This window comes from Oratosquilla oratoria, chromosome 4, assembly GCF_046742065.1.
Source record: "Oratosquilla oratoria isolate Oo_2021 chromosome 4, ASM4674206v1, whole genome shotgun sequence".
NCBI lineage: Eukaryota > Metazoa > Arthropoda > Malacostraca > Stomatopoda > Squillidae > Oratosquilla > Oratosquilla oratoria.
In genome coordinates, this window is record NC_134780.1 from 24,398,828 (window position 1) to 24,470,916 (window position 72,089).

General features: G+C 41.1%; 3 protein-coding genes across 3 annotated transcripts in view; 2 read left to right on the top strand and 1 right to left on the bottom strand.

Moving 5' to 3' along the window:
- Positions 1 to 5,966: 5,966 nt before the first annotated feature.
- nbs (nibrin) lies at positions 5,967 to 39,488 on the bottom strand. The gene is made up of 14 exons (XM_076183666.1): positions 39,426 to 39,488; positions 34,635 to 34,768; positions 31,938 to 32,104; positions 28,334 to 28,493; positions 27,982 to 28,104; positions 25,151 to 25,283; positions 24,877 to 25,002; positions 19,864 to 20,018; positions 17,096 to 17,352; positions 13,964 to 14,057; positions 12,443 to 12,979; positions 10,407 to 10,667; positions 9,059 to 9,298; positions 5,967 to 8,828 (listed from the first exon to the last, which is right to left on the bottom strand). Exons 1-14 carry the CDS (start codon positions 39,457 to 39,459, stop codon positions 8,592 to 8,594), a joined length of 2,658 nt encoding a protein of 885 aa, XP_076039781.1. The 5' UTR covers positions 39,460 to 39,488; the 3' UTR covers positions 5,967 to 8,591.
- Positions 39,489 to 69,360: 29,872 nt separating this feature from the next.
- LOC143024434 (serine/threonine-protein kinase Chk1-like) lies at positions 69,361 to 69,924 on the top strand. Its single transcript, XM_076183236.1, has one exon. The coding sequence runs from the start codon at positions 69,361 to 69,363 to the stop codon at positions 69,922 to 69,924; it is 564 nt and encodes a 187-aa protein (XP_076039351.1).
- Positions 69,925 to 72,065: 2,141 nt separating this feature from the next.
- Positions 72,066 to 72,089, top strand: part of LOC143024678 (organic cation transporter protein-like) — a 30,743-nt gene continuing 30,719 nt past the window's right edge. The window contains exon 1 of the mRNA XM_076183671.1: positions 72,066 to 72,089. This exon is cut by the window's right edge and continues 189 nt beyond it. The gene's annotated coding sequence lies outside the window, so the exon portion shown is untranslated.

The window sequence follows — 72,089 nt, forward strand, 5'->3', positions numbered from 1 at the left end:
TCATCTTCCGTTCCCTCTACACCTGGGAGTCTATGACCGGCCAATCGGGGTGGGTGTCTTCCGAAGAAGCCGAAATAGGGAGTATGTCCGGTGGAGGTGTGTGGCTCCATTCATCTTCCTCTGACAGGCTTGTAGTAGATCCGGCCATTTGTTTGGGTGTCCCTGGCATAGTGTTGCCAGGATGCTCTTCAACGTTCGATGCATCCGTTCTATTACACCGTTTGCTTGTGGGTGGTATGGGGTGGTGTAGAGTAGGGTGATTTGCTGTTCTCCACACAACTTCTTGAAAGCCATGTTGGTGAATTCTGCTCCATTGTCTGCTACGATGCTCTCTGGGGTGCCGTAATCTGCGAAGAACTGGGTTAGGGAGTGTAGTATGTGTTGGTGGTGTTTTGTTCTCAATGGGAAAAACCTAACGAACCTACTGTAGTGATCGATTATGGTCAAAATATACCTATATCCCTGCGACCCGGATACCATATCCGTTAGGTCTATGCCTATTCTCTCCATTGCCTTTGTAGCAGGGGGAACCTCTTTGTATTGCTGTGACAACCCTTGTGTACCCTTGAACCTCTGACAAGTAATGCATTTCTTTACAAAATTACATACATCTACCTTTAAATTTGGCCAATAGAACAGCTCCTCCTGGGTTAGATTCCCATTCATGTCTATCTTCCATCCTCGCTCTCGTCTCTCCTTCTTTTCCCGAATTGGATTCCCATTCCGTTTTATTGTTCATTTTTACCTGACTGCCTTTAATTATGTGTAGTTCCATCAAAGATATACACCTTAACACGTCACTTCCCCACACAATCTCATCCGCTATTTCTATACTCTTAGTGACTGCCGAGGATCTATTCTGTCTCTGATGACTGTACTGCCAATCCACAGGGTACACATGCTTTGTCTAAGTCGACACACAGATAAGTGAGCTTCAGGTTGGTTAATAGCGTAAATCCCACCGCTGCCACCAATAATGTGGTGCCGTCGATTGATTAGTGTTTAACCAAGAGCACCTCCAATGGGAGTGATCAGAGATACCCACATAAGAACGATTTGGGAAATAAAAAATCAAGGTATACGCTGATCACTCCCATTGGAGGTGCTCTTGGTTAAACACTAATCAATCGACGGCACCACAATTATACCACCAGAGGAACGCAAGTGTGACGCCCTCAAGGCAGCCTTGAGAAACCACTACGCCAGATCTGGCGAGAAACTTTACTACAAGGAAATACAGCAAATCCAACTCGGAGACGACCGGCCATCAGCGCTTTTCAGGAGAATGGCTACACTCAACGCTCGTACAAAGGTGCACTTTCCCAAGGAACTTCTTCGGTAAGTACACCTCTCCAAAATGCTGGGTGACCTGCAGTTAAATCTGGACGCCCTAACTGCCGACAAGAACAACGACGCCTACTGCTCCACCGCTGACAGGGTGTACCAGCTCCATAGGGCTCTGCAAGCGCCAATAAATACCACGCTCTCAGAAAGAAGCGACACTGCAGTGAACAGCGTGTGCAACCTAGGGATAGTGGTACCTGCTGGTACCACGTCCGCTTCAGTGAGAAAGCACTGCAGCTAGTCAGGAAAACGCCAGTAGCGGGGGTCGGTAGGCACCACCACCCCGCCAACCATGCCTTAACCCTCCTCTCTGTACGTGATGATCATTCTGGACTCTCCTTCCTGGTGGACACGAGCTCAGCCCTTAGCATCATACCTCCTGCAACAGCCCCGAGACAAGGTAAAGACCTTCCATCATACGATCTGATCGCAGCCAACAGTACATCTATCGCCATATGTGGCAGCCACTACGTTGTCCTTGATCTCCTGAATGTCAAGTTCCCCTGGACCTCTGTTATGGCAGACGTCCATTAACCCATCCTAGGCTATGACTTTCTACAGCATTACAAAATGTCAGTCAACATCAGGGCTAACTGCCTGTACCATGCAACAATTCGTATACCAGGAACTATCACCAACGACACTTCTAAAGTGACCTCCCTTCAGTCAGCTGGCGAATACACACAAATCCTGCAAGACTTTCCTCACCTGACGTCTCCATACATGGCCATCACTACCCGCCCCCACAACATAGTGCACCATATTCAAACAACTGGGCCACCGGTCTACAGTAAACCTCGATGTCTTTCCTCTGAGAAGTTGCCAGTCGCCAAACGAGAATTCCAAGACCTCGACCAAGATACCATCCGCCCCTCTGAGAGCGATTGGGCATCGCCACTCCATATGGTTTCCAAGACATTTCCACCGACCAACAAATGGGAGGCCTGTGGTAATTATCGCCAACTCAACCGCATCACCAAGGCTGACAGCTACCCCATTCCACATTCCCAATATTTCCACTTTAAACTCCACGGGAAGCAGGTGTTCTCTAAGATCGACCTCGTCAGGGCATTCCACCAGATTCCTGTAGCATCAGAGAATGTTCAGAAAACAGCCATTATTATTCCCTTCAGCCTTTTTGAGTGGAGAATGTCGTTTGGCCTCCGCAATGCCGCCTAAACGTTCCAGCGGTTTATGGATCACGCCCTCAGAGACTTCAACTTTATCACCGTCGACATCGATGACATATTAGTGGCTTCTGTTGATCACGACCAGCACCGCCACCATCTCCGTCTCCTCTTCCTCCGACTGCAGGATTATGGCCTCAGGATACACCTATCAAAGTGCCTTCTAGGAGTGCCTTCACTCGACACCGTATATCAACAGATGGCTTCTCTTCTCTCCCTCAAAAAGATTGTCACCAGCATCGACTTCCCGCAGCCATCATCAGTCAAAATGCTGCGCTAATTCCTAGGGATCGTCAATTATCATCGATTTATCCCCGATGCGGCCGCCAAACTCGGACCTCTGAACGACCTCAACAGGAACTGTTCCAAATGGTCGGTCGTATCCATTAGATAGTCTCCCGAGTCAACCCAAGCAATTAGGTAGATGAAGGCTGAAGTAGCAAACTTCACCCATCTGTCCTACCCGGTGGCTTATGCTCCTACCATCCTCACCACTGACGGCTCCTCTACAGCCATAGGCACAGTACTCCAACAGAGGATCAACGGACAACTCCAGCCGATCGCATTTTCTCTCTAAACGGTTGGACACTTCCCAAATACACTACAGTGCCTTTGATAGAGAGCTTCTGGCCATTGTTTCGGCTGTTAAACACTTCCTCTATCTTCTTGAAGGACGTCCATTCACCATCCTTAATGACAACAAACCTCTCACCAACACACTGGACAGGCTATCTGACCACCACTCACAGTGAGTCTCTCGGCAGCTGTCATTCTTGTCCCAGTTTGACACTCACATCAAGGGAGATAACCATGCCTTGTCCAGGATTATCTGTCGCGTCATCCCTGAGCACCGACACACCGACTATGCACTCATTGCAGCCTCTCAGACTAACGACGGAGAACTCCATCACCTCCGCCTGGACAGGAGATCCTCCCAGCAGCTCCCCCAAATACTCCCGCACTAGTGTGGTGTGACACATCTACAGGCAAACCCCGACCATACATCCTGACCTATCATCGCAAGGATGTGTTCTCGGTGTCCCCCGACCAGTCATCCTGAAATTCGGTCAATACAACGTCTCCTCACGGATCGCGTCTTCTGGCCTAGAAACAACAAAGACGCCAGAGAATGGACCCGTACCCGCCTTACCTGCCAGTCATCAAAGGTGACGCACCATGTCCATGCTCCACTCCATCGCTTCCTCGCACCCACAAAACGCTTCCAGTCAGTCCATGTGGACATCGTGGAACCCCTACCTCCCTCTCGTGTTATGCGTTACCTGCTCACTTCCATCGACAGGTACACCAGGTGGCCAGGAGCGATTCCTCTACCCGATATCTCTGCTGAGACAACCGCCCGTGCCTTCTTCCCACGTTGGGTATCCAGATTCAGCGCCCCTCACGCCATCATCACCAACAGGGGCACCCAATTTGAATCTGATCTCTGGTCCAGACTCCTCAAGTTCCTTGGTACCAACCGCAACCAGACCACTGCGTACCACCCACAAGCCAATGGACTCGTGGAAAGGTTCCACCACCAGCTGAAAGAGCCATCATCCAGCCCATTCTCTCCAGAGATCTCGGGACAATCACAGGCTGCGGGCGTCAGGTCAGAAGACCTGCACGCTACTTCCACTCCACTCGTGCGACTCCTTACTCTCCGCGCTGCTCGCTTCCAAAGAGAGGGGTGGGGAGTGGTGTGGTGACGATATCTCAACCGCCGACGCCGGCCGCGCCTGAGACGTCTGCTTCCCTGGGCGACCCATCCCTGACTCGAGTGGAGGCGTATGAACTCGCCAGCTCCCGCAGTCCACAGCCAAAGAGAATGCGGCCAATTAGAAGACTTGGCAATCCAACAGAATCCTTCTGCGATCCCTCCGCGGGGTTTAAAAGGACGGCCTCTTGCCAAAGTGCAAAACGGCCTCACCAACTGTTACAACAACAATTCACCTTTGGCTCAAAGACCTCTCTCCTAGTATCAATGGAGGACCTTCAGCTCCAGATTTCATGCTCGCCATATAGTCACCTGATTCGGTGATTAAAAGAGATCAAGATTACTGTATAGTCAGGAGTTTGATTTCTTCCTTGGTTGTCCATACCACAACACCACACATGTAAACACAATGGCCCACAGATTGTCTAGATTCTAGACAATCTGTGGGATGCTCCTTTCCATACCTTTCAGCTGTAATGAGTGCTCTATGAAGGTTAAACAACTTTGTTTTTGGGTGTGGTTTTTTAACCCCTCTCAATTACCTCCTATGTTGGTTTGTGATCTTGAGTGCATGGGTTAAGGCAATAAATCAATACATGACTACACCCAGCATCACCTCCTGCATGTCTGACCATGTGGCAATATCAATTAAACAGTTATGGTTTTGATAATGGCCATCTGTGATAGAGCTGGTTTCCTGGTTGCCAAACACATACAGCACACACAATAACACTGCTTTTGCCCTTTAGAAAACAACAGGAGACAAAAGGGGAGAGCAACCAGAGGTCATGTAGAATTCTCCTCTAGCTATTGGCTAATGGTTCGAAAACAAAAACATACCACTAATGGTGTTTCTAGTATTCAGAAAGTTGGGGGGGGGCACACTGGGGCGAAAGTAAATGCTGAGGAGAGGGAGAACAAGACCAAAGATGTAAGCAGAGACCATTTTTTTAGCATTATATAATGAATAAAATGTATATAAATATGGTTTGCAGTCATAAACATCTTGATGTACAAATTGCGGAAGACCTAACCTCTTTTTTCTTTAGGTTATCTGATCTTGTGTTATGTGGATGTGGGCATAAGAAAAGTCTTCTGTAGTGATTTGTTGACACGTTGGTTCAGGTCCAAGGGCTGGTGTTAGGCTCAGGTCAGCATGCTCCAAGCCCTTCATGGTGTCGAAGATCCCCACATGGGAAGTGGCGATCTGCAGTTAGCTTTCCAGTGGAAATAGTGCAACAATCTCCCAAATTTTTCATCCAAGTTAGATTTGATTCCTTTGTTATTGAAGGGGTCACACAAGAATGAGTAAAACATGTGGATTCATACCATCAGGTATGCAAGAGGTTCGTCATGATGGGTTTAACCACTTCACTACAGATAGTCACACATGACAAAACAGAATAGCCATGTGATTCACCATGGTCTTGAATCATGTGTTGGACTAGTGACTGACAGCTATTGCCCTCCCAGAAGAGCTCAGAGCTCATATATGACCAATCTATGGGTAATACTGTGACCTTACACACACACACACCCCAAACTCGCTGCCCACGAGAGTTGGAGTAACAACTCGCAGTGCAGTGATACTGAAATGATTTCACCCCTGGGTGGGATTTGAACCCAGACTGCTGTAATGGCAGCCAGAAACTCTAACCACTGTACCACGAGGTGTAAAGGGATAAGTGCTGACCAGTACTGGTGGAATTAAAATCCAAACATGTGCATGTATAAAAGTATATTTTGAAATTATTTAAACAGATGACAAAATGAGCATGAAACATTTCACTATCTTATATACAAACCATGTTGCCATCTAGAACCAAATGCCTTCTTCTTGTGAGACATACAGTGATGACAACAAACAAATAAAACTAGTACTTCAGAATACATGAATCGTATCAAATTACTTGATGCACTTAACTACAGCCAGAAACTTGCTGAATGGTATTCTAGGAACAGTGAAAGTTTGGAGCATACTTATGGATCCACAAGCATCCTAAAATATTTGTATATTTTATGTGCATATTGACAATATTTTCTTTTCCCTATCAAATTTCGTCCCAAAATATATTTCTTATGCTTCTTCAGCCATTTATACCTATTACCCTCCCAGATAAGAGCTCAGTGTGTATTTTCCTGATTGTATTATGTAAAAGAGGTGCAACACTCATGGGGTCCTGTCTCTTTAATTTCCAATTATCATACCTGTGTGTATGTTTACCTAACTGCAGTGTACAAGGAGCAAGACTCATAGGGACCTCTTACTCTCCAATTATCACATCTTCATAGTTCTGGTGATATTAATATGTTCCCCCCAGACCGCCTTTTCCAAAGAATTTCTTCAACCCTGAGAAATCAGCCTTTCCAAAATTGAGTCTACTTTGACTATATGTTTCATTCCTTGGCTCTATTTCACCATCTCCTAACTGAAATTTACTTTTTCCTATAGAGCCAAACTATAATTCAATCAGTCTGTTGCTCGTTGCTCATGGTCTCTCATGATTGAACCCCATGGTTCCCAAAAGTTATTTCAGATTCAATGATGTATAAAGTCCAACCTTGTAGGGGTGTCATCCCCTCTTAACCAAGTCACTTCCACATTAGTTATTGCATTCTCCATTGGATAGAATGAAAAATGAGGTGAGTGGGGGTAGAAAAGGAGATGGCAGATATGGCTGATGAAAGAATGTAGGGATGGTTTAAACACATGGAAAGAATGAGTGAAATTAGTAAAAGAAGTGTGGAAGGCAGAGGTGGAAGAAGTCAACTTGAGGTGATGACTGAGGATGAGATGGATGGATGGGGTGAAAGCGACTTTGATTAAAAGGGGAATGTCTGTTGAGCAAGGAAAGGACGAGGTAGGAGATAGGGGTGAGTGGAGAATGGGTGCGTATAGATGATACTTTGATGCAAGGGAGGGGATATGTGTGTGTGCGTGTGTGTGTGAGGATATTTTGATGCAGACCAAAGGGGTTTTTCCTTTTCTCTATTTTCCATAGCAAGGAGCTAAGATGAGAGGGACGGAAGGGTGGTGGATGGGAGTGGAAAGGGTGGGAGTCAATGTGTACCTTTTGACTTGGCTACTTCCCTTATCTAGGGGAAAAAGCCCTTGGTATATAGACTGCTATATTCATCAGGGAGTCTGATTTACCAGTTGTTTCCCATCTTTCCCAATATATATACATATATATATATATATATATATATATATATATATATATATACACACACACACATATATTGTAATTAACCACTTCAGTATGAGTTAAATTCTTGGGCGCATCACCAGCTGCCATATGTACGATGCATCACACTACTTGCATTATAAAGTCACTACTGTATTACTCGTTCTCTTTTACTCTGAGTAATAATAAAAACAGAAAATATGATCAAACCAGTTCACAGAATCCAGGGACTCATGTACAACTACAAAAAAAGTAAATAATCAAGATGTCGACTCCGGCATCTTCGTGTACCCACTTGCTTCTCCTAACACCTACGTAGGCATCATCATACTGAAGTGGTTAAGTTCTTCTACAAGGACTATATTGTTATTATTAGTACCACTATTATTTTCTTTTTTAGACAAGTTATCAGACATCCCTGGATATTGAGCTTCATTCCAAATTCTTGTTTTGGGGGGTACATATACCATGAGGGTTCTTCTATTTGGGCTGTTGGTTCAAATTTTCAGATAGGTTGCTTCAGCCTTGCCCTTAATCAGATTTGCCTCTTCCACCGTTATGTCTTTCCTTACAACAACCATCACCCGTTTTATCTTCTCCGTCTCATCTCCAGATGGTGTATGTATTATTCCCATGATGTAGATCAACATTTATTGTGAACTTTGGTATCTACTTAGCAACAAATTTCACTTATATACCATCAAGTAATCATTTATCACCAACATGGCTGATAGCAAACCATCTACATTATCATGAGTTATTTTTTTAGCTTTATTTTACACTGTTTCCCTGTACTATATCACCATCCTGTCTCTTTCAAAACCGTTTCTTCATGGTCTGTGAACTCTTCTGAAAAATGGCTGTTTTTCTTTTGAACCTATGTTGATCAGACAAATGCATAACTTCAATCAAGTTATTCCTAATTAGTCCAAGTTACTGAGTCCTGACTGCACTTACTAAGTAGCTCCCTTGTAACTCAGTAACATAATCAGTAAATAACAATGTTCTTGATAAATTCTTATCAAATCAGAGGAACCATGCATACACATCCTAGAGTGACAAACTAACAACATCAAATTTAATTTAACTCAAATCTCCTATCAGGCTATTCTTTCTCTTTAGGTAAAAATAAATAACAAAAATAGCCTGATCATTTTCCTACATGACCCTGTTTCTTCCCCTACGTCTGGACCCAATGTTGAAGAGTGCCTCATCAGAAAAGCCACTGGTGCTGGTCTGATTCTCTACTTCCCTGTCTTCAAGAAACTGGGAAACTGCTGCATTTCTCTCAAAAAAGTCATCCCTCTTTGAGTTGAAGGAATCGTGAGCCAACAGATCACCACTCCCAATTATGCGTGGCAGTGTAACTTCAGATGCACGACTCCCATGCTGTTTCTATGAATAAAAAAAAGAGTTAACATTAAAAACCTATCTGCTCTCAAAGGTATGACTGAAGACTGTTATGGTCACATCACATATTCAAGTCTTTGCTTCATGGACATTACTGTTCTTTGTGTTGACGTTAACTCATCATGAACTTCCTCTTTCTGAGAGGGCAAGTTTTCTTGAACAATTAGCAAAATAAGTACACCCAAACACTAAAAGTTCCAGGTAATTAGCCATACCTTTTTAAATTTTTTGAAATTTGTCATTCCTTCATAAGCATTCTTATAACTAGCACTTGTGGAACAGCTATCACTGTTCGTATTGTTTGTATCCCTTCGGTAAAGGGATATTACTTCAATAACCACTAAGGATTTATTCATTTGGTGACTAAGGTTTTCCACCTCATTCTCAGCCATGTTTGACATTGAAGTCTCCTCAAGAGCACTAGAAGCTGATGTTTTTGGAAGATCAGGATTTTCCTGTGGAAAATACAAAAATCATAGTCAGTAGACCATTAGAAATCTTACAGGACTGCATGGTAATGGGTTTTGTATTTGTAGGACATGTATCTATACCTTAGTTGGTTTCTGTCACCAGACAGGTATGGGAAGACAGATGCCAGTGGTGATCTTGTGATTCCTTCCAAAATGTTCCTCACACTTATTTAAATCACTCCAAAGCCCTTCTTTCTCCTACCTTTATCACAAATGCCCACATTTCCCATCCTAATCTCACCTTTGCCCACATCATCCTTAAGCACTTCAGTACAAATAAAATTCTCACATGCAGCATTGGCTGCCATATGTATGATTCATCACACTGAAAATCCATGTGAACAAGTTGTATAGACACGGTAAAGGAAACATGGACTGGAGGTGAAGCTTTATTCCTGACGTTTCGTCTAACGACTTTCCTTTGAGAAAGTCGTTAGACGAAACGTCAGGAATAAAGCTTCACCTCCAGTCCATGTTTCCTTTACCGTGTCTATACAATTCATCACACTATATATAGTCACTGCTGTATTACTCATTTTCTTTTACTCTGAAAAATAATATACACAGAAAATATGATCAAACCAGCTCACAGAATCTGGGAGTAACTCATGTACAACAACAAAATATATATATATAATCAAGATACTGACGCTAGCATCCTTGTGTACCCACTCACGCTTCATGATGCCTACATAGGCTCATCGTACTGAAGTGGTTAATACTTTTCTACACATCCTGTACTTACCAGCAACGGCACTCCTTCCCTCCCTTGCCTTCTCACCACTCCTGACACCCTACTTACCAAACTCCAACTCATCTTCTTCCATTTTTATTTCACTCAACCCTAAAACATCCATCTCTTTTCTCATGAACACACTACTAATCTCTTCCCATTTGTTATCATCTAGGGTTTTGGTTTGAGTCCTTCTCTCAGAACCATTTATGTTTGGATTCTTCACATGAGGAAACTACAAAGAGTGAGATCTCTACTCCCCTTATTCCAGACCCAATTAGTTACTTTCTCTAACACATATGGGAATACAGTGGTGGCATTCTTTACTCCTCTCCACCAGAGGGTAAAATGTATACTTACTGTTGAAATAAATCCAGTACTTTGTATAGATACAGACACTGGTTTTCTTGATGGTATTGGTGTAACTTCTGTTACATCTGTCTGCGGTTCCCTGGTGTTACCTGGTGGCTGGGCTGTGTTAACTGTCTTTGCTATTTCAACTGAAGCAGAGGAACTGATGCGATTTCTTCGCCGCACAGAATGACTTGAATCAAGATTGAAGAGTTCTTCATTTGAAATGACACCATTTGTGCTCCTTTTTCTGCCTGCTGAATTATCCACCTGTATGGGTGATTCTCATGAAATGATAGGGAACAATATTACATACATACATGCATAGACCAAAAGGTCCTTTCCCTTTTATAAAAGGGGTGACCCAGTGAAGACACACCCACCCTTTATCCATCCCACAACCATCCAATTATTGTCCCTTCCATCTTTCTCCATGTGGATAAAGGACCATGTCTATCTTCTGCCCACTGCTTGGGTTAAAAGCAATACAGCACCTCTTCATCAGGAACAGTCGAAGCTGGCTACCTCCACAGGTTCATTGCATGGTGACCCTTCCCTTTGTCCATTCACAAGGGATACAGAAAAGACAGGGAGAAATACCTTTAGGCTAGGTCAACTTATCATCCATTTGCAATCATCTCTTTCCCTCTCTCTTCCCTGCTCAATAGATATCCCCCCTTTCACCTATGGTCTCCTTAATCCCATCCATCCAATTCTTAGTCTTCTTCTTAATTTCACTTCACCTACCTCTACCTTCCACATTCTTTTTGTTGGTGTTTCTTCATTCATTCTTTCCATATGCTCAATCCTGGTATTTTTTTCATCAACCCTTTCTACCCCAACTCTATGCCTCATATTCTTATATGTCACTCTATCCATCCTCATAACCTCCCACCACACTTCTTATATACTTCATCTCAAATACATCTAAACTCCTCCTTTCTGTCTCTGCTCCCTACAGTCTTATAGGCACAATCACTCTTTTAGTTTTCTCTTGCATTCATCACTAAATGCCTATTTCTCATAATATTTTTCATTCATTCATGGAATTAGGGAACAAAAACTGCAATTAAAAAATAATAAACCAAATAAATAAAATACATACATACATATACCAAGGCTTTTTCCCCCTTTCAAGGGAGGTAGCCAAAAAGGGAAAGGCATAAAAACACTCCCACCCATTTCATCCCTAAATACACTCCACACCCCTCCCACCCTTCCTCTCATCTGAGCACCTCCTGGATGACGGGTCATCCCTGCACCTTGCCCACCGCCCTGGGTCAGAAGCAGTGTCGCAAGACACAGCACATCCACAGCAAGGCCGCTTCATTTAATCGGCGACCCCCCTTGCATATAAGGAGAGGACGGGGAGAAATCCCTTCGGGCTGCGTCAAAATTTACTCACACATCTACCACACCCCCCCCGCCCATTCCTCCTCATGCAATCACACATCACACAATCATGCAATCACACATCATCCATAAATAAAATAAAAATAAAAATTAATAACTAAATAAATAAAGAAATTAATTTTTTTGTCAATATTTTAACTCCTTTTTAACTCAATATTTTAATACCCTCCTTAAGCATACATTAATCCTCCTAACTAGTCAATCCACTATAACTGTTCCTCCCTTTGTTGGACACTCCATGTGATACCCATCTAACCCAGGTGCCTTACCAGCTTTCATAATTTTCAATACTCTTTGTATCTCATTGTTTCCTATGGCATCATTATTTTCTTTTCCCATTACAATAATTTTCCTGGCATCCCCCACTATCACAATAAGTCCTTCCCTATCTTCCTCCACTAGGTAACAATTTGACATATCCACTACTCTTTCCCCTAAACTTATTTATGTCCAGAACTCTTCCAATTCTCTTTTTGGGTACTATGACATGATCTACTAATGTTATCTTGACTATCCCAACTAATTACCCTGACCCTCGTATATCTATGCTTGTCCTTCTTAAACATATACTGTTATCATATACATATAACATAATAAATATACTTCATAGTACTACAATTAGAAAAAATTACCTTGTTTACATTAGAAGTTCTTCTGCGCGAGCCAACATCTTGTAAGGCAAATAAATCTGCATCATCACATTCTTGTTTGATCACTTTATTCTGCCCTATACTAGTGTCACTGCCATCATTTTCCCTTGCTCGCTTCCTTCCTAAAACATCAATCCCCTCATCATTTGATTTCTGGTTCCTACTGGTTTCTTTTTCTCTTTTCATACTAAATGGTCCTTCACCATGTTTCCTTCTTTGTTCCTCACTCTGACTTAAAGGTTCTTGTTTGATCAAGTCTTCTGTTGCTAAAGTGCCACTTTCTTTCACATTTTCATCAGGAAATTCACAATGTAAGCTTGGCAATGTAAAAGGTTCAAATGGAATGGAACGGTTGATATTTTCTAGTTCAGAAGTGGTATCCTTTCTATCAGTCTGTTTATCTGTGTTGGCATTTTCTATCTTGTCTGCACCTTGAATGTTCTTCTGGGTACTGGCAACAGCTGGTCTGAATGATGATATATCCCCATCTGTTGCATCAACAGCACTGTCATCATCTTCCTGTTAAAATGTACATATAATTACTAAGATCTAATCCACCATTGGAAATAATCAACATGAAATACACCAATAGAACTTTTCCCTCACAAAGGAAGGATAGTAAAGGCAAAAAGTGATTATCATTCTTTTCTGTGTGGAGATAAGTCTCCAATCACAAAGGAATGCTGCAAGACTTTGGACCAGAAGATGTCACTGGAGTCCATGAAATGATTAATTAATTTTTAACATTGTGAACTCCCCCCCTGTGAGGAGGCTAGGATAGTGCCCCATACAGAGAATTTTGTAGCATGGAATTTAATGAACCATGCCCTTGGTCTAACTCGCTGGCAGCAAGGTTAGAATGACCGTCACCTTAACATCCACTGTAAGAAATGACACTCTAACCCATCATTTCTCAACCAGGGTTCCCCGGAACCCTAAGGTTCCGCAAAAGGTCCCTAAGGGTTCTGCGAGAATAGGTGAGATAAGCTAATGCACTTTTGATTTTTTATTTAATTTCATTTACGTAATATAATTAAACACGAACGACATATTCTTGGTTATTGTAATATAGACATAATCCTATCTAACCTATTATTATGATGAAAACAAAATGAGAAAGATATGGTATGTTTTTTTTTTTTTTGGTGCAGGGGTTCCATGAAACATGCAATTTATTTTAAAGGTTACGGAAGGGTAAAAAGGTTGAGAAACGCTGCTTTAACCCATTCGGCCATTGACCATCCTCATGAAGTACCGATAGCATAAAACTTGTGTAATCCATACCCCATGTGGGATATAAACTCTATACTAATCATGCCATCAAGTACATATGACCTAACCATCGAAAAAATTTCTTGATGTATATTTGAAATCATAGGCCTATATATAACTATAATAAACTGTCACTCCTTGCTTTTTACCCCACACACTAGAAAGATGGTCTACAATGGACTTCCTTAATAATTTCTTGCACATCTTATCACTTTATATACAAAGAGTTACCTGAGACTCCATGGTCTGTGTTTCTTCAATATTTGAGGAAATTGTTTTCCTTTTGGCCTTGGGAGAATCGTTTCCACTACCACTCCCTCGTTCTCTACAGGAAGAAATATAAATTACTCAAGTTTGCAAATGCCTCGTCAGCTCAAAGCTCCACAATGTAACATCAGTTCTCAAGTGAACTTAAAAAAATAATTCATATACACTAAAGGAAACAATAAAAAATATGAGAACAAACATCAGAACAAATGGTAGCATAATGGTCAAATTAACCCATAGTCAAGCTTTACACTTTTTTTTGCTAATGCCTAACAATCTAATTCACACGAAACCAATTCTAAGCTACAGCCCATATATCCACCAACTCATCCCTTATATAAGCATTGCCGACATAATGCAACATGAAAACAGCATTCTGAAACATCTACAATAACCTACCTTCAGCACTACACAACACATCCATGCAAACTGGGAGAAAGCAAAGCTATGGTAAAAAATATAAAAATTGAAACAGGGAGTAGTAAAGAGATTTCATGGCAGCATATGTAGCCTCTGGGGCAAGCAAAAGTGATACTGGCATGCCTGCATTCATGTCATTACACAGCACTTTAGCAATATTAACACAAAACTGGCCTTGCAACTGACACCAAATGCCATCGATGCAACTACTGCATTAAAGATGCAGAGTACATTGTATTATGTTGTCCTATACCCATTCACTCTTGTGAAGTCCACAAAACCTCTTCACTGAGAGACCTATGGGTTGAACTGGTGGCTGTGGCCAGTTTCCAGGAAGCCATGGGTCTCTTGTAAGAGTGAACTGGGTGCCAATGGACTGATTTACTTCTATTAGCAATCCATTCCATTTTAGAATTACCAATTAAATTAATGAATCAATCTGTTGCCTTTGGTCTCTCTTGTTGGAGAACCACAACTGCCAGGTAACCAGCAACACTGGACAGGACATTGGTCACTAAGGAAAGAAATATTGTCTGGTTGTCTAGGGATAGTCATCCATATGGAGCTAAGCCGAGAGGGAGGAAAGGGTGGTGGATGGGAATGGAATGTGTTGGAGTGGGTACGTGCCTTTTGACTTGGCTAGCTCCCTAGTAAGGAGAAAAGGCCTTTCGTCTATAGATATGTAGATGCTCTAGGGAGAGATAGTGTGGGCAGTGTAAGATGAGTTCCTGTGTCCTGTGTGTGATAGTTATAGTCAATCTGTTGTCTCTGGTCTCTCCTGCAGGAGACACATGGCTCCCAAGTAATTGGCAACAGCACCCAGGTGGACCAATAAGTCACTCAGGGAAGAAATATTGTGTTGTTATTTACAGGTTGTTACTGTGGGGCACTGTAGAATGAGGTGATTTGTGTCTTCTGTATGGCAATTGCAGCAGGGCATTCTAGATCTGTGGCTAGGCCTACCCTGTGCCAGCACTGTTTTAATGCTGAATGGTGTCCTAAACACAAGCATGCCAGTGTGGTTCTTACTTTACTTGAGAGGGATTATTCTGTGTTGATATATAGGGGGTGTTGGTGCAGCATTGAGCTTAATGGTCTGTGTGTTTTGGAGAGTTTGTGTAGTGATCTAAGTGTGAATGTGCTTTTGTGTAAATGTATTGTGTAATACAGGTTGTTGCATATGTTTGAGTAGTATACTGCTGGTATGCTTTTTGTTATGTTCTGCTGGTGGTGTTTGTGTGATGTAGTGAGATGGATGGATGGTGTTTAGGGTTCTAGCATAGAACCTATACCTATCTTTTTCATGTGATGTTCTATGGGGATTTTAGTTTCAGTGTGCAGGTTTCTAATTGGGGTGGTTTTGGCACATCCTGTTACCCTCACTTCTTTATTCTATACTGTTTTCAAATTTTCCGAGTTTGTCTTGCTGATAGCTGGGAATGATCTTGTGGAAGCATAGTTTAAGATGGTTGTATCTAAGGCAGTTTGATACTGTAGTTAGGCCTATTCTATGCTGGTACTGTCTTACAGCCAAATGATGTCCTAAACACAAATGTGCTAGTGTGGTTCTTCTTTCTCTTGATAGGGATTTTTCTGAGAGGCTGATGCCTGGGGTGTGGGATGGGTGAAGAGTGGATGTATGTATGTTGGTATGTATTTACCTAACTGTAGTATACAGGAAACGAGTAATGCTAATTAGATCCCATTTCCTAATCTCTTAATTGTTATCATACTTAGCCTCAAATTCATGTACAGTTCGAACTTAATCTATATCCTTGATTTCCAATTAGCATATTCAGATTTGAACTCATGTATTGTTTGAGCTTGGGTTATATCAGTTCCTAACCTATTCCAAGTATTTGTGCATCTATAAGGAAAACTGTATTTCTTATTATCCCTTAGACATGTGATCTTTCTTAATTTCCTCCCATGACTTCTTAAAGCCCTCCCATCTTTAATCATATATGTATACTTTTCAGAAGAAGTTTCTTTGCTGAAAAAATTACAAGTCAGTCAAAGAATAATAACAATTTTATCTCCTTGAGCAGAGAACAGGAAATCAATCAATCAGTCCATTGCCCCTGGTCTTTTGTAGAAAACCCACAGCCTCCAGGAAACTGGCAACAGCCTCTAGTTGGGACTACGTCACTTAGAGAGGAGATATTGTGTTGCTGTCTGGGGATTGTTAGTGTTGGGATTGTTAGTATGAGGTGTTCTGTGTCTTCTGTGTGGTGGTTGCATCTGAGGCAGTTTGAATCTGTGGCCCTGTCTATTCCATGTTGATGCTGCCTTAATGATGGATGGTGTCTGTCCTGTGTGCAGGTGTACTGGTGTGGTTCTAGTCTGGTATGGGAAGGTTTTCTCTGTGGAACTTATATCTGGAGGTTGTTGTTGGATTATTGAGTTTGGTGGTCTTTCTTTATGGACTTGTTTTGTTATCTGGGTGTGAAATGTTTCTTTGTGCTGCTGGGTCCAGCCCACTGGATCTCTTTAAAAATGGAAGGCAGAAGATGTCCATATCACAGAGGGACCTGGTGTGCAGAAAACGAGGTTTCTACAAGCAGACACAAACTTCCCCACCCTTCCCAAGGGATGCAGCAATGAGGGTGCAGGACCTGGCCTCTGTACTGGGCCAGAAAGCAGGAAATACCACTACACATTGGAATGACTTTGTACCTCTTTCTGCTAGAAGAAAACTTCTGTGTCATTTCCTCATCTACATCCATACTTTTGGGCAAAGCTAGTTTACTCCTGGTGGTGGACAGTGCTGGTGGTTGAGGTGGTGCCATGGAAAGTGAGGTTTGCTTCTTCAGTGACCCACCGCTACTGGTTGTGGATTGTCCACTCTCAGGGACTACTGTGGTGCTAGGAAGGGATCTCACAGATGGAGTAAAGCCTGGATCTTGAGTTTCAGTAGCATATATGATCAAATTCTGGAGAAAATTTATAGAAAGAAAAACAATAAATCAACATAATGACAACACAGCTATTTTGAGTTATGTCTTGAAGAGAAAGAGGGAGAGAGAGAGAGAGAGAATTTTTGGAAGCATATTGAACTTCATTTATGAGGCTAAAGCTGCTCCCAACAGTGAGAGGTACTGTAGTCAAATAAAGCAGCCAGATGGCTAGCAAGGTGAGGTCAAGTGAGGTTAGGTTCTTGATAACTACACATTTTGGTAAAGTACTTTACAAATATCTCCAACCCTGCTCCTCCATTTCCAGCCACATGCAATCCCAAATACCAACTACCCACTTCCTCCAGCCCCTCTCCCTTAGTACTTCCAACTCACTGTCATCCTCTCCTCTTGTATATCTCATCACCTTACTTTTACCCACGTTTACCTTCGTGTTTTTCCTATTTCATACCTTCCTAAACTCCATCACTAACTGCCTTAATCCTTCCACAAGTGCAGTTTTGTCTGCAAACAACAACTGGCTCACTTTCCACTTCTCTCTATTTCTAACCATCTCCAATCCCCTGCCCATCACCCTTGCATTTACTCTCTGTACCACCTTATCCATCAGTGGCATGGGAGGGAGTGAAGAATGGAGGAGAACTAGGAGTGGAGTAGGAATGGGGATGGTTCAAGGAGGGAGTCACAAGGTGTGCAAAGATGGTGTGTGGAACAAGGAGGATGGGAGGAAATAAAAGGAAGGGTAGTGAGTGGTGGGATGAGGAAGCAAAGAAGGTGGTAGAAGAAAAGAAGCAAGCATTCACAAGTTGGTTACAAAATAGGACGAGAGAATCATAAGAGAGGTACAAAGAAAAGAGAAGAGAAGTAACGCATAAGATAAAGTAGGCAAAGAGGGGAGCAGATGTGAAATGGAGTAAGAGTATGACAGAAAAATTTGAAAGTAATGAAAAGATTTTTTTTTAAAGAAATTAAAAGAGGAAGAGGAGGCGAATCAAGTAGAGAACAAAGGGTAAAAGGTGAGGAAGGAGAGATGATAATGGAAGAGACGGCTTCAGCCCCCCTTAGCCACCCCTCTGGATCTGCCACTGCTATCCATGTACACATTAAACAGCCTTGGTGACATGCCACAGCTCTGACATAACCCCACCTTTACCTCAAACCACTTGCTTTCTCCATTTCCAATTCTAACTCAGGCTTGACTACTCTCGTAAAAACTCTTTATTGCCCTTGACAGCTTTCCCACAATCCCATATACAGGTACTCCTCGTTTAACGACCTACTCGGTTAGCGACGACGCGGAGTTACGACGAGCTTTATGACAGACGTTTAACGTAAATCTCCCTAAGTTACGACGTCGTGTATGATAATTAAGTTGGTTGAGGCAAATTTGTATGATGTTATAATTGAACTTGTACAGTGGATATTAGCTGTGAGGTAAAGTGTTCTGAAGCTTAGGTCTACATTACCATCCTGCAAGCTGCAAAAACTACCTGGGGTACAGTATATACCGGTAGTGGTAAATTTTTTGTTTCGACCATGGGCGCAATATAACAATAGAAAATTAATTATTCATTTTGTAAATTATAATGTATCAAAGTAATATGCAATTTTGTGAGCGGAAATAAAAAAAAAAGGTGCTAAAACAAATTTCGTAAGTAACGAAGTCATGTTGGACGAATGGTACACCATGTTTGTTATGATAGATGCCGATGTCGAAGAAATAAAAGGATGATGAATTCGTCTAACCTAAACTAAACTAACCTAACCTGTGTTTGATAAATCATTACCTGCAAATTAAATGTCATCCGGCTCGTCCTCGTTGTCGTCATCGTGATAGACATTGGCAGACGACAAGATGGCGTCCCAATCCTATGCTACCGACTTTGTTCATTAGCATATTTTCTTGTAGCATGGTATTTTTTACTTTCATTTCCGCCCACAAAATTGCATATTACGTTGATACATTTTAATTTACAAAATTAATAATTAATTTTCTATTGCTAAAAAAATACCCCGGTATTCAATATGGAATGTCAGCATACGCGGATTTGGTCATATACGGTAATTTCGGGAACCTAACCACCGTAAATAAACAGTAAATAAAGCTTTAATGTACTGTATAAAAGAGGGAAAATACACGAAAATAAAGATACATGTATTGCTGGACATTGTACATACAGTACATGTACTGTATGTATATGTATACACTTTCGCTTAACGACCAATTCGGTTAACGACGGCGCGCTGGTCCCAATTGTCGTCGTTAAACGAGGAGTGGTTGTATCAGCAATATCTCCCACAGTGCCTTCCTGTCTACTCTGTTATACACCTCAAAATCCATAAAGGTTCAAGAAATATCCTTATGTTATGCCAAAACCTTCTCTCAATTCTGCAATAATAAACTTGAGTCCTTATAATTCTATCACAGGGAAAGTAGTAGTAGTAGTAGTAGTAGTAGTAGTAGTAGTAGTAGTAGTAGTAGTAATAGTAGTAGTAATTATATTTAAAAAAAAAAAAAAAAAAAATTACCTCGGTTAACTGTGAAGACCCTGAACTTTCACCTCTAGGTAATAATGTTGAGATCTTAAAGGCTGGATTGCAGTGTTTCTCCTTATTAACATTCAAGATAGCCAATCCAATGTCTGATTCTGGAATACATCGAAGCTCTTTCTTTTGCAAAATACCTAAAACAAATAGAAAAGGAATATGATTACTCCTATGTATGTTCAGAAGTCATAGGAGCTACATGCAACTAGGGAGGTAGCCAAAAATAAAGGCATAAAATCCACCCCCATTCACCCCACTTCCTCCCTCTTATCTTGGCTCCTATGATGACAGGTCATCCCTGCATCTCGCCCACTGTCCTAGGTGAGAATCAATGTAGCAAGACACAGCACACCCACAGCAAGGCTGCTTCATTTACTTGGTAACCCCCCCCTCTCCATTCCCTCATTCCCCCATCCCTTACCCACTCCCTTCTGTGCATCACAGCATCATCCATACACAACCATTCTCCATTCACCCCTATCTTCTGTCTTCTCCCTTCCTCAACAGACATTTCCCTCTTTCCCAATGCCTCTTTTAACCTATCTATCCATCTCATCCTTGGTCGCTCTCTCATGTTAATTCCTTCCACCTCTGCCTTTCACACCTCTTTTACTAGTCTTTATTCACTCATTCTTTCCATATGTCCAAACCATCCCAATTATACTCTTTAATCCACCCTATCTCCCAACTCCCTTTCCTGGAGCTGCAACGTCTACGTCGTGGGACCACCCCCCAACCCCAAGAGTTGGGGGCCAATCAGCAGCAACCACCCCTGGCCATCAGCTCTACGCAGATGGCACCGATCCCCAAGGAGGAGCTACGCCTACCTGGGGGAGTACCACAATCCTTTTTTTCCAACACACAATGTTACGTTTTTTCTGCACTGAGGGGTCATTTTCCGGCGATCACCCCTCTTCTTCTACTTTTAGCCGGAGATGTAGAGAGCAATCCTGGGCCCACCACAAAATACACATGCCCAACATGCTCTAAACCCATTACTTCGAGCAGACAGACAAAGGGCTCAGTTCAGTGCAATATGTGCAAAAACTGGGCCCACCTCACTTGTACAACACTTGCTGATACAAACCAATACACAAACACTTGGACATGTTCTACCTGCCCTCCAGTAACCCCAATCCCACCTCCCCAACCACAGCCAACACCCTTACCCACTCCCAATTTCCCTTTGCCCTTACCCCCGATTAGTACTCCCCTTCCTTTGTCCCCGATCTCTCCTTTCCCCCCCTCTGACCCAGATCCTACACCTTCCCCACTACCACCCCAACCTCAACCCCAAACGGCAACATACAACACATACAAAACACACAACATCAACATATTACAACACAACATTGACGGTATTAACACTAAAAAACATGAACTTGAACACTTTCTCAAACAACACAACATACACATTGCAATTTTACAAGAAACAAAATTAAGACACTCACACAAAACACCATCATTTCATAATTACACCACCATCAGACAAGACCGGACTGACGGCAATGGCGGTGGACTCATCACCCTGATCCACCATTCCATCTGTTTTGTGGACACAAGTGCCACAACCAAAATTCTCCTCCCTACCACAGATAACACAACAGAAACCCAATCCATTCGTATCCGCACAGGCAACAATTCAACACTAACAATAGTTAACATGTACATTCCCCCCCAATCATCCCCCACAGTTCCAAACACCTTCAGACCTCAACTCAGCCAACTAACCTCAATCCCCAACCTGATCATGGATGGTGACTTCAACGCCAAGTCGTCTGCCTGGTTTGTCGACAACCCTGACACAGACAGAGGGCTTGATATACAGACTCAATTCGACTCATTGACTATCATGAACAACACGCATAATCATACACATATCCCATACCAAGCCCTCTACACTCCCTCCTCTCCTGATATCACCTTTTGCTCCCCCTGCCTAACCCCAACAACATCATGGAGAGTGGTCGGAGCCCTTGGCTCTGACCACCTTCCAATCATCATCACCACCAAAACAAGATGCACCCCAGCTGGCCACAGACACACTTACACCAATTACAAGAGAGCTAACTGGGAAGCCTTTACTGAAGAGACAGAACAACATTTTGAAACGCTTAACAGTACACCAATCACAAACATAAACAATGCTGTGCACGCTTTTAATACAATCATACAAAACGCAGACAAGAGATACATCCCTAGAGGCAACAGAAAATCACACAACCCCAACTTCACACCAGAAATCCAAGGCCTCATCAGACAACGTGACACACTTAAACACGATACCCCCACACCTATCCCTCAAAACATAGCAGACCAAATACAAACACTAAACACTGTGATTGCCAATAAAATACATGAACAAAAAACACAAAATTGGCAAAACTTTATCAATACACTTGATCACAAAACAAACACCAGCAAATTGTACAAAACACTCAACAGCATCACACTATCCAACACTAACACTACACGCTCTCACGCAGCAATAATCACAACAACAGATAATCTACCCTCAAACAGACAACAAGCAAACGCACTCATACGTCATTTTGCACAGACGAGCCATCTTACATCTCACCCTGACGACCGATGCACCATTCGACGTAAGAAAGACTTCCCCACAGACTCAGACTATACACCCTTCATAGACAGTCAGACAAAACTCATAATGCATAATCTCAAGCACTCATCTGCCTGTGGCCCTGATAACATAAGCAACATCCACCTAAAACACATTGGACCACAAGGTATACACGCACTCACAAACATTGCAAACTACAGCTATTCACACAACACTATACCCGACATCTGGAAGCATGGTAAAATAATCACCATTCCAAAACCGAATAAAGACCCAACAATCCCAACATCGCACCGCCCAATCACACTTCTCTGCACCCCCTCTAAAGTCATTGAACGCCTAATACTTAAACTTGTCACACCATATATTCCCCTTGCTGACTCACAACACGGTTTTAGGCCACTACACTCCACAAACACTCTTCTGACAAACCTCACACAAAGAATTTTAGATGGCATCAATTCAGATAGGCCCCACCACAGAACACTTCTTATAACATTGGACATTAGTAAAGCTTTTGATGCTATCCCCCGCCACAACCTAACAAATAAAATATATAACACAGACATGCACAATAACACCAAAAGATGGCTGGCCAATTATCTGGCAGGCAGGAATGCTCATGTGTCATATAATGGCCAATCATCGCACATCAGAAACATTAAGAACGGAGTACCACAGGGCTCAGTTCTATCCCCCACATTATTTAATCTATACATGCATGACTTACCCACGCCAGACACCTCAGAAATACAAATCTCTTCCTACGCAGACGACATAACAATCACATGCACACATCGTAACACAGACAAAGCTGCAGAAATAATCCAGCCTTACCTTGACACACTCAACACATGGTTCATCACAGACTCAAAATAGCTCCAACCAAATCTACAGCAACACTTCTCACCAACTGGACAAAAGAACACAAATACATACCTCATCTCTACATCAACAACACTCTAATACCACACACAAACACACCGAAAATTCTTGGTGTAACATACGATACATCCATGTCTTTCAAACAACACCTCACAAACATAAAAAACAAATGCACACCTAGACTTAACGCACTTAAGTCAATCACTGGAACAACATTTGGACAAAACAAAGAAACTAATATAACAATATACAAACAATGCATACGCTCAGTGATGAATTATGCGAGTCCTGCATGGGCTCCTAATCTCAGTGAGACACACCACAACACCCTTCAAATCATACAAAACAAAGCCCTAAAAACAATTACAGGCTGCACAAATACATCACCTACAGACCATTTACACCATGAAACAAAAGTCCTCAAAGTCAAGGACCACCTCGACATGAGAGGCACACAAACACTTGCTGCAGCCACCACAAACACATCACACCCGCTACACTACATAGCAGAACACCCACACACACCAAGAAACATTAAAACTACACCCAAAGACCTTTATTACGCACAGATACTCTCTTCTCTTCCTCCACAACCACCAAATACCAGCCTCCGGAAACATATTCATAATCATATCACTCACCGCTCCATTAACACACTGAAAGACAACACACTGCTGCATGCCAGACCCCCTGATATCCACCCTTCTGAATCCTCTCTCCCACGAAAGGACAGAGTCCACTTGGCCAGACTGCGATGCGGTCACCACCCAGCACTTCTAAGCTACCAGAAGAGGCTGGACGACCGTGTTGTGAACAGCTGCCCAGGATGTAACACTTCACCCCATACCATACAACACATAATGGAAGACTGCATTATACACAATCATGCACGCAAACAACACAACATACACTCTATAAAGGATTTGTGGGAAAACCCAGTTTCGGCTGTGGCCTTCCTTGGGGAGACGGGACTGCTCGGACAGACAGTCTAGGGAACGACAACAACAACAACTCCCTTTCTAACCCCATTCTCCTTCTCATTTCTCACTCTATCCAGCCTAGCAACCCCTACCATACTTCTCAGGCTTTTCATCTTATACACATTTAAACTTTTCCTCTCTTATGTTCCATGTTTCTGCCCCATACAGTGCTGTCAGCACTGCTTCAAACAGTCTCCTCTTAGTATCCATTCCCATATGTCTATGTCTCATTATACTTTTTAATCCCCCAAGGCATTTACTTGCTTCTCTCAATCTACATTCTACCTCCACTCCTCCCTTTCCCACCACATTCACACCCATGTATCTAAAACTACCCACTTCCTCCAGTCTCTCTCCCTTAATACTCACTTCCAGTTTGCTGCCACACTCTCCCCTTGTACATCTCATCACCTTACTTTTACAGACATTTATCTTCAACTTCCTTCTTTTGCACACCTTTCCAAACTCTCACTAACTTCCTTAATTCATCCTATGATCCTGCCACAAGCACAGTATAAGTATATAAATATGAGAAATTCTGAGTACCTTCAGCTTGGGAGAAAAGTTGTTTTGGCACCGAGAGATTATTCATGCTGTCTGGTTTGATGAGCAAATAATGATCAGAATCAAGATGTTTAAGGATGCTGTCGCTGAGGGATTCCACACGCCCACCTACAAAGGAAGTTATGCAAGTACATTTAGTTGTATCTATACAAAAAATAAATAAAATAAAATAAAATTGATCTGCAATCAAACAGATATTATTCAAACCCAGTTTCTAATTTTCCCAGTTAGTTGTTCATAATCATACAAAACTCACCTGCAATACGAACAGCCTGACCCATACGTTTCATCTGTTTCTCAGAGGCAAAAACAAACCTTATTTCTTTGAATAACTGTTTACGCTGTGCATCTGGTGCAAAGGAGACTAAGTTTTTCCTGAGGCTTTTTTCCTATGATAAAACAAAGAATCAATTTAATATCATGCAAATATGACCAAATGATACCAGTAATACTATGAAACCAGAGAGCACAAACAATACAAAATAAAGAACAATAGTGAAAAAATACAGTCAGACCTCACCAAACAGGAGTGATAGGTTCCTTAACCCGTTGTGCAGAATGAAATTCATGTTGGGCAAATAACAGGTCTTATGGGAAAAAACAGATTAGGTTCCCAGACTCTCTCCAGACACTGGCACACAACATGACCCTGCGAGCTATTCAAATAGTGCTATCATGAATCATGACTGTGTTCGGCAAATAATGGGATATTTTATCTTATGTGAAATTTCGTGCATGGTGAAGTCATGTTGGTGAGGTCTGATAGTACATATATACACATTTGTATAAAGGGACCAATAATGGGTATCTGCATGTTGTGGAGATGACACTGTCTCTGGATTGGGCCCAAGATCTTTCTCTATTAATTTCAACTATATCACACTTTTTCACAAACAGGGAATGGACAACCTGTGAATGCTCTCCTCTTCCTACCATTTTGAGCCACTGACAGAAAGAGGCTCAAATTGACACAACACTGAAAGCAATCCAAAGTTTCTTTCCAGAAAGATCTGTGTGAGGTTCCAAGGACCATTGCCAGCCACTGTGGGGCTGTGGGTTTTCCACCTAGTGAAACTTGAGACAACCAATTGATTGATACTCACATAATCTACCTATCTATATACCAAAAAGGTTTGTTCCCCCTTTAAGGGAGGTATCCACATGGATACCATATAGCAAAACTTCAAGGATTCACATCTCACGAGAGATACCATACCAAAAGTAATTTTCCTCATGAGGGAGCCAGTAAAGACAATGCACATACCCACCCTACATCCATCCAAAAATCTATTCAATGTTCTTTCCCATATCAGCTCCTTGTGGATGAAGAGCCATCCCTTCCCTTCCACACTGCTAAAGTTAGAGGTAGTGCAAGTTACCCACCAGCACTCTAACTCTGGTGGGCAAGGAGCAGTGTATATTTACCTAGTTGTATCTTACAGGAAGGGGAGCTATGCTCATGGTGTCCCATCTTTGTATCCCAAGTATCTAGTTTGCTCTTAAATTTATGTATGGTATTTACCTAGTTGTATTCTACAGGAAGGGGAGCCATGCTCAGTGTCCCATATTTGTATTTTGCAACATCTAGTTTGTTCTTAAATTCATGTATGGTGTTCGCACACACTATTGTTTCATCCAATTTGTTTCAGACATCTACCACTCTGTGTGGATTTTTTTTTTTTTTTAAGATCTCTTCTATAATTGTTCTTTTTGAGTTTCTTTTCATGTCCCCTTGTTTTTCTTCTATCCTAATTTAATAAGTCTTCTCTATCAAGAACTTCCATGCCTTCCATAATTCTATAAATGGCCAACAGATCACCTCTTTCTTTTCTCTGTTCCAGGGTTGATCATTCCAGTTTAGACAATCTTTGCTCATATGTCAGCTTTGAAAGTGTTGGGGCCATCTTTGTTGTTGCTCTTTAGATTCTTTCTATTTTCCTTATATTCTTTTTTTTGTACTGGGTGTCCATAGTGTGACTGCGTACTCCAGTTTTGGTTTTATCAGTGTGACTAGTATTTTCTTTAGCATTTCGTCATCCAAGTAATTAAAAGCCACCTTTACTGATCTTAACAAATTGTAGGTTTCTCTGACTATTTTGTTTATCTGTTTGTCAGGGGACATGTCTTTGGTGATGATTACTCCTAGGTCATTTTCTGAACCAATTTTCTTTACTATCTAGTCTTGATGGTTCTTCATTGTTTCTATATCAGATATTTTCCTTTACCCATTGAGTCATTGTGTATTCAATGGTCATATCCAGTAGTATATTTCCCCAATGGTCTTCTCCAACTTTCACTGTCATTTCTTCCCAGCATATTTCTTTTGAATTAAAGTCACCCATAATTACCATGTTTCCTCCTTTTAGTAATTCAATTAATGAATGCTTTGTCTCTTCCAACATTTTGGAATGATCACTCTCTGTCCAAGACTGTATTTTGGGGGGCACATATATTACTAAAACTTTTCTACTTTTCATATCACTGTTTTCAACTTTCATCATAATCAATTCCACATTATTTTTTTCTTCTGTTATCTTTATCACATTTAAGTGGAAGAAAAATGGATGATTCTGATGAAAATCTATAAAGGAGTGGATAAATATGTCTCAAAACAAAAACAGGAAAAGATGTATATTAAGTGCTGGTTTAACAGAAGATGCAGAGAAGCAAAAGATAGAAGAGATAAAGCTTGGAAAAGATGGAGAAAAGACAAAAAACATAGAAAGTGGCAAATATATATTAACCAAAGGAATGATTATGTAAAAATACACAGGGAAGAAGAAACTATGAAAAAGACATAAAAGAAAAATATAAGGATCAGCCAAATCCATTTTATAGATACGTAAATGGCAAACTAATAAAACAAACAGGAAATAGTGAAATACGCCAAGGGAATATGGAATACACAGAAGATACAGAAATGGCTGAAGTCATGAGCAAACACTTCAAGTCGGTTTTCACTAGCAAAAATGTACATCAGGATGAAGGGAGAGAAGTGAAAAGCCCCCCCCCCCATGAGGGAAATAATAGTAACACGAAAAGATACAACTAGGTAAATACACACAAATACACAACCAACCTACCTACCTCTAGTGGTGGTTCATAGTCCTTTGGCTCTGGGTGTTCCGTCTTTTCTTCAATAGCTTTTACTAGCTTCTCTAAGTATTCTGGTGTAACAATATAGCAACCAGCTGACAGTGCACAAACCACCTGGGCAATGCAATAATGAAAATAAAGTATGAGAATACACAACAAATACAAATATTAACAGCTTATACATTCATCAAATAATATGTTAACATAAGTCATATATATAAAAAAAATTACAGCCATAGCTGACAAATTACAAAGCCGACACAGAAGGAACAAGAAAAGCAGCTTAGATGCAATTGATTTTTAAGGAAAAGGATTTTAGACTATATGGCCATTATAGACAAACCTTTACTGTAAGTGTGATGGACTTCATGACTAGAAGTGTACAATCATCAGTCCAATCGGATAACAGATGCCCTCCAAGTTTCTCTATGGTTTTACTGATGACTTTTCTAGCTTCATTGTCCACAGCTGAGGTTGTGCATACCATTGGAATGTATGTGATCCTACACATAGGATGACAATATATATATATATACACATCCTGAATCTTTACAATGTATTATTAGTCTGATATAATCTACAAATCACCATTATACAAGTAAGACACATCACCAGTGGCTACAGAAAAAAAAAAAAAAAAAAATAATAATAATAATAATAATATATATACATACACACAACATATTGCAAGGACTTTTTCCTCCTTACCAGGGAGAAATTTATTAAAGTAATAAAAAAAATGTTTTGGAAAGAAATTAAAAGAGGAAGAGGAGGCAAATCAGGTAGAGAAAAAAAGGTAAAAGGTGCAAATGGAGAGATGATAACAGAAAAGACGGCAATAAGAGGAAGATGGGCAGAGTATTTTAGGGAGTTGCTAAATGTGAAGGAGGATAGGAAGGGAAAGGTAGTTGCAGTGGGAAGCGCTAAGAAAATGAGAGTGATGAGTGAGGAAAATGGAGGAGAAATAAGGAAAGATGAAGTGAAGGCAGTTGTTAAGATGATGAGAGTAGGTAAGGCACCTGGGTTGGATGGATGCCATGCAGAATGTCTGAAAAAAGGAGGTACTGTGATGATGGACTGGCTGGTGAGGTTATTTAATGTATGTTTAGGAGTGGGTAAAGTGCTGGAGGAATGGAGGACTGCCTGTATATTTCCACTTTACAAGGGAAAAGGGGACAAGTGTGAGTGTAGTAGTTTCAGAGATCAGCTTGTTAAGTGTAGTTGGGAAGGCTTACAGGAGGGTTTTGATTGAGAGATTAGGAGAGGAACAGAGGGAGTAATTGGTGAGGAACAGTGTGGGTTTATGACAGGTAGGGGTTGCATGGATCAGATTTTTGTGGTAAAACTGAAATGTGAGAAAGCAATACGAAAAGGTAAGGATGTTTTTTTGACTTTTATGAATATAGAAAAGGCTCATGACAAGGTAGACAGGAAGGCACTGAGAGAGGTAGTGCAGGTATATGGGATAGGAGGAAAGCTTTTAAGATCAGTGTGTTAGGATTAGAAATGGAGAGTGAACGGTTTGAGGTAAAGGTGGGTAGTGGGTCAGGGATTGGAGTTGGTTAAAGAAAATGGAGAAAAGTGGGAGATAAGTCAGTTGTTGTTTGCTGACAACACTGCACTTGTAGCAGGATCAGAGGAGGGATTGAGGAAGTTAGTGACAGAGTTTGGGAAGGTGTGCAAAAGAAGGAAGTTGAAGATAAATGTGGGTAAAAGTAAGGTGATGAGATGTACAAGAGGAGAAAGTGGCAGCAGACTGGAAGTGAATGTAAAAGGAAAGAGACAGGAGGAAGTGGATAGTTTTAAATACTTGGGTACCAATGTGGTGGGAAAAGGAATGGAGGTGGAGGTAGAATGTAGATTGAGAGAAGCAAGTAAATGCCCTGGGGGATTAGAATATGTAATGAAAAATAGACATTTGGGAATGGATGATAAGAGAGACTGTATGAAAGAGTGATTGTGCCAACAGCACTCTATGGGGCAGAAAAATGGAACATAAGAGAGGAAGAGAGGAGTTTAAATGTGTTTGAGGTGAGGTGCCTGAGAAGTATGATAGGGGTTACTAGGCTGGATAGAGTGAGACATCAGGAGGTGAGGAGGAGAACAGGGGTGGAAAGGGTGTTGGGAGATAGGGTTGATGAAAGAGTATAGGGATGGTTTGGACACATGGAAAAAATGAGTGAAGAAAGACTAGCAAAAGAGGTGTGGAAGGCAGAGGTGGAAGGGGTGAACATGAGGGGGCAATCTAGGATGAGATGGATGGATGGGGGTAAAAGAGGCATTGGGAAAGAGGGGAATGTCTGTTGAGGGAGGACAAGAAAGGGCAGAAGATAGGGGTGAATGGAGAATGGTTGTGTATGGATGATGCTGTGATGCATGAGGGGGAGTGGGTGGGGGATGGGGGGACGAGGGAATATGTGTGAAAAATAAATTGATGTAGCCCAAAGGGATTTCTCCCTGTCTTTTCCTTTTCTTCATGAGGGGATGGAGGGGATGGGGTCACCCACCAATATAATGAATCAGCCTTGCTGTGGATGTGCTGTGTCTTGCAACATTACTGCTGACCCAGGGCAGTGGGAAAGATGCAGGGATGACCCATCATCCAGGAGGTGCCAACATAAGAGGGTGGAGGGAAGTGGAATATGTTGGGGATGGAATGGGTGGGAGTGGTTTTCATGCCTTTGTTTTTTGGCTACCTCCCTTGTAAGGGAGATAGCCAAAATCAAAATGCATATATATATATATATAATATATATAAGTAAATAAATGAATGAATGAAAAATGTAAATAGATAAAAATACATAAATATACCATAAGTCCCTTTCCCCTTTGAAGAGGGTGGCTATCCACCACATGAACCTGCCCTTCACTCCTACCACACTATCTGTTTTCCCTTTCATCTTAGTCTTAGCTCCTTGTGGATGAAGGGCCATCCCTGTCTCCTGCCCACTGCTCAGGTCTGAAGCAATGCAGTAAGTCATGGCAACTCCACGGCAAGGCCCAACAGCTATAGTTGGTTTATTACCACAGCTTCCCTCTTCATCGCCCCACGAGTAAATAGAAAAGACAAGAAGAAATCCCTTAGGGCTGCAACAGTTTATCATCCACCCACAACTACTTTTCATTCATAAATCTCATGGCCTCTCCCTTCCCTTCTAAACAGACACTCCTTTTACCCACGTCCCCCTTTACAGCATCCATCTCACTCTTAGTTTTCCTCTCAAGTTCACTGTATCCACTTCTGCCTTCCACATTCTATTTGCTAGTCTTTCTTTGCTCAATCCTTCCACATGCCCAACCCATCTCAGTATTCTTTTATCAACTTTATCTGCCAGCTCCATTTCTAACCCCACTCTCCCCCTCCTTTCTTATTCTATCAATCCTCCTAACTCCCACCACACTTTTTTAAACACTTCATCTCAATAATATTTAAACTCCTCTTCTAACTCCCTTAAATTCCGAGTCTCCACCCCATACAGTGTTGTAGGTACAATCATCCCTTCACACAGGCTCTCTCTGCATTCAATGCTTGATACATATTTCTCTTGTAGTTTTTACTCCTCTGAGACAGTTACTCGCTTCCCTTCCTCTATAATTTACCTCTACCACAACTCTTCCATTTCTTGCTACATATGACCTTCAATATTCTCTTCTTTGTCTCCAACTCAATGTCACTCCTCTCCCTTGTACATCTTTTGCAAGTAATGAAATATAAAAGGAATGATGGTTGTGGGTGGAGGTTGTAAAGCCTTAACTACCTGGGTTTATGTGTAGTAGGGAATGAAAGACCAGAAGTGGAGGAAAATTATAGAGAAAAGGAAGTGGCCAAACCAAGATGCACAAATTTGAAAAAAATCAAAATAATTCAGGATTAGAACAGTAACTAATAATAATTAATCTTTAATATACTAAAAAAAATATATAACAAATTATCACTAATAACTTACTTCCAAGTATTCCACAGCATTCCAAAACGAATTTCATCTCCATTATTAAGTAATACCTCTGATCCATCTGGAAGTTTCTTGTTTTCCTGAATTCCGCTATTGACGAAGGTCCCATACTTAGCACCTAACTCTTTCAGAGTCACAGTTGGTATGACATTAGGGTGTTTCTGGTGGTGGAAAATATAAAACTTATATCCATGCAAACAGAAGGATCTAGATGTATACGATCATATCCAAGAAATGTAATTTCACTACAAAGAAATGCAAAATACTGGAAATGGGCAAAAGTAAGACATGGCCATCCCTAACCTATGAAATCTCCAAAAGAAAAGGAAAACCCAGGGATGAGAATGTTGGTTATGAAAAATTTATCACTGGCAAAGTACATCAAGCAGATCCAAGGCTTCTAGGAAACTGAGCAAGGCCATTGTTTATTTAGGAGAGAAATACTGTATTGTTTCCTTAGGAGGATTAGTGCAGGTACATGAAATACCCGTACTGTGTGGTTCAGTTGTTGTACATGCCCAATTTTTTTTTCTTTAACATTCAGCTGGTAGCACTTGTGTGATAAAATAAGATATATAAATGGGGTTGAGGTCTATAGCATAGAACTGCATACCTGACATTTTCATAATATATTCTCTGGGGATGATTTTAATTTATGTTTGCAGGTGTCTTATTGGTGGATCCTGTTAGTGCTTTACTTAAATACTTTGTAAAGTGTCTATCCACTTTGACACAACTGTACCTTGACAACTTTACAAAGGATTACAAAGGCGGAGCATGCCGACAGGAGACCTTTTGATCCATATCTAGGTCGGATGAAAAAAAAAAAAAAAAAAAAAAAAAAAAAAAAAAAAAAAAATCATATTAATAATAAATTAAAACTATAATAATGTAAAAATAACAAATAAAATACATAAATAAATGCATAGGTATAGTTGAATAACAAACAAAAAGGTAAATAGTAAATTATTATAAATTGACATAACTAATAATAAATGAAAATCAGACAGACAAATTATAACAAAACAAAAACAAATAATATAACATAAATTATAATCATTACAGCATCTTACTTAGGTATTTATCTAAATGATTCTTAAAGCTTCGAACTGAACTACATTGCACTACCTGTGCAGGAAGTTTATTCCATTCATTAACTACACGGTTGGCAAAGTTGTTTCTACCTACTTCCAAATTGAATCTATTTCCGGACAGTTTGAGACCATTGTTTCTTGTCTGATTCTCATTCAATGTGAAAATTTTGTCACTTTTGATGTTGTCAATTCCCTTTAAAATCTTAAAGACCTGTATCAAGTCACCTCTGAGTCTACGCTTTTTTAGGGAAAACAGATTCATGTGCTTAAGTCGATTTTCGTATGATTTATTTTTGATATTTGGAATCAGTTTTGTGGCTCGCCATTGTACTTTTTCCAGTCTGTCAATGTCTTTAATGAGATTCGGTGACCATACGGAAACAGCATATTCCAAATGTGGACGAACTAACGATTTATATAGCTTGTTAATGAGTGATGGACTTTTGAAATCAAAAGATCGCGCAATCAATCCCAGAATCTTATTTGCTTTCTCAGAGGCTGAAATACACTGCTTGGATGATTTGAGGTCGTTACTGATAATTACGCCGAGATCTTTTTCACTATCCACTTTTGTTAACGAATTTCCAAATAACTTGTAATCGTACTTACTGTTATTTTTACCTATGTGCATTACCTTGCATTTACTTGTGTTAAATTTCATTAGCCACTTTTCAGACCATTGCTGTAATTGATCTAAATCTTCTTGAATATCTAATTGGTTTGAGTGATCATTTGCCACTCCGCACAGTCTTGTATCATCAGCAAATTTGGAAACAGTAGATTTTAGTCCATTGTCTATATCATTTATATATACTATGAATAGAAGTGGCCCAAGAACGGAACCCTGAGGAACTCCACTTGCAACATTTTTCCATCCAGAAGTTTTTCCATTTAAAACAACTCTCTGTTTTCGACCTTTCAACCAATTACTAGTCCAACCTAATAGGCTACCACTTATTCCATGCAAAGCTAATTTAGTAAGTAGTCTTTCGTGTGGGATGGTATCAAAAGCTTTTGCAAAGTCTAGATATATTAAATCTATATTGTTTCTTTTGTCATAATTCGAGATAACTGTGTTGTAGAATTCGAGTAAGTTAATGATGTGTTTTCTGTTTTCCTACATTACTTCTGACCCAGGTAGTGGGCAAAGGACTAGAATGACCACCCTTCATCCACAATGCGCTTGGATAAAAGGGAAACAGGGGACAGGTGGGTGTGGGATTGATGGAGGTGGGTGCATACCTTGGCTGGTTACGAGCTAGCTTCTTTATAAAGGTGAAGTCTATTGGTGTATGTACAGTATATCTATATACCAAGGGCTTTTCCCTTCTTTAAAGGGAGATAGCAAAGTCAAAAGGCACATGCCCATTTACACTCACTACCCTTTCCTTTAACTGAATACTTATATACATATACATACATATATATATATATATTCATTCCCTGGATTCAGCGAGTTGGGATGGAGATTTTCATCGGCTCAGGGTCTGAAGAGAGGTCTTGGAATTTCCCATTTGTTTTGTAGGTGAAAGGATTGGATACAAAAATGCCAGATCTCTTGTTTAATTTCTAAAACCCAAACAAAGGATGAACTTACAAGATTAGAGATATTGTGTGAGATCTTAAGAGATGCATGTTTTCTGCTGATGGAAGCATCTTTCTCAATCACTATATGCCCAGTCCTGCGACTCACTAGAATATCTTCTCCACACAGTAAGTAATGAGTAACACCTGCAAAAACAGAATGACATGTTTCTACTAATCAGCATAATAAATTTGGCAAAAAATTTGGAAATGGAACTTTAGTTTTCTAAGTGCTCATTCACCAAAATATAGCAAGCAATTTCTTCTTCAACAAAATATAACATGCTATTCATATTCATGTTTAAAACAAATACAATTTTATTGCTCTCTCTCTCAATATATATATATATTGAGAGAGATTGGATAAAGTGGACAGTTTAGATACTTGGTACAAATGTGGTGGGAAAAGGAGGAGTGGAGGTGGAGGTAGAATGTAGACTGAGAAAAATGAGTAAATCTCTTGGGGGAATAAAAAGTGTAGTGACAAATAGACATTTGGTAATGGATGCTAAGAGGAGATTCTACAAAGGAGAGATTGTGCCGACAGCCTTGTATGGGGCAGAAAAATGGAACATAAGAGAGGAAGAGAGGAGTTTGAATGTATTTGAGATAAGGTGCCTGAGAAGTATGACAGGGGTTACTAGGCTGGACAGAGTGGGAAATGAGGAGGTGAGGAGGGGAACACGGGTGGAAAGGGAGTTGGGAGATAGGGTTGATAAAAGAATATTAATGATGGTTTGGACACATGGAAAGAATGAGTGATGAAAGGTTAGTAAAAGAGGTGTGAAAGGCAGAGGTGGAAGGAGTGAACATGAGGGGGCAACCAAGGATGAGATGGATGGATGGGGTGAAAGGGGTATTGGGAAAGAAGGGAATATCTGTTGAGGAAGAAATGGAGAGGACAAAAGATAGGGATGAACAGGGAATGGTTGTGTATGGATGATGCTGTGATGCATGAGGGGGAGTGGGTGGGGGATGGGGGGTGAGGGAGTATGTGTGAAAAATAAATTGATGCAGCCCAAAGGGATTTCTCCCTGTCTTCTCCATTTCTGCATGAGGGGATGGAGAGGGGGGTTTGCCATTTTAATGATGTGGCCTTGCTGTGGATGTGCTAAGTCTTGCGACACTGCTTCTGACCCAGGGCAGTGGGCAAGATGCAGGGATGACCTGTCATCCAGGAGGGGCCAAGATAAGTGGGAGAGAGGATGTGGGGATGGAATGGGTGGGAGTGGATTTTATGCCTTTGTTTTTTTAGCTACCTCCCTTGTAAGGGAGAAACAGCCTTTGGTATATGTTTGTGTACATATATATATATATATATATATATATATATATATATATATATATATATATATATATATATATATATATATATATACTGGTAAATTAATCCAAGCAGTAGAAAAACTGATTCTGGCCCTCTTTCTCATCCCCCTAAGAAGAAATGGCATATGTATCCTATTCATGAAGGAGAAAAAATACGAGTAACAATTGTTGCTTTCAGTTTCAATGATTAAGATCAGTTCTTGAGCCCTCCTATAGAGCTCTCAGAGGAGAAACATTGGTGTATAAGGTGTACATGCAAGAGGCTGCTCTGTCAACAAGGAAGAAAATGAAGAATGGATGGATAACTATTGTCCTTCAACAGGACACAAGACACCCCCCATCACAAAGTAACACACAACCCCTACCTCCAGAAGAAGGTGCAGCCCCTAGGGAACTGGTATTTGGTCTCCAGATCAGGCCCAGAAACTCACCAATTTTCTTTTACTTCCTATCTATCTTCCCCTCTTTTATTTCTGTTCTTTCACAAAAGGAGTTTTAGTGTTCTGGCACCTGTCCTCCCATTTCTATTGTCTGGGGACACGGAAACCAACCCAGGTCCATGCACTTGTCCTACATAAACAAAACCTATTTCTCGCACACATCCATCAAGTGCTACACATAAATAAAGTAGTCAGAGAAACATACAATTTGCTGAGATCAATAAAGGTGGCCTTTAAATACCTGTATAAAGAAATGATTAAGAAAATATTACAAACACTGATAAGGCCAAAACTAGAATATGCAGCACTGATATGGTCACCCAGTACAAAAAAGAATATAAGAAAATTAGAAGGAATACAAAGAGCAATGACAAAGATGGCCCCAACACTTTCAAACCTGACATATGGACAAAGACTGGCCAAATTGGAATTTCCAACCCTGGAACAAAGAAAACAACGATGGGACCTACTAACCATCTACAGAATTATGAAAGGTGAAGAACGTCTTGATAGAGAGGACCTATTAAAGTGGGACAGAGGAAAAACAAGAGGACATGCAATGAAACTCAAAAAGGATAATTACTGAAGAGACTTGAAAAAGAACAGCTTCCCATTCAGAGTGCTAGATATATGGAACAAATTGGATGTAAAAATAGTGTGTGCAAACACAATACAAGAATTTAAGAACAAACGATCTTGTGAGATACAAAAACAGGTCACCATGAGCATAGCTCCCCTTCCTGTATAATACAATTATAGTCAGCGCAAGGAGAAATGACCGATAAGGCGGGGCTAGGAGATTTCCCGGTGTTGCCACACATGGGCATCCATGGCGAGAACGTGCGTGTGGATGCAATGTTTTCTGAATGCAGTGTGAGGGGGGCGGGGCCAGAGATTAGATGTAGCGGCAACGTCGCTCTCTCTTTTCCATATGCCATATCTAGACTCGAAGAAACGAAACCTTTGTATAGAAAACATTGCTTTGATTTTTACCTCAGTGGTGGTGTGTGACAAAAATTATAATATAATCATATGTGGCAACATTATAAAATCATAAAATAGAATTATAAAATAAAATAAAATTATGAAATAATTAGATGTGGCACCACAGGGGAACTCCCAGTGCTCCGCCCTAACAGCCAGTTCTCAGTGCAACGGGTATAGGCAAATACACATGGATCCATCTTATATACACCACACTCACCAATGCAAACCAGTACATAAATTGTGGCTGCAGTCACCACACATCAAGAACCTTCCAAAACAAAAATACACTGTAAACATATTACAGTTCCAACAAAAACAAATTTTGTAAATAATACTATTACAGGAAATTAAACTAATACCACATTTCACATTACCCATATTTCCAGAATACGCAACTATTAGTGATGACAGCTTGAAATACAAAGGTGGATTCATAACATTAATATACAACATATCCTCCAACAAAACAAAAGGAACTACAACACCAACAGAAAGCACAAATTAAATAATCAATTCACTGGGATTTTGTTGTGTGCCCAAAAGAGGCTGAAGATATCTGTTAGGGCCTGTGCTGTTGCTGGACCTAAGTGTTTTAGGTGGTAGCTTGATGTCTTGTCTCAGCTTTCAGCATGGATTTGGACATTTTTCTTATTGTTTTCTCTATGTCTTTACTGAACAAAGGTGGATCACTTTCTGGTTCTATTCTTGTTTTTCATATTTCTTTTATTAACTTCTTATTTTCTGGGATTGTGGATTAGAAATATATTTTGAAGAAATGATTATTTATGATTGTCTTGCAGGTCTTGTAGGTAGGTTTGAGTGTCAACACCATGGTCTGTCTGGGGACACACCACTCCCACATCTCTACCCAAGCCTCACATATTGGAGCTGATCTGCGATCAAGTTTGTTGCCAGTCCTTGTGAGGTTGGTCCACATGGGACTGGAGGCTCATCTGGGATGTTGGGCAGGAATTTGTCAGGCCTCCTCTTGAGAGCCTCTGTGCTGACTACTGTTAGGTCCCTCATCTCTCTTGAAAGACAGTTAAAAAGTCTGCAGCCAGTCAAGGTAAAACTTTCTGCCTCGATTGTCTTCAGTCACTGGGGGCAGCAACTTATGGACCTTCTTTCGCAGGTCCTACCAAACTTGGGGTGGTGTTTCCCTTTGATAACATGTCCTTCTTTTTGAGATGGTTTTGGTGCTATGCTATGCAGTGAATTGAGCTTAAGGATTTTCAGCCTTTCCCAGTAATTCATGAAGTCCCTAACTACATACATATACATATACCAAGGCTTTTTCCCCCTTACAAGGGAGGCAGCCAAAAAAGAAAAGGAATAAAATCACTCCCACCCATTGCCATTCCATCCCTGAATACACTCCACACCCTCCACCCTCCCTCTTATCTTAGCACCTCCTTGTGAATACCCTCTGGACCTGTCTGAGTTCTTGCATCTCCATGACTTTATGTGGAGACCATAGCTGGCATACATACTTCAGCTTTGACACTACCACGGTCTTCCACTGAGATAGCTGTTAGAGTTAGACTTGATTAAGCATAACTTTCCCTTTATCCATTTACATTTTTCACACTACCAGCAGCCGTTCAGATTGTAGGGAGACAGAAAAATGTCAAAACTAGTGTACCATTTACACGTACCAAAGAAACGTTACCACTAGTGAATGTGATATAAATTTATCAACACACAACACGTACCAAAATTATAAGCATTACCATTAGACGTTAGTGATGACGAAAGCTAGAGTAAATCAGGTAAGCTGATACAATTTACTATCAATTTTCAAACCCAATATGTGTTTGATATATGAGAGCCACATAAGATAGTTTCTTCACCTCCAACTAAATTGAAATTGGTAAATCTTATATTATAATATAGGCAAGTCAATTCATGTCACGGTATGCTTATTTCCACACCATAACTGACTAAAAACATTGATGTCATTGCAAGGTTAAGTCTATCTTGATTATTTCCTTCCTTTTCTTTTAAGGACTAATTTCTGACGCTGAAGGTATGTGTAGATATCGACACATTACCTGGTAATTTCGGGTTATTCTCTAAGACCCACATTTTGGGATTCCTGGCGCCATTCCACTGAATTGTTTGCGTTTTTACATACGCTGTTTTCGATCATTCTAGAGCGTCATGCATTATAGTAGATAGTGAAATAGTAGATTTTGATCATAGATCTTATTTGAATTTTACAAGCGATCTTGCAAGTTTTCCCTCTGTCTAGCTAGGGATCATACCAATGGTGTACATTTCAGTCTTGGATGGGTCAATGTTTCTGTGAGTTTTTTTTTTACCACCTTTTCATCCATTTAATTTAGTGAATAACCACCTCAATGTTCTGCATTGTTTTTCATCAAAATTCCCAAATCTCCCTACTCTTTTGTTTTTGTAATGCATTCACTTTCCCAGGAATAACTCAAAGATGGCCTTTTCGAACTATTGCCCATTTCCATTTTCTATGTATTTTTGTAACACCCGACAGTCCCCGTTTTCCGTTTTTCTCATGGTCTTTGCATCATCTGCAAATATATTGGTATATTTTATTGTACTTTCTATCATGCCATTAACATAGATAAGATACATTGTAGGTATTAGCAACGCGCCTTGCGAAACTCAGCTGAACAGATTTGCGTCAAAATCGGTGCCAAGGCCTAAATATACAGGTCAGACCGTTTGCATTCTTGTGCGCAGCTTCTGACGTCATTTGGCTGAGTCCATTTTCTCTTTGTGAAACACTGAAGAAAACTGTGAAACGCCAAGGAAGACAGGAACTATAATATTTTATATATTATATATATATATATATATATATATATATATATATTATATATCATATATATTATATATTCATATATATAGACAGGAACTATAATATTTTATATAATATTTGTCAGAATATAACTAATTGCGTGGAGCGATGCGAGCGAAGGCAACGTCTTTCCTATACGCTGCACCAGCTTCAACTGACAGCTATAGGACCCGCCAACCCCACTTTGAACAGCCAGGTGACGTTCACGGGCCCGCTGCGCCAACTCCCTCGAAATTCGGTCGGAAGTGGTTAGAGCTTATATTCTTAGATCTTGGACGGTGCAGTAGTACCGTTCCCGACCGCTAATTCAGCAATTTGAGTTTGAGTCCCGCCTAGGGTTGGAAAAATCAGCGGCACTGCACTGCGAGCCAGCACTCCAACTCTGGTAGGTAAGGAGATGGGCGGCGTGTGTGTAAGGTCACAACATTACCCATAGATCGGGACATATATGAGTTCTGAGCTCTCATCTGATCACGAGTCCAGCACGAGTCCAACACGTGGTGACTCTCTCTCTCTCTCTCTCTCTCTCTCTCTCTCTCTCTCTCTCTCTCTCTCTCTCTCTCTCTCTCACACACACACACACACACACACACACACACACACACACACACACACACACACACACACACACACACACACACACACACACACACACACACACACACACACACACACACACACACACACACATAGAGAAACAATAAGAAAAAATTACAAATCAATGCTGAAAGCTGAAACAAGACATCACACACACACACACACACACGCGCGCGCGCGCGCGCGCGACTCGGTGGCGCAGTTGGTAGAGTGCTGAACTACTAGCATGGTGGTGCCCGTAGTACTTGGTTCGAATCCTGCCCAGGGCCGAAATTATTTCGGTACCGCTGCGCTTCGGGTCGTTACTCTGACTCTCGTGGGCGGGTAGTTGGGTGTGTGTGTGTGTGTAAGGTCATAGCATTACCCATAGATCGGACCTACGAGCTCTGAGCTCTCTTCCAGGAGGGAAATAGCTGTCGATCACGAGTCCAACACGTGATCCAAAGACCAAGACCAAGACCAAGTGAATACACACACACACACACACACACACACACACACACACACACACACACACACACACACACACACACACACACACACACACACACACATTGGAACAAATTGCAAAAATGTGCAAAAAACATACAAGAACTTAAGAAAAACTAGATGCTGAAAGATACAAAGACGGGTCACTACGAGCATAGCTGCCTTCCCCTATAATACAACTAGGTAAATACACACACACGAACGCACGCGCGCGCACACACACACACACACACACAACCTCGTGTCGCGGTGGTTCGAGTTCTCGCCTGCCACTACGGCGGTCCGGGTTTGAATCCCGCCCAGGTCTGAAATTATTTCAGTATCACTGCGCTGCGGGTTGTCACTCCATCTCTCGTGGGCGGGGAGTTTGGGGTATGTGTGCGTGTAAAGTCACAGTATTACCCATAGACCGGTCATACAGTACGAGCTCTGAGCTCTCATCCGGGAAGTTAATAACTGTCGATCACGAGTTCAATACACGAACGCGCACGCGCACACACACACACACACACACACACACACACACACACACACACACACACACACACACACACACACACACACACATACACAAAGAAGAGAAAGAGGTGATCTGTTGGCCGTTTATAGAATTATGAAAGGCATGGAAGTCCTTGATAAAGAAGACATATTAAATTGGAATAGAAGAAATACAAGGGGACATGAAAAGAAACTCAAAATGGACAGTTATAGAAGAAATATGAAGAAAAAAAACAGCTTACCACACATAGAAGTAGATGTCTGGAACAAACTGAGCGAAACATTAGCTGTAGAATACAGCTAGGTAAATACAACTAGGTAAACACACACACACAAACACACACACACACACACACACACACACACACACACACACACACACACACACACACACACACACACACACACACACACACACACACACACACACACACACACACACACACTAGCTCTGAGTTCTCTTCCGGGAGAGTAAAAACTGTCGATCACGAGTCCAACACGTGATCCATGGCCATGGTGAATCATACGAACGCACACACACGCATTTGGAAGAAAGAATGGTAAAATGAAATAGTACGGGATATTAAGGTCAGAATTGGCCATTGAGAATACAGACGGTATCCCACGAGTCTAGCCCTTATCCTGTATGCTACAATTAGGTACGCATGGAAGGTGGTATGGCGATGGTAATGCAAAGAAACATAAAGGTGGAAGACGTGGAAATGGGGGAAGGAATGGCCAGATAATGAATATAAGAATTACAAGTGAAGAGAGAAAGGTATATTGCAGTGGCATAGGTCCCTTCAAAAAGGAGAACATGGAATGAATCAGGGTACAAATAATTGATAAGAAAAAGCGAGAACATGGCAATAATGGGAGATTTTAATTGTGGAGAGGTAGTGTGGGAGGAATGGGAGACAGATGGAGCAATTGAATTCTGTGGCAACACACTGTTGAAGAAAATGATCAACCTAGTGGTTGAAGGAAACAACAGTGTAAATCAGTGGTTCCCAACCCCAGGGTCGCGACCCAAACTAGGGTCGCGAGGGTGTTTTTGAGGGTCGCCAGAGGGTCTTTTTTAACTTTTTTTCATTCAAGTTTCAAATGTATTTAAATTCATTGTGCTAGTATATATAAACTGAACTATAAAAACGAAAGTTTATAAACATTATGCAAGTACGTAGAAATATAACATGAAATGGTTGAATTTATTATTACAATTAGGGTCGCGACTCCAGGCTAAGAGTGGGTTTAGGGTCGCAGCCAAAAAAGGTTGGGAAACACTGGTGTAAAGAGACGAAGGCACATCTTACTCACATACAAATTATCATGGAACTTTTCAATACCCCAAATGTTTATTTTTTCCCCTTATACCTCCACTTCAGTGTGAGTCAAATTCTTGCGCGCAGCATCGGCTGCCATATGTACGATTCATCACACTATTCGCATTATAAAATCTAAAGTCACTGCTATATTAATCGTTCTCTTTTACTCTGGGTAATGATAAACACAGAAAACGCGATCAAACAAATTCACAGAATCCGGGGGGGTAACTCATGTACAACTACAAATATATATATATATATATATATATATATATATATATATATATATATATATATATATATATATATATATATATAATCAAGTAATCAAGGCGCCAGCACCCTCATGTACCCACTCGCACCTCATGACGCCTACGGATGCGTCATCGTACTGAAGTGATAATTCCCCCTCCCACCAGCTCCATCCCTCCATTCCCTGCTACATGTGACCCCAACTACTTAAAGTTCTTCAGGTCTTCCAGCCTCTCATCCGTTAAACTCACTGCCAGCCCCACCTCTTGTTGGTCGCATCACCTTGACTTTGCGTACACACACACGCACACACATAGACGCCCCCATACACACACACACACACACACACACACACACACACACACACACACAAAGGATTACAAAGGCAAAGCATGCCGACAGGAGACCTTTTGATCCATATCTAGGTCGGATGCAAAAAAAAAAAAAAATCATATTAATAATAAATTAAAACTATAACAATGTAAATAACAATTAAAATACATAAATAAATGCATTGGTATAGTTGAATAACAAAACAAACACGTAAATAGTAAATGCTAATAAATTGACATATAACTAATAATAAATGAAAATCAGACAGACAAATTATAACAAAACAAAAACAAATAATATAACATAAATTATAATAATTACAGCATCTTACTTAGGTATTTATCTAAATGATTCTTAAAGCTTCGAACTGAACTACATTGCACTACCTGTGCAGGAAGTTTATTCCATTCATTAACTACACGGTTGGCAAAGTTGTTTCTACCTACTTCCAAATTGAATCTATTTCCGGACAGTTTGAGACCATTGTTTCTTGTCTGATTCTCATTCAATGTGAAAATTTGGTCACTTTTGATGTTGTCAATTCCCTTTAAAATCTTAAAGACCTGTATCAAGTCACCTCTGAGTCTACGCTTTTTTAGGGAAAACAGATTCATGTGCTTAAGTCGATTTTCGTATGATTTATTTTTGATATTTGGAATCAGTTTTGTGGCTCGCCGTTGTACTTTTTCCAGTCTGTCAATGTCTTTAATGAGATTCGGTGACCATACGGAAACAGCATATTCCAAATGTGGACGAACTAACGATTTATATAGCTTGTTAATGAGTGATGGACTTTTGAAATCTAAAGATCGCGCAATCAATCCCAGAATCTTATTTGCTTTCTCAGAGGCTGAAATACACTGCTTGGATGATTTGAGGTCGTTACTGATAATTACGCCGAGATCTTTTTCACTATCCACTTTTGTTAACGAATTTCCAAATAACTTGTAATCGTACTTGCTGTTATTTTTACCTATGTGCATTACCTTGCATTTACTTGTGTTAAATTTCATTAGCCACTTTTCAGACCATTGCTGTAATTTATCTAAATCTTCTTGAATATCTAATTGGTTTGAGTGATCATTTGCCACTCCGCAGTTTTGTATCATCAGCAAATTTGGAAACAGTAGATTTTAGTCCATGGTCTATATCATTTATATATACTATGAATAGAAGTGGCCCAAGAACGGAACCCTGAGGAACTCCACTTGCAACACTTTTCCATCCAGAAGTTTTTCCATTTAAAACAACTCTCTGTTTTCGACCTTTCAACCAATTACTAGTCCAACCTAATAGGCTACCACTTATTCCATGCAAAGCTAATTTAGTAAGTAGTCTTTCGTGTGGGACGGTATCAAAAGCTTTTGCAAAGTCTAGATATATTAAATCTATATTGTTTCTTTTGTCATAATTCGAGACAACTGTGTTGTAGAATTCGAGTAAGTCACGCAAGAACGTTTCCGTCTGAAACCATGTTGGCTATCATTTATCAAACGGTTACTTTCTAAATGATATTCGATAGCATCTCTGATGATAGTTTCCATTATTTTTCCTACGATCGAAGTCAAACTAATAGGCCTATAGTTATTTGGTTTCTTTTTGTCACCTTTTTTGAATATGGGAGTAACGTTAGCTAGCTTCCATTCTCTTGGGACATCTCCGGATATGATGGATTTCTTGAAAATAATTTCTAATGGAACAACAATCTCATTTTTCATTTCCTTTAAGATTCTTGGATGCCAACCGTCAGGCCCTGGTGTTTTATTAACTTTGAGTTTGTCTATACACCTTTTAATTGTTTCTTTTGTTATATTTACCGTAGTGAGTAAGTTTACCCCAGACTTTTCACAGGTTTCAGTTTGGAATTCACTTTGAGGTGTTTCGTTTACGAATACCGAGCTAAAATAATTGTTTAAGAGATTACACATTCCTTCATTTGAATATTCAAGTTGACCGTCAGCAGATAATAGTGGACCAATGTGATTCCTAACAACCTTTTTATCTCTAATGTAACTATAGAATTCTTTGGGATTCTCTTTGGATTTCTCAGCGATGTTCATTTCGTATTGTCGTTTTCTTTTTCTTATTGTCTTTTTTAAATCTCTCTGTATTGATACATAACTTTCATAGTCATTAGATGCACCCGAGCACTTATATTTCTTATAAGCCTGTCTCTTTTTAGCAATACTTTTTTCAGTTTCTTTGTCGAGCCACTTTGGGCGAGCCTGATTTGGGGGACGTCTGTCCTTAAAAGGAATGTAAGTTTGAATCATCTTAGTGAGCGTATTTTGAAATATTTCCCACATCTGATCTACAGGCCTTTCGTTTAATTTTTTCCTCCCAATCTGTAAGCTGAAGCTCCTGACGTAGTTCTATGAACTGAGCTTTACTGAAATCGGGTATTTTAGAAGCACAAGTATCTATTCTAAAATTGTTTAGGAGTTTGAATCTGACTAAGTTGTGATCGCTATTTGCAACAGATTCACCGACTTCTACATCAGTTGCCATGCTTTCGCGGCTAGTGATCAATAAATCGAGTAAGTTTCCATATCTTGTGGGCTCTTTTACATGCTGAATTAAGTAATTGTCACCAAGAAAATCAATCAAGCGACTACCTATATGGCCATGTTCAAGGGTCATCCAATCAATGTCAGTAAAATTGAAATCACCCATTATCAATAAATCCCGGTTGCAGAAACTAGACAGTTCTTGAAATAACAGTTTGTCGTCTGCTAATGCTAATGTCTTTGGCCTATATATTACACCTATATTCATTTTTTGTCCATTTGTTTGGGTTAACTCAACCCACAAACTGTCATATGCATCCTGTTTCACTTTCTCTAAAACACAAGCATGAACATTGTTTTTAACGTACAATAGAACACCCCCACCTTTCTTGTGGTTTCTATCCTGATGAAAGTGTTTAAATCCCGCAATATTAAATTCAGCTTCGAACTCTGTACCATTTAACCATGTCTCAGTTATTCCTATCATATCGAGATTTTCGCTTTTGACATACGCCTGTATTTCTTGAAATTTGTTCCTAATACTACGAGCATTAAAGTACATAGTTTTAAGAAACTCCTGATTATTTCTTTTTGACACATTTTGAGTTTCAATATCATGTCTTATATTATCATTTTGTTTTTTATTTATGCCTTGCTCTATATTATTATTATTTGGTCCTTCATTGACATTCAATGCCTCATTAACATTTCTCCTATCAAAATTAACATTTCCCCCATCACGGACATCTGGTCGATTACGGTCATCCGATCTATTTTGTACATTTTGTCCCCCTACGTCACCGTGATTCACGCCGGCCTCCCGTCGTTCAGTGACATTATGTCCGGCATCCCTTTCTAAAATTATATTTTGTCCTCCAGTGACATTATATCCTACCGTGATATTTTTTCCTCCACTATAATTACATCCCATCGTGATCTTTTGTCTTCCACTGTCATTACATCCTATCTTGATATTTTGGCCTTCATTGACATTCTGTCCGGTATCTCTTCCTCAAATTATATTTTGTTCTTCACTGACATTATATCCTACCGTGATATTTTCTCCTCCATTATCATTACATCCTATCGTGATATTTTGTTCTCCACTATCATTATTTCCCATCGTGATCTTTTGTCCTCCACTGTCATTACATCCCATTGTGACATTTTGTCCTAAGACATTACATCCTAATGTGTCATTTCGTCCTCTAGCGATATTACATCCTATCATGATATTTTGGCCTTCATTGACATTCTGTCCGGTATCCCTTCCTAAAATTACATTTTGGCCTTCAATGACATTATATCCTACCGTGATATTTTCTCCTCCATTATCATTACATCCTATCGTGATATTTTGTTCTCCTTTAACATTACTTCCCATCGTGATCTTTTGTCCTCCACTGTCATTATATCCCATTGCGACATTTTGTCCTATGACATTATATCCTAATGTGACATTTCGTCCTCTAGCGACATTATATCCTAAAATTATATTTTGTCCTATACTGGTACATTGTTCTACATTAATGCTATACTCTACACTGTTTTCCCAAGTACATTCTATTTCCCCTTTCCTTTGGCCTTCTACCCTAAAAAAGGAGCTGGTTCATTACAAACTCCCACAATGAGGTTTGTAAGAACATCTTTGCCTCTGCGGGTAAGGTGGATCCCATCAGAAGCGTAAAGGTCATGGCGCCTAGAAAAGAGATACCAAGGATCAAGAAAGTGGTATCCCAATTGTGTGCACAACTGCGATATCCTATCATTGATCCCTATGGCTCTACTGTTCCAACACGAACCTGCGTAGATCCTCGGGAGGATCCCACAGACTACGTGACGGCTCCCACGTTCCTTCATCTCCTGAAGGAGGACCTTGTAATTCCGAACAAGCTCCTCTGATCTCACCCTACCTACATCGTTACTACCCGTATGTACAATCGTAACCGTGTTCTTCCGTCCTTGCTCCCTGATGGACCGGGTACAATCAACGATCCCACGGCCCGGTTGACATACAAGCTTGCAACGTCGCTTAGTCTTTCGCTGCAGGATGTCGTCATAGCCTCGAACCATGGAGTCCCCCACCACCAAGAACTCCTGGTTTTCAGCCACTTCATCCTCCAGTAGAGCAAAACGATTGACTAGAGCCAGCGGTTGCTCCACAGGGCACACGTCTACCGAACGCGGGCTCGACAAACGGGACCCCACGGAGCGCCACTCGCTCATGGCAGTGACAGTAGGTGAAGAAGTGGAACGCTCTTTGGGTTGTGGGGAGGGTTCACTCTTCTCACGGAGCGCACTCCTGAGAAGCCGAATTTCCTCCTCACACATCCTGAGACGGACCTCTAGGTTCACGCAACCTTCACAAGCCATTTCGCTCCCCCTTTAGCAATAAAAACGGCAAAGAGAAAATACAAATCAACAACAACAAAAAATGAAAGCGGTCTCTAATAAACTAAATACGCGAAGCTTACTCTGCTTACCTTATACTATTTCTCCTACCTTTGGAATACGGTAACAGAAAACTGTTTTGAAATTAAATAGAACCCTGCACTTTATCTTATATCTGTAACTGTATAGCGCTATACGTATACAATTACAAAAACACAACACAATCACTTAACACTATTCGGAGATATAAAATTCACAGGTATTCACTAGCTGGTGTCTGTGCAGAAAAACGAGGTCTCTAGCTGAGGTCACGAGCGGACTGAGCTGAGGTCACACACACACAAACACATACATACACAAAAGCACAAACATGCACATGCATACGTGCGGGCGCGTGCACACACATACACATGCACACACACAGAAGACTGGAAAAAGGCCAACTTCGTACCAATATAATAAAGGAAGAAACAAGGAAGACCCAACAAATTACAGACCGATTTCTCTTACAAGTACCGTAGCAAAAATTGTGAAAAAGTTATCAAAAACAGATGGACAAAACATCTGGAGAACAATATACTTAACTTAAGACAGTTTAGATTCAGACAGGGAAGATCATGTGCCACAAACCTGATCTGTTTTTACTCAAAACTATTAGATATAGTACAGGGAAGGGACGGATGGGCTGATTGTGCTTTCCTAGATTTACAAAAAGCTTTTGATAAAGTCCCACATAGAAAACTATTAGGAAATTTGAAAAATCATAGGAGGTATACAAGGTAAACTACTGGAATGGATGGAGGATTTCTTGCATGGAAGAAAAATGAGAGTTGTTCTCAGAGATAAGGGTTCTACTTGGAAAGAGGTGATTAGTGGAGTTCCACAGGGATCGGTACTGGCTCCAATAATGTTTGCTATTTATGTGAATGACATGGACGAGGGTGTGGGCAGTTACATGGGCTTCTTTGCTGATGACACAACGTTGTTGAGAAAAATGAGCACTGAAATAAACTGTGAGTCGCAGCAGAGAGATCTGAACAAACTTTAGGAATGGAGTCAGAAGTGGGAGGTGGACTTCAACATTAAGAAATGTAGCATAATGGCATTTGGAAAAAATACATAAGCAGGATGTCAGGACAATATAAAATTGGTGCAAAGGAAGTAAAGAAAGTCCCCTGATAAACGGATAAACAAAATTGTCGGTGAAACCTACAACTTCCTGAGATAAAAGTGGCATTTACTTAGACGAAGAAATGGTAAAGAAAAAAACTAGTCACACTGATAAGACCAAGGGTGAAATACGCAGCGACACTATAGTCACCCAGTACCAAAATGAATATAAGAAAAATTGAAAGAATCCAAAGAGCAACTACGAAGATGGGTCCCGCACTTTCAGAACTGTCATGCGAAGAAAGATTGTCAAAACTAGTTACCGACCCTGGAACAAAGAAGAGAAAGAAGAGAAAGAGGAGACTTATTGACCATCTATAGAATCATGAGCGGTATGGAAGACGTTGATAGAGAAGACTTATTAAATTGGGATACGAGAAATACAAGAGGACATTGAAGGAAATTAAAAAAAGGAAGTAATAGAAGAAACCTGAAAAAGAACTGTGGTGGATGAATGAAACAAACTGGACAAAATGATAGTGTGTGCAAAAACCACACACAAATTTAAAGGTCAACTGAGAAGGTTGTGGTTTTCTTTATTTTTTTTTTATTTCATGTATGAAAATATAACTTAGAAAAAGTTAGAACACTATAATGTACGTTCCTCGCATTTTATAGTCTTGTATTTTATCCAGACAGCATGATAATAAAGGTGCCTGATAGCAGACGCACTTTTCAATCTTGTAGTAACATTTTTCATCGCAAGGGCAGTTTAAAACGTAATAGCTGTTGTTTACATTCGCATGCAATACGATAGTGACCTTACATCGAGTGAAGAAGGTTTATCGGATTTGGATACCCTTTCGCGTTCCAGTGTGGGCACTGTACATGTAACAAAATATATATGCAATAGACCAAGTAAAATGCATACATACTCGCGCACACATACACACACAACGTGCACACAGTTCAAATATCGAAGTTACATTCCTTAAATCTGTGACTTTAACTGAAACAACGTTAATTTAATTCAGAAAGATACATTTGTTTCACACTGATATTTGAGATACTAACGAAGAAAAAATATATGTGATATACGAGGGCGGGAGCAAATTCCCGGTGTGGTCCGCTCACAATGACTTGTCGGGGTAAACGCAAAGACTATATAGTCTTTGGGGTAAACGGACATAGAAATGATAGATGAACACGCACATACACACATACACGCACGCGCGCAATGCCAGAAAGATCTATTGAAGGTTCCGAGGGTTGGCTGACCACGCTTACTCTTCCAGGCACTGAAACACAAACCTATACTTACCATACCACCATTATTTTAGAGCAATGGTTATTAACCCTTGGGTCGCCAAACCATATGATTGGGTCACCAAGCATTTGTGGACTTATTATTATTTTCCCAATATTCCTATTCAAAATATTATCAAAGTATTCATTAACCCTGATTGTAGAAGGTATTTGGTCGTTTCGCTACCAACCATTTCGCTACGTTGTATAATTCCTGAGGTTAAGCAAAACATACGTGATTTTTGTATCTGTCATGCGATTAGACAAGAACAACAATTTTCTAATTTAAATAAAAGTGTTTATGAAGAAAAGGGTCGCCATGGTCGATCTGGACAGGATTTTGGGTCGCAGCCAAAAATGGTGAACCACTAATCTAGAGGCACAGACCCGTATTGACAGTCCATATATGCCATTATGATTGTGGATTTGGGATGTTTATTTTAAAATATGCACATTAAAGAACAGTGACCTACTCTGGGCAAGCTAAAAAATGAAGTGTAGAAAGTGGACGGAACCGGTGGTAAATGCTTGCTATCTGCTGGCGAATCGTCCGAGTGTTTGTGTCGTCCAAACGGCAAGAAGGATTTGGACCCACTCGAACGCACATGCCTCCTATAGTAGTGTCAGCATTTTGTCACCAATAATCAGGGAAGATTTGACTCCGATTAAAAGAAAATGTCGCGTGATTGGTTCGTGGTGATGTTATCTAAGTCGAATATTAGACTGAACTCCATCCGTCAGCGTTCCGGCCTGGTCTCGCATGTCGATGACAAGTGAATGAATATTACTCCTGGAGCCAGGGGTCATTTGTATGCATGAGAGTGCCACTCAGTTTCTCTCTTGATCTGGTTAGAGGGTCACCTCAGACATCTGAAAAATCAAGGTGGACGCTCAGCTCACTGGCAGCAGGGTAGATATTTGAGGATTTATGATGGGCGTCGGCTTTCGGAATAATGACCAAAATCTGGGGTAGGGGAAAGTCAATTTGACCTGGAACAATCAGTTTTGAATGAAATTTAATGAATGACCACTCATTTGAATTCACTAAGTGTCAGCTTTATAATGATGGGTAGATCATTGTAATTGGTCAAGACCAGAGGTCAAATTATGACGTAAAACGTCACCTGCTTAAAATCTGGGCCTCCAAACACAAAATGATACCATAGTTCTCTTATTTCTACCTCAGATCATGGGTAAGTTTTTGAATCAACAGTGGAGAAAATATGGTAATAATTAATCCTTTGTTAGCCAACTCAAAATTGACTTATTAGTACCGAGTGAATTTTTGCAGGGAACAATACAAAGTCAAATACAGTTATTGATGGACATCAAAAGGAAAAAGTTGATCGCATAGAATATGAATGCATGAAGAAAACAGCTAAATTACATAGTCAGGATAGAACAGGAATCACATAAAAAGAGGTTGTAAATAATGTATATATATATATATATATATATATATATATATATATATATATATATATATATATATATATATATATATATATATATACTGACGCCACAGGTCAGTGGCACGTCAGATACAAAGCATGGAAAATATGAAAGTTCATTTTAACACCTCAATCATTGTTTGATTTGTCAATTTTGTCACTTATTTGTTTCACTAGACTGACTTTATAATTTTCAGCGTTTTTGGCCAAAATATTGATTTTTCAAAATTTTGGTCAATATTAAGTTAGCCACCAAGCGTTTAATTATTACCATATTTTCTCCACTGTTGATTCAAAAACTTACCCATGACCTGAGGTAGAAATAAGAGAAAATTGAAGAATAAACTATCATTTATTCCTATACTATGGTATCATTTTGTGTTTGGAGGCCCAGATTTTAAGCAGGTGACGTTTTACGTCATAATTTGACCTCTGGTGACCTATGGTCTTGACCAATTGCAATGATCTACCCATCATTATAAAGCTGATACTTAGTGAATTCAAATGAGTGGTCATTCATTAAATTTAATTCAAAACTGATTGTTCCAGGTCAAATTGACTTTCCCCTACCCCAGATTTTGGTCATTATTCCGAAAGCCGACGCCCATCATAAATCCTCAAATATCTACCCTGCTGCCAGTGAGGTGAGTGTCCACCTTGATTTTTCAGATGTCTAAGGTGACCCTCTAACCAGATCAAGAGAGAAACTGTGTGGCACTCTCATGCATGCAAATGACCCCTGGCTCCTGGAGTATATAGTAATGTCAGCATTTTGTCACCAATAATCAGGGAAGATTTGACTCCGTTAAAAGAAAATGTCGCGTGATTGGTTCGTGCTAATGTTATCTAAGTCCTGTAGATATCGTTTGCATAAAACTTATGCGGTCGAATATTAGACTGAACTCCATCCGTCAGCGTTCCGGCCTGGTCTTACATGTCGATGACAAGTGAATGAATATGGAACTGAAGTAATCCGAGTGTCTTGTTTGTGTTTGTTTATGTCTCTGAGTGTTGTGTACCAGTGTTACATATTTGTATTGTACCATAGTGTGTTGTGTATCGATATAACATTTTTATAATATTACTACGTCATGAACAATGCATGCAGCTCCCTCATATAAAATGTTTGATGCCCATTTATGCAATGCCATCTGTATGGCAACATTACATGGGTCCTTTCTCCTAACGTGTTTTCTCCAGCAGCCGACTGCTTGTGTGCAAGTAACGTGAGCGTAATCGTGCAACTGCCTAGCTAGCTAGAATTAACTTTTTTTTTTACAGTTTGGAGTTTTTTTTTTCACCTTCACAAGAACCTCCAGGTCTTCATCCTCCTCAACTATACTCTACAAACATCGACGTAGGCCTGTCAACCTCACACTCGGGAAAGTATGCCATTAGACTACTGGAACGCACTAACAGTGTATAATGACTGCGCCCAGCCTCATAGCACTGTATGACACACATAACAATGAATTGAAGACTGGCTAAAATTCATAAAGGTGGGGCTCATGACAAGAAGACTACTTATTTTCTAACTATCGCTTGAATAGGTAGTTAAGCTTACATCCCAATTTTGAGTTCTCGAATGCATTCTGTCCGAAAGCAGCAGAAAATTATACACACCTGATCAGCCATGGCGACAGGATCTCTGATTGGAATGGGCAGGCATGCGCAATATAATCAACAATGACCCAACACGGCCTTGGATCACGTGTTGGCCCCGTGACTGACAGTTCTCGAATGAGGAGTCAGAACTTATATTTAAATGGGCCGGCTTATGACAAAAAGGGATTTTATCGATAATAAATTCTACCCATACGGCTGGTTTTCATGAGCATTGCTTAAATTGGCGGCAAGATCTCTTGTGGGCGTTTGTGCAACACTGCCAAGAGGCACACATAATTATTATAAACAATTACCACCTACACGCCTACACCAATGGTTGTGAGAATAAACACCTTGTGAGATCGAAACCTTTATTGGTACTACGTTTCGCTTGTTACAGCGTTTTCAAGTAGACGTGATACACACTCTGAGCACATATAAGCCAACAGGGAAGGAACTGGGCGAGGTTATCAGGAAGGGTGGGTGGTAGGTGGAGGGGAGGGGGGGAGGAAGGGGACGGGTGGGACTTGGTGGAGACAAAGGAGGACATTTCGGACAGTTTGTTGAAGTGGACTAAGGGGGACATTTCATACATTTATTTAATGCGGGTAATAGATGGATGATAGGAGGGGCGATGTTAAACATGCCTCTGTTCTGCTCAATGGTTTTGAAGCTTTGAATGGCGGCCGCTTCGAGGCATTTTCTCCTCACCCTGTCTGGTTCACTAAACAGAAGTTCTGCGTTATCCCAATCCATCAGGTGGTCGTTGGTGTTCCGGTGGATAACACAGGCATTGGTGGTGATGTTGTTCCGGGAATCGTAGCGATGCTCCCGGATCCGGGTCTTCAGGTCACGGGAGGTCTCGCCGATGTATACTTTATCACATCCAGCACAGGGTATGCGGTAGACACCAGCGTTTTTTCCCCACATCTCGTCCTGGCTGTCACTCCTTCTTGAGAGCTCTTTGATAGTTCTGCTGGACTGGCCCACTACCTGAATGTTGCAACGCCCAAGTGTCCGGGTGAGGGTGGCGGTGACGCTGCTGGCTGGAAGGATAAGCCTCCTAGCTGGATCTTTTGTTGGTTCCCGGCCTTCCATTATTTTGAGTGCCTTTTTCTTACACTGGTGGATGGATTGGGATAACGCAGAACTTCTGTTTAGTGAACCAGACAGGGTGAGGAGAAAATGCCTCGAAGCGGCCGCCATTCAAAGCTTCAAAACCATTGAGCAGAACAGAGGCATTAAATAAATGTATGAAATGTCCCCCTTAGTCCACTTCAACAAACTGTCCGAAATGTCCTCCTTTGTCTCCACCAAGTCCCACCCGTCCCCCTCCTCCCCCCCTCCCCCTCCACCTACCACCCACCCTCCTGATAACCTCTCCCAGTTCCTTCCCTGTTGGCTTATATGTGCTCAGAGTGTGTATCATTTCTGTACTTGAAAAAGCTGTAACAAGCGAAACGTAGTACCAATAAAGGTTTCGATCTCACAAGGTGTTTATTCTCACAGTCTTGTCGGCTTTTGCCATTGTGATTCACACCAATGGTTCTTAACCTTTTTCATTCCATTCTCCCCCGCCCTTCATAAATCGTGTGACACATTCGTGTGGTTCGCATTCATTTTTCCAAAAGCCCATCATGCAATAAGTAAACAAATAAATAAAGTGAATAAATAAATAGAATAACAATGATATGTCGATGAAGAGAAACCATTTGCTTTATTACAAATTTGACAATCATAAGGAGAGTGATGGATTTTTTTTATTTACAATTTCCTCGCATTATATAGATACATATAACACTGGGGAACACTCATTTTGTTGCATTAAAAAAAAGACTTTTCTATAGTCAACTTGAGTGTGCTGATTTCAAATCTGAAGTCGGGTTTTGTCTGCAAGCTACAGATTTTATGCAATTTGACATTTTTATATTTATTTTTTAAATTTTCGTTATTATAGGAAATTGCAATATCAGCCACAATTCTTTTGTTCACTTGAATCTTAAAACAGTATGAAAGCCATTTCTGTACATTTATTAAGGCAAAAGAAACAGAACATTAACAGAACATCTATCCCAAAGTTAGATTAGCATCCTTCAGAACATCACCACAGCTGATGGAAGCTTATCAATTTCTTTGTGTATTTTTTTCAGGCAGGAATTTGCGTTTGTAACTTTTGCGTTTGTACATTTCATCTGGGCAATTTCGTTTAATGCTCCAGCAGTAGTCAGCCATCATAATTTTGTCCCAGCGCCCTTGGTAGCGTTCTTCCATGATCTTTAGGTCTTGGTGGAATCGTTCTCCTTGTTCGTCACTCACAGCCCCCAGGTTGTCAGGGAACTGATCAAGGTGGCTGTTCAAAAAATGAAGCTTGATGCTCATGTTGCACCCGAGATCACGAAAAGCGAGGAGCATTCTGTTCACAAGTTCACTGTAGTTCTCCGCCTTATTGTTTCCAAGGAAGTTCTGAACGACTGCCACAAAGGATAACCATGCTGCCCTTTCTAAAGCGGTCATCTTAGCAACAAACTGATCATCACGAATTAGGGTTCGAATCTGTGGGCCATCAAACACGCCTGCTTTGATCTTCTCAAATGATAACCCTGGTAAAGCTGTGATGATGTGTTGGAAACATTCACCTTCGGTTTCCAGTGCCTTGACAAATTGTTTCATCAAACCTAATTTGATGTGAAGAGGAGGAAAGATGATCTTATCTCTGTTTACAATTGGGTCTTGTATGATATTTGGCATGCCTGCTTCAAGGGTGTCACGAATAGGCCAGTCCTTCTGGACCCAATGTCTGTCTCGTGCTCGGCTGTCCCACATACAGAGGAAACATGGAAACTTGGTGAAACCTTTCTGTTGTCCAAGAAGAAAGTTGACCATCTTTAAGTCTACACAAATTATCCAATTGTGCTCATGATACTTTAATAAGTCCATGACCATTCTCATATCATCATAGTCTTCCCGCAAATGCACTGAGTGACCGACAGGTACTGCTCCATAAACATTGCCATTATGTAAAAGAACACACTTTAGACTGCGTTTTGAACTGTCTAAAAAGAGTCTCCATTCAGCAGGACTATAGTAAGGTACACCCAGTTCTTTGAGAAGCCCTGGGATGTCATGGCAGTAAACAAACTGTCTGTCTTTTGAAAAGAAGGTCACAAAAAGCTGGTCACGCTTTCTGAAATATGATACTTTAACAGAGTGATCAACAAGATTTCTGCCTTGTAATCTTGATGCCAAAAGCTCTGCTGCTTTCTTTGAAAGACCTAAATCCCGCACTAAATCATTCAGTTCAGCCTGGGGAAGAGGCTTAGGGACGGGGAAAGGTTCAGTGTCTGAAGAACAGTCCTCCGATTGTGAACACTTTTCTGACAATTCACTGTCACAACTGTCTTGCTGGCTTGTATCATGTCCAATGTCTTTATCGTCCAATGAAGGCAAGCCTTTGAAAACTGGAACAGGTACTTCTTCAGAGTGCGGAACAGGCCGAATAGCTGAGGGAATGTTCGGATACGTAATCTTATGTCGGTTTTTCTTCCCAACACCCGTTGTGTTTACCATGCAGAAATAACAGTCAGTTACATGGTTGGTGGGTTCGCGCCAAATCATTGGAACTCCAAAAGGCAGACCTTTGCGTTTTCCTTTGGTCCAGTCTCGAAGCATGTCCTCACAATTGTGGCACACAACATGAGGAGCCCATTGCTTGTCTTGATCACCAAGATGAACTTCAAAATATGCCTTGTAGGCACGCTTGACGAACGAGGATATATTACGTCTCTGACGATTGAGTGTGTAGCATCCACATATGTAGCAGAAGGCATCAGGCTTGTTTCTGCAATGATGTCTCATTCTGGAAGCCATGTTTGAACTGAAACAAAAGAAGAATGATCAAAATATTAGAAGCTATCTATATATATGGACGTTAAAATGCTTATACATGGTTTACGCAAGTTCACATATGTACAATTTCATTAACCTCAAATTGCATACAAACTAGAGCTTGTAGAGAAAAACTAATTTCGGATTTGAAATCAGCGCCTAAAACTCTTTCAAAATCCGTTAAAATATCCAATGCAACTCAAAGTTACTGAAAAAGTGTTCCCCTGTGTTATTTGTAGCAACAGACCATGGGGACCTTAAGTTTTTGTCAAGGCTTCCTTGGGGGTGGGGGCATAGCCCCTAGGTAACTACTGATCTAAACGGAGGGTACTTAACTACTGGGGTGTACTGGCTATGTATCCTGTCAGTACGATAGCCCCTAAAGGCAGAAATTCATCTTTGAATAAAACTTAGGAGATTCAGACAGAGAACAATGATGAGTCAAGTCGGCTGATACTAATGGGTTGGGCGAAGGGGATGATAGTGGGCACGGTGGTGGTGGCGGTCGTGGACTGTGGCTTGGTTTTGGGTTTTCGAAACGACGCGCGTTTGGGCGGGAAAGATATGGCGCGCTCGCACATCTTCCAATCCGAGGAGTGTGGGCGCCAGGAGCATTTGATTTCCATCTCAGTAGGCAGCTCGAGTGACATACCGGCATGCGATTTCAGTTATGGAGCGTTACGATGGCCCTCCTACTCTTTTCCAGAAGTTCCTGGGGCATGTCTGTAATGCGCGCGCCTCCTGATGGGGATTCCAAGTTCCTGGACTAAGGGGCAATGCTTCTCCTTCCCTACCGACGACGTGGTCAAACAAAGTGTTGGATTGAGAATTTAGTCGGAAATAACCAGTGCTTCTATCCCTGCGCCGAAGAGTCAAAACCTTGGATTTCGTACAGGGTATATTATAGGCATGGAAAGACAACAAAAGAGAAAAGTGACCAGTACAGTACTTTTTTTCATGGAAATTAGTTCCCGATCATAAAAAAAATGACGCGCGACTCTGGTCCATTAAGAATGTCCATAGTTCTTAATATATCGACATTATAAAAATTTTGCATTCGATACCCATTATATATATATATATATATATCTATATATATATATATATATATATATATATATACATGTATATACAGTATATATATATATATATATATATCTATATATATATATATATATATATATATATATATGTGTGTGTGTGTGTGTGTATTATTTACCGCGTAGAAATGACTGCAGTTTGATTCGGCCTTCCCACTTATTGGAAGAAAAAGGCACTTTTATATGTATTTATAATCTTATGTGATACCTATACGTCTTGTATATTGCATACTTTATATAATACACTATATATAATACACTATAGACACTACGCATTATTCATCACACATAATGTTGAAAAAATGTAAAGACAAATGTGCAAGGGGATATGACGCTAGAGGAGGAGGAGGAGGAGGAGGAAGAAGAAGGAAACAAAATGAGACTGGAAAACAAGTTGAAACCTGTCGAGTGGCGTGTTGTTCTTCTTGGTACTGTTCTCATCCAAACAGGGATTCGTTTTTCCGGGATCCCGCTAATGATTCCTTATCCCGTCACTTACGTCTTCCCATTATACATTTCACACACACACACACACACACACACACACACACACACACACACACACACACACACACACACACACACACACACACACACACACACACACACACACACACACACACACACACACACACACACACACTCGTGGCTCAGTGGTAAAGTTCCTAGCTGCCACTACGGCGGTCCGGGTTCGAATCCCGTCCAAGGCTGAAATAAATTCAGTATCTCTGCGCTGCGGGTTGTTACTCCAACTCTCGTGGACGTGGAGTTGGGTGTGTGTGTGCGTGTAAGGTCACCGCATTACCCATAGATCGGTCATATACGAGCTCTGAGCTCTCTTTCGGGAGGGAAATAACTGTCGATCACAAATCCAACACGTGATCCAAAGACCATGATGAATGATGGAACACACACACACACATACACACGCGCGCGCGTGTGCGTGTGTGTGTCCACGTATGACCTTGCCAGTGTCATGTGGCTGTATTATATCGAGAACACGTTATCAGCTCCGTTTTTTTTTTTTTTTTTTTTTTTTTTTTTTTTTTTTTTTTTTTTTTTTTTTTTTTTTTTTTTTTTTTTTTTTTTTTTTTTTTTTTTAGAAAACGCGGTCAACATTAGTCTTCATTTTTAGGTGTCCCTTCGATCTGCATGTGTTTTGATGGACATAAGAATGGAGGAGACTGCAAGAGACCATAAGGCCTACACTAGGCAGTTCCATGTCCATTACCACCTATCATCTTCCATAAATGTGTAAACCCATAGTAGATCAATTACACAATTTCAGCAGCACAAAAGAAAGCAATTTGACTTAGAACCTCCTTTCATGATCTCAAATTTTGAGTTGGTAAGTGTGAATAATCTTCATCCATTCTCTTTTCAGCATGGGTGGACAACCTTTGGCACGCGTGCCAAACCTGGTACACAAACCTTTTTCCGGCACGTGAAACACAGAGCTCACATTAAAACAAATAACTGATAAATCTCCAACTAATTTTGTATGACCGTTGGTAACCGCATACTCCTCCTAGTATAGGAGGTAACGGGAACGAGGGGTCCCATACTTGTATTCTGGCCTATAATTTTACTCTGTTGGCACGCGGGAATATTTTGTATCAAGGATTTAGCTTATTTTGGCACCCGCAGTCAAAAAGGTTGCCCGCTCCTGTTCTACAGAGTGTCTGCCAGCCAGCCGGCCGGCCGGCCATGTCGAATCACCCCCCCCCCCCAAAAAAAAAAAAAAAAAAAAAAACTGAGAAGAGTGCAATCTGAGTCATTGTCTATGACGTACTAAAAAGGTGGCCGTTTTATCGGGGCTGTTAAGTGGAGTTGGAAGCTCTCTCAGTTCACAATGGGAGAGGAACTACTGGATACTGCTACTACTAGGACTACTTTTTATTTTCTAAGCGATTTCCACCCTTGTGGAAATGTGGGGGTGAAAAGAGAATCTGTCTTCCACAGACAGCTAACTGGACCCGCTCTCGCCAATGACTGATCGACAACACTTTTATTTACATAAATCTAATGCAGTTTTTCATTTGTCCGACTTTTTCTAATACTGTCCTCAAAATCGAAGTTCTGTATGTGTGCCTCTCAGACATGAGATGATTTTAAGAGAGAGAATGATAGTGTACATCTCATCCATGTCACAATATTGCTCTATTTGTTTCTTTTCTGCCATCACTGACAGGTGAACGTCGAATTCCTTTGCCCTTGAACTTATCCTGCCTGAAATCGTGAATGAGCCCTGGTCCATATTCTGTACTCGCTCTTCGTACATCATGACTGCTACTTCTACCTTTACATTTAATTCTACTACTTCTCTTCACACTAGGAGGTCTTGGTTGCTGTCGTTGGCAGGGATGGGGGAGGAGGTCCCCGCGTTATCACGTGACATGCAGGTGCAACAGCTCAGGTTGTGACGTCATGCGACACGAGAGGAAGACAGATTCCGATGGAGATTCTCTTGAAACGGTGTCGCGTTTGGTTATCATACCTGAATGGCGTCGCACATGAAGCAGAGCACTGCATCACATAAGTCTCTGTAGAAGTAAAGAAATACTACCTCATCCTCCAGTCGACACCAAACCACTCCTCTTCTCGAGTTTCGGGCCTACAACTTGAGAGTGGTTGTGTTGCCAGGGGCGATTTCTCCAGTTAGTAATCAGAGTGAAAAACGCGACATGACCACACAAACCGGATAAAACCGGATAAAAACGGCTCGCGTCCACCCTGGGCCAGTCGGCCCAGCCCTCCCGCAACAGGCAACGAAAAAAGAAGGAAAAAAAAAAAAAAGTTTTGCAACGTCATCACCGTCTAGATGTATTGTTTCCCAGAAACCTACCAAGAGGTTCGCAGGGCGCGGAATTCGACATGGCCGAGTTTTTTACAATTCATGATTAAACAATATGTCGTAATCGAGGTGTTCATGTTTCTTGTTTTTCCCCGTGAAAAGAAAATATTTTATTCACAGTTCTTACATATAATTGTAAAATGACTATATCTTATCCTGTATTAAGGGGTCCCCTGAATATATTAGTCGATGTAAGAGCTCCACAAAGCTCCACAAAGGTTGATAAAAACTGATCTAGAATACGAAACCTCTGTATCAAAAGCCACTGGCGTGACTTGGAATATCATTATAAATTTTTCCTTGAACTGGCAAATATGAGGCCAGGAGCGTGTAGCGCACACGCGCACACACATATCAACACACCCACATGCGAGTATGTGTCTATGTAAAGGATTACAAAGGCGGAGCATGCCGACGGGAGACCTTTTGATCCATATCTAGGTCGGATGCGAAAAAAAAATCATATTGATAATAAAATAATAAACAAAAACTATAATAATGTAAATAACAAATAAAATACATAAATAAATGCATAGTTATAGTTAAGTAATAGACAAACAGGTAAATAGTAAATAATAATAAATTGACATATAACTAATAATAAATGAAAATCAGACAGACAAATGATAACAAAACAAACACAAATAATATAAGATAAATTATAATCATTACAGCATCTTACTTAGGTATTTATCTAAATGATTCTTAAAGCTTCGAACTGAACTACATTGCACTACCTGTGCAGGAAGTTTATTCCATTCATTAACTACACGGTTGGCAAAGTTGTTTCTACCTACTTCCAAATTGAATCTATTTCCGGACAGTTTGAGACCATTGTTTCTTGTCTGATTCTCATTCAATGTGAAAATTTTGTCACTTTTGATGTTGTCAATTCCCTTTAAAATCTTAAAGACCTGTATCAAGTCACCTCTGAGTCTACGCTTTTTTTAGGGAAAACAGATTCATGTGTTTTAGTCGACTTTCGTATGATTTATTTTTGATATTTGGAATCAGTTTTGTGGCTCGCCGTTGTACTTTTTCCAGTCTGTCAATGTCTTTAATGAGATTCGGTGACCATACGGAAACAGCATATTCCAAATGTGGACGAACTAACGATTTATATAGCTTGTTAATGAGTGATGGACTTTTGAAATCAAAAGATCGCGCAATCAGTCCCAGAATCTTATTTGCTTTCACAGAGGCTGAAATACACTGCTTGGATGATTTGAGGTCGTTACTGATAATTACGCCGAGATCTTTTTCACTATCCACTTTTGTTAACGAATTTCCAAATAACTTGTAATCGTACTTACTGTTATTTTTACCTATGTGCATTACCTTGCATTTACTTGTGTTAAATTTCATTAGCCATATATATATATATGTATATATATATATATATATATATATATATATATATATATATATATACGAGTATATGGAAATAAATTCTACTGGGATTCGAACCTTCACCTGAGCGGCTTGCTTTTTATGAGACGAAGACTGTACCAACGTGTCACCATGACCCTACAAAACGGAACGACTTAGTTGGGTCGTGGTGGCATGATGGTACGGTCTTCGTCTTATAAACAGCAAGCCGCTCAGGCGAGGGTTCGAATTCCAGTAGGAGAGTTTATTTCCAAATGTCATAATGACACACACACACACACACACACACACACACACACACACACACACACACACACACACACACACACACACACACACACACACACACACACACACACACATATATATATATTGACGCCACAGGTCAGTGGCACGTCAGTTTCAGGGAGTCCTCCGACCTTCACGTTGTCCGCCTTCTTCGTCTTATTTTGCTTCTGCTTCTTCCTCTTCTTCGTCTTCTTTCCCGTGCCGCAGAGTCTCGACTAGTTTTGCCTACGAGAGTTGATGATGATGATGATGATGATGATGATAGGTTTATTGAGATAGCAGTGATACACTGACAATAATACAATTGGGCACTTTTATGAGTAATATAGTAATTATTAGAGTGATATGCTTTTTTCTCGAGCAGGGATGGGCAATTTTTAAGTGCGGGTGCCAAAATCAACCAGATCTTTGATACAATTATTTTCCCTTGCCAACGGAGTGAAATTATAGGCTTACATACGAGTATGGGACCCTCCCTAAACTCGTAGGGCCCCGATCCGCCACCCAGCGCAGCATGCAGTTACCAATGGTCATACAAAAAAGTTGTATTAGTTATTTGTTTTAAGGTGAGCCCTGGGTTTCACGTGCCGGATAAAAGTCGTTAGCGTGCCAGGCTTGGCACGCGTGCTAAGGATTTCCCATCTATGCTTTAGGACAAAAGTGTGATTAAACATCTTTAATATTGTATGTGTAGGCAGAGAAGAGATGAAGACTACGTGGGAAGGAGAGTGATGGAGATGAAGGTACAGGGGAGATGCAGGCAAGGGAGACCCAAGCTGCGCTGGAAGGACAGACTGAGAGAGGACCCTAAGGAGAAACAGCTGGAGGAGGAGCAGGTGATGGACCGAAACAAGTGGAAACGACTAGCGAGGAACGGCGACCCCATATGAAAATGGGAAACGTCAACAGGAAAAGAAGAATGTTGTATGTGTAGGAAATTCAGACACAAAACGGGTGTTTCTTCGTCAGACCATGCATCTCCGGAAGTGACGAGAATTTGTTTCCGATGGAACATTCTTCTTCTTACACCATTTTTGTATACCTCGCGAGTTCGCACACACATATCAAGTTCGGGGAATCATAACCACTTGTGATGTGAGCACATATATGCAATCCCAGATAAAGATGAAAATCTCTGTAGGGTCACCCATATCGAACGGAATTACTACAAAAGATATACAGAAGATAAGATTGCGCCCAGTCTCAGGAACCCAGTGGTAACTGGTTTGTCCGTAGTGCCAAAGCAGGGAAATTTCTCTTTGATTTATGGGGAACCGTCATAACGAAGCCGTTGACCATTGGGCACGCTATATATATGTAGGGATTCACCAAAGACTTAGCGGAAATGAGGTGAGATTTCTGCCACAGCCTTCACACCCATCATGAACAACATAACCAATCTTATCACGAGCGTTCCTCTTATATAATCTCCTTTTAAAGAGGTCGACCCACGCTGTATCCTGTGATTCCGTGCTATGTAGCACTGAGTACGAATGAGCAGTGCCCAAGGAAAGCTAAGTCTTGGACATTAAAGAGCCCTGAGGAGAATGTATAAATATACACTTTACAAAGTAAGAACCCCGTCAGAAGGCCACAGGCTGGAGAGTTGATGGAAGAACTAGAGAACAGTCGGGATATTGTGGAAGTGAGTGAGATCCAAAGGAAGAAAATCTCATGCAGCTACAAGATAGTCACCACCTGTTCAACTATAGAGGTGTGGAAAAGTAAAGATCCAGTGGAATAGGAGCCTTAATTAATCAGGAGACAGCTGGTAAACCAGTAAAGTTCAGTAGTGCATTAGATAGGGTATGTATATATATATATATATACACCAAGTGCAGCAATTGAAAATGACACATTTTTCTCATGAAATCACTAAGGATACATGACTTGAAAATTTGGATATTCCGTTGTCTTACCAATAACAAAATGTTGCTGCTACTGTACCAATCTAAGCTTAGTTGCTACGAAAGTTCATCTTATGAGCCCTGACGTACTTACCAGTACATGTTTGTCTCGATCAAACTTTAGACACCTGCCACCAGGTGGCAGTGTTGTCGGTTCGTATATACTGCGACATGATGTGACCATCAGGGACATTTTGTCACTGTCACAAAAAACAGGAAAACATGAGAATGGAGGAGACTGCAGGAGACCATAAAGCCTACACTAGGGAGTTCCATATCCCATACCACCTGTCATCCCCATTCATAAAATTATCTCATCTTCTCTTAAAGCAACCAGTATTTTTATCGTTCACTACGTGGTTACTAAATCTATTCCATTCGTTGGTAAACCTATTCATGCCTATTTCTTTTTTAAACCTAAATTTGCTCAATTCAGATTCATTGTTACAAGTCACTTCCTGCAGTGTTGATATGTCCATATATGGCGACACTGCTAGGTCAAATGAGGTCAGGAGGACATGTGTCCTCAGACGCCGCACGTCGAGGCAAACTTGACTTTGGCCCTGTTCACACCAGCGGTTTCAACCGCGGTGGTTTAATTATATCAAAAGTCAGTGGAAATGTTCACACACAATCGTGCAGTTTTTCCCTTGACTATTTGGTACTGCCGCGGTTTCCGCGCGGTTCAAACCGCTAATGTGAACAAGGTCAAAGGATTTGCGTCACCGATACTCTGGTAGGCAAGCAGACAGGCAGGCAGATAGCCTTCCCTATTCACTGTTCCGGGTGTCTGAGCAGCAACAACGTGTGCTGTACAGATGAAGGATGAGACTCGTTTCACACGTATCGACTTTTCGCCGTGCGCCGTCCACGACACGACGCCGTGCTCTCAAATAGCCTATGGACGTTTTCACATGTGGTCGTGATGTGTGATAACGTCCATAGACACCCATGGACGGCGCACGACGAAACGTCGATACGTGTGAAACGAGCCTAAGTTGGGGCAGACTGGAGGTAGGTGCCAAGGGATTCGTGAAGTCATGGTCTGTATCCAGCCAACGGTGGGCAACAGGGAATGGATCCCCCATTCCCGTTTTCTTTCGACCCTCACCCTCCCCTTCATTGAATAATACTTCTCATTCCAGATCGCGACTCTTACGGTGGATTCTTAAAAAAGATCTTTTCCTTGGCAGGGAAATATTTATATAAGGAAAGATTTTTTTTAAATACCACCGTAATATTCTTACGATGCTATTCTTAAAAAAATGCTTTCCTTACATAAATATTTCCCTCCCAGGAATTCATTTATGTAAGATTTATATAAGTAAGGAATTTTTTAAGAATATCAACGTAAGATGAGGAGTTATAGTTTTTGTATCGACAGCTCTGGATTCCTCTTGATTTTCTTGATGTCTTACTATAGAATTCGTTTTCTTGTGTTTTCTCTTTTCACCCACTTTTTATAGAGTATTTCTTTATGTTCTATAAGTTGTTCTGTCTCCCCCCTATCCTCCGCGCTCGCCATATTTAGGCAGCCAGGGGTGGGGGTGGTGTCACTGTAGCAGTCCATGGCGTCAAAGCAATTCCGTACCGACAAGTGGTGACTGAGCCTCTTTCATCACTTCATTCCGCCTTCTGCATAGAAAGAGAGGACGTTGTAAAGATCCGCATTCCCTGAGTATCTGAGAGTTGTTTATTTTTACCAGATGATATTCAGGGTTCCGCTTTGCAGGGGTGGAGGGACGAGTACGAGTGTGGTGGTTTCAGGGGGATCAGCTTGTTGTGTGTAGTTGGGAAGGCTTATGGGAGGGTCTTGATTGGGAGGATTGGGGGAGGAACGGAGGGAGTGGTTGGTGAGGAACGGTGTGGTTTTGGGACGGGTGGGGATTGTGTGGATCAGATTTTTGTGGTAAGACAGATATGTGAGAAAGCTATAGGAAGGGGTGGGGATGTTTTTTGGGTTTTTGTGGATCTGGAAAAGGCTTACGACAGGGTAGACGGGAGGGCGCTGTGGGGGGATACTGCAGATGTTTGGGATGGGAGGAGGGCTGTTGAGAGCAGTCAAGATTTTTTGCGAGAGTGGTAGAGTTTGTGTTAGGATTAGAAATGGAGAGAGTGAATGGTTTGAGGTAAAGGTGGGACTTCGTCAGGGATGTGTTATGTCACCCTGGCTGTTCAATCTATACATACTCAAGGCCGCAAATTCAAAATTCTGTAAGCCTGTAGGCATTTTTGAGGAAAAGTCGGAATACAGCATTTTTTACAAGTTCAATATCTTCTTAATATGGATCCATCGTATGGCATTGAATCTAAGTGCCCAGATGTATGTAACTTTTACTTAAACAAGATGGCCGCAGTGCGGGTTTGCATGAATTGTGATTGACTGGGACAAGGTGGATTATCTTTTGTGCACTATAAAATTGCAGCTGTTGCCCGTATTCTTTTAATAAATGGATTTTCATATCATAAAACACAAGTAAGCCTATTTTCAATGTTATTAGTGGTCTATATGAACTGGATAATAAAAGGTCTTGTCAAACAGAAGTTTCATAATTACCAGTATCTATTCAACCATTCCATTATTTACAACCTCTTTTTATGTGATTCCTGTTCTATTCTGACTATGTAATTTAGCTGTTTTCTTCTTGCATTCATATTCTATGCGATCAACTTTTTCCTTTTGATGTCCATCAATAACTGTATTTGACTTTGTATTGTTCCCTGCAAAAATTCACTCGGTACTAATAAGTTTTATTGTTTGTGTGTTTCAGGTAGTTGAAACATGGAAGCTGTCTGTAGTCTGAAGAGGGCTCACCAGTGTGTGTGTGTGTGTGTGTGTGTGTGTGTGTGTGTGTGTGTGTGTGTCTGACAACCATAAGGAGAGTAGCTTTGAACGGAGGAGACACAAGGGTGATGGGTCTATGCCAGGAAGCGATGAGTAGCTGCGGCCGAAGCCGTCACCTTTCCCTGTGCGCTTTGGGGACTGTTGGGGCAGGTAACAGTCACTGCTGGGAATGGGAGAGGAGTGCGGAATTCGAACCCACAACTAATCGAATGCGAGACCAGCACGCTTCCGATTCAGAGGGGAGGAAACTATTCGAACTGTGAGTCTTGAAAATGAACGTTGAAACTCTGTTCACCCTAATAACTGAAAATAGAAGCATGGATCTTGTTCCGGTGGAAGTGAGGCCCGAAAATCATTCAGTAAATATCTGGAAAAAAAAGTGACAAACCGTCCACGAAGAAGAAACAAACTCAGATGTTGATGTCGATTGTCCTCGCTTCAAGTTCAGATCCAACGACAACCACACTTTTGTCCGAGGACTTCAAGATGTTCAAGACTGCCGCAAGGAAAATCCTCAGACTCGGAAGAATATGCCCATCAGGACAAGAACAACAGCGAGGAGAAGCTACAAGCGTCAAGGGACAGCCAAGGACGCAAAAGAGGAGCTATGAGCAAACTCCTGGTGCAGTTCTGCACCTTCGTCAGCAGTCTTCGCGGATGCTCCTCCCCGAGTTCGAGCCGCCAAGAAGAGGCTCCCGAGGGTCCCGTCGAGAGGATGCCGACGAAACGGATCCTGAAGACCAACCGGGAATAGGCCCGTGGCTTCGGCACCCCCGCCTAGTCCACCGTCAGAGTTCTGGGAGCGGACTCCTTCGGTAAGGTGATCCTGATCCGGAACAAGAAGAGGAAGAAGTCAGTCGCCAAGATAGGTGGTCGCCCTGAGAGCTCCCAAGGGCCCCTTCGTCGGCGAAAAAGTGCTAAACTTCCAGATCAGGGACCCCAACGTCATTAACCTGTTCTGCTGGGAACGGGCGGTGAACAGGAGCGAGTTACTCGTGGAGCAAAGGCTCCACCTATTTATGGAGTACTGTCCAGGAGGCGACGTGAAGACCACGATCAACAAGAACCTCAGGACAGAGGACGCCATAGGCTACTTCCACCAGCTGATGGTCGGCGTCGAGCACCTCCACGAAGGGGGCGTGGGTCGCAGGGACCCGAAACCCGCCAACCTTCTCTTGACGGAGGACCGGGTCATTAAGATCGCCGACTTCGGTTTGGCCGAGGTCTTCGTGGTCGGCGGCCAGGAGGTCCGACTCGAGGGTATCGTTGGCACTCCGGCCTATATGGCACCGGAGGTCATCAGGGCGCCGACCTACCTCGGGCCTCCCGTCGACCTGTGGTCCTGCGGAGTCATCTTCGTCAACCTGCTGACCTGCAGAATGCCCTGGAGCCGGGCGGTTGAGAAAGACGACGACCTCTTCAGGATGTGGGTCGAGAAGAACCCGAAGACGAAAGATCTGCCGCCTTGGAGAGACCTCGACGAGTCCTCTCGGGCTCTGGTGGACCTCCCTCTGGAGCCGGATGCCCTTCGGAGGCTCTCCGGCTGGAGGAAGTTTCGTGGTCAAGAAAGGAAGGAGGACTGAGGTCACCGACGCGTTAAGGGCCAGTAACAGGTCGATAAATAGCCCTCGCCGTAAGGAAAAAGAAAAGAGAAATGGAAAAAAAAATCCATATCAAGATTCTCTAAGTCTCACTCGTTCTAGAAAAAAAAAGAGAAAAAAGAAAACTTCTGTTCCACAATTAGTATCAGTGAAAAAGAAATCTCCCCAGCGCTCGCCCTAAGGAAAAAGAAAAGAGAAATAGAAAAAAAAAATCCATATAAAAATTCTCTAAGTCTCACTCGTTCTAGAAAAAAAAAAACATGAGAAAAAGAAGACTTCTGTTCCAGAATTAGGATCAGTGAAAAAAATCCCTTCTGTTGAATAAAATCACCTGATCACCTGGCGACAAAAATATAATAAAAATCACCTTTTAAGGATAATGGTGATGATAATTATATAATTTCATTAACCGGAAACCCGCAGCCCTATAGTGGCCGGCAACAATCCTTGGGTCTTCCCATCGATCTCCAGATTTTTTTTTTTCTTTAAATACCTGTATTGTGTTAGTGTGGGAGTGTTTATGTGTCTCTGCCTTCTAGGTAAAAGTGATCAGTCTCCGGTTATCAGTTCTCATGTGGAAAGAAAGAAAGAAAAAAAAAAGACGAATGAAAAAGGGCCTATCGGGGTCCGTCTCCATGGCTCTCTTCTCCCTTCCTCAGCAATGAAGGGAGTGTGTGTGGGGGGAGGGGGAGGTGCCCCATGCGGACAAACATGTAAGTGGCCTCATAGGATCAACTGTAGAATCTCCACCCTCGCGCACGTGCTGATCTGTGGAGATCCGGGGTGCTCCGCTGTCACTCAGGCACACACCGTCACTCAGGTCATGATAACGTTTTTTATTACCTAACCTAACCTAATCTAACTCTCTGGTCATGATGACGTTTTCTATTACCTAATTTAACCTAACCTAACCTAATCCAAACAAAGATTAACCTTTTGAGCGCCGTTAGGTTAGGTTAGGTTAGGCTAGGTAATAAAAAACGTTATCATGACCTGAGTGACGGTGTGTGCCTGAATGACAGCGGAGCACCCCGGATCCCCACAGATCAGCACGCGCGTGGGGGTGGAAATTCTACAGTTGATCCGCTTCATATTCTCCCCGTCCTATTGTTTAACTTTTCTTTGAAATGAGGTACACCTATTTCAATATCACTATCCTCTCTTACACTTGACTGCCCTCCCCCTTATCTTCTCTCGTCTCCTCCCAAATTAATTTTTCCCATTCACCTCCCAGTCGCTCCCCAGCAATTATCGCTCTTGTCTCTTGAACAACATACTAACTCCTTGCTTTACACCAGTGGTCCCTTATCTGTTTGTAAGCTGCGGGTCTCTTCCCCAGTAAATACAATGGCTGGTGTCAGAGAACAAAAAATATATAAATACAAAACAAATAACACAAGGAAAAACAATATGATAGTATATTGAATAATAAAAGTAGATATAATAGAATAATGAATAATGATAATAAATATAGAATATGAAATCGATATAAGAATTAGAAAGATATGAAATTCTCTGCTAAACCCTCGCGGGGCGCCATGATGAATTCTGAAGGGGGCCATTGCACTCGCGAGCAACAGTTTGGAGACTTACACCATTTTTACACCATTCTTACACCGCCTTACATAATTCCCTTCTCAGTCTACATCGTCTTTTCTTCACACATCCCGTGAGCTGCACACATTACTATTTAGTCAAGCTTCAAGCTCCTCCTCCTCCTCCTCCTGTTGCAGGGTAGCTCCATCAAGAAGACCTATTCATAATGTCCTCCGCACTCCACGTCCTATTCACATTCATCATGACATCTCTGTCACTCAGTCCACTTTATGAACAACACGCATTCCTCAAGAAATCCATCTTCACTGACTTTGCTCTATTCCACCGTCATTTGTTTTTTCCTCCGGCGTTTTCCATTCTCCCAAGCCTACAGTCGCCCGTTCTCTACTTATTTCTGCTTCACCTGACATTTATCGGCGTTCACTGTCCCCCATCTCGATTATCTTTCAAAATGGTTGTGTGCGTGGTTGCACTGCATCTGTGATATCCTTGTGAGAGTTCTTATCAATGCTATACGCTGCTGCTGCTGCTGCTGCCCTCTCCGTCCTGTACCCCCTTACCCTGCAGAGAGGAGGAAGAAGAGTACTCGG

Excerpts from the sequence above, each read along its gene's own strand:
- nbs (XM_076183666.1), bottom strand. The coding sequence starts at position 39,459 with ATGTGGGTCTTAGAGAATAACCCGAAATTACCAG. Across the intron at positions 28,105-28,333 it reads CCATCACACTTACAGTAAAG|GTGGTTTGTGCACTGTCAGC; the intron begins GTTTGTCTATAA and ends TGCATTGCCCAG. Across the intron at positions 9,299-10,406 it reads GTACTGGATTTATTTCAACA|GAAAATCCTGATCTTCCAAA; the intron begins GTAAGTATACAT and ends TATTTTCCACAG.
- LOC143024434 (XM_076183236.1), top strand. The coding sequence starts at position 69,361 with ATGGAGTACTGTCCAGGAGGCGACGTGAAGACCACGATCAACAAGAAC.